This window comes from Melospiza georgiana, chromosome 8, assembly GCF_028018845.1.
Source record: "Melospiza georgiana isolate bMelGeo1 chromosome 8, bMelGeo1.pri, whole genome shotgun sequence".
Taxonomy (NCBI): Eukaryota; Metazoa; Chordata; class Aves; order Passeriformes; family Passerellidae; genus Melospiza; species Melospiza georgiana.
Window position 1 is genome coordinate 36,662,756 of NC_080437.1, and position 71,378 is coordinate 36,734,133.

At 53.1% G+C, this 71,378-nt stretch overlaps 1 protein-coding gene across 1 annotated transcript; it reads right to left on the reverse strand.

Annotated features, from left to right (window-relative positions):
• Positions 1-1,690: 1,690 nt before the first annotated feature.
• Positions 1,691-55,503, reverse strand: TCERG1L (transcription elongation regulator 1 like). Its single transcript, XM_058029505.1, has 13 exons — positions 55,213-55,503; positions 53,590-53,736; positions 52,181-52,361; positions 40,646-40,804; positions 23,210-23,335; positions 17,814-17,908; positions 17,531-17,619; positions 16,521-16,675; positions 13,154-13,223; positions 11,756-11,891; positions 8,115-8,204; positions 4,530-4,648; positions 1,691-2,608 (listed from the first exon to the last, which is right to left on the reverse strand). Exons 1-13 carry the CDS (start codon positions 55,501-55,503, stop codon positions 2,452-2,454), a joined length of 1,815 nt encoding a protein of 604 aa, XP_057885488.1. The 3' UTR covers positions 1,691-2,451.
• Between the last annotated feature and the right edge of the window lie 15,875 nt (positions 55,504-71,378).

The window sequence follows — 71,378 nt, forward strand, 5'->3', positions numbered from 1 at the left end:
TGCTCAGTGAATTGGCAAAGATTTCCTTGCCTTTTTTGAAATCAAACCCTTCATTTTATCAGCAGCTGACTCCAAAATGAGCTACACAAGGCACTGGGGGAAGGAGATGATCTTAAAGGTCCCTTCCAAGCCAGACCATTCAATGATTTACCTTGAAAATTATCCCCAGAGTTAAATATTGGCAAATTATTCACTTCTATTTAAGAAGGCAAAGGGATTGTGGTCTGCAGTGAAGGTGAGAACTCAGGATCATCTCACTGACTGTTCCTTATTTAAAAAAAGAACAAAAATAAATCCTTGCTTCTCTCCCACAGCCAAGCCCTGCTGAGCACCTGGATCAGGAAATACAACAATCAAAAAGCAGTTGGAGGCTCCTCCCTCCCTCCCAGGAGAGGAGGGAAAAAGGTTCAATTTAAATCAATTTTGACAAATGTGAAGCATCCAGTCAGGGCTGAAGCCAGTTCCCTGTCTGAGAGGAACTTCTCACAAACTCCTGAAAGCTCCCAGCCAGCTCCAGGTCTGTCTCTGGCAAGTGAAACTGGGACAAACTGGGAATGCAGAAATGATGTTTTTCCTTGGAACGGGGACGGAGTTTTCCCTTTCAAGGAAAAACATAATTTCTGCATTCCCAGCATTCCCAGTTTGTCCCATTTCCCTTCCCAGTGTGGAGCCTTCAACCACAGGAACCTCAGGTGGAAGGAGCCCCCGGGGAAGTGCCAGGATTGCTCTGGGCAATGAGAATCCTTGGGAAGGGCAGAGGCAGCAGTGCCAGGCGAACACAAGGCAGGGACACTGCACTGGCCCTTGAGCACCAACCAGCTGGAATTGCTCACAAACACACCCAGAGCACCTCTCTGAATCCAGAGGAGTAAATTCAGAGTCTCATGGGAACTCTGCCATCATTCGTTCTCATTTCTCTGACTTCATTTCTGCTCGGGATTAGCTCTCCCAGCAATGATCACAGCAACAGGGAAAGCTGCTCCCAGGGGGGTGCCATGAAAGCAATGTTTACCAAAGTAAAGCCGGGCACAGAAATCAAAATACAAAGAACTGAGTTAAAAAAAAAAATAAATCACAAAGTACTTCAAAAAGAGAACCAAAATGGCTTTAACTCTTGCTCAACCACTAAAATATCTCTAGCCTTGTTGGGAGGCTGAAAAGCAGAGAAAAATCCATCCCAAACTGACCAAAACCTCCCAAAGTCATCCTTTGCACACCTTCACATTGCCCACATTGTGCACAGTTTGTTCCCTCAGGATTTTACCTAAATGAAGAAAAGCCACATAATATTATCACCTTTGATTTTTCCTCCTATTTGTCTTGGGTTCAGACCAGTACAAGCCAGCCAAGGATGCCAGCACACAAACTGCTCCTCACATTACCCAAGCAAAGCCATCAGCAGCATTTTATTGGCACGTGAAACCAAAATGAACCTGTTCAAGTCCTTGGCAGCCCGCTCCACCATAATTCAGCTTTTAATGACAATTTCCTAAATTTCAGTGCCTTGTCCTGGGGGAGGCAAACCCCAAGCTCCTTCTGGAGATACCCTGGGTTCATTCTCCTCCCTGTGATCCAACCAGCTCCAAATGAAGCTGCTCCCCATGCCTGGCCTGGCTGTCTGGGGAGCTTCCAGGGATGTCTCTCAGTGCTCTTGGTTGAACTGAAAACCACTAAAAACCATTAAAAACCATTCTTAATTACAAAAGTTAAATATTTATTTATACAAATATGATGAGAAAAATCTCATGCAGACTCTTCACACACAGGAACAGAACCCAAATCCAACTGGGATGGCTTCACCACAGAACTGGGGTTGGAAGGCTGAGGGGAACCCTGCCCACGGCAAAGTCCTGGGCTGGAGAGCTCTCCCATGGAACACGTGCCAAGGTTTCCACACTCTTCACCAAGATTTACAATGAATAGCTGGTTACTACTACTCAAGGACTGGACAGAGACGGACGAGCAGCGGGAGCGGGTCCTGCAGACCACCAGGCCCCACACGCTTGGTGGGAACGCAGAGGTGCCCAAAGATTGCTTGAGATACTTCCCCTAAATGATGGAAATGCCTTGAGAATGCTCTGGATGGCATCTGCTTCTGCTTAATTATAAATCTGCATCGGAGTCATAACTTGTGTATATTACAAGTAATTTGCATAATTAAAACAATTAAGGGATCGACATATCATGGCAATTAGAAATGCATCGAACTCTGGATGTTGTACAAAAGAGAGCTTCAATATGAAACATTAATTCTTTGAGAACAGAATATCCTTCCCATTCCTGCAGAACAGCCTTCCCCACTGCAGTGGGGGCTCCCCAAACTCCCTTCAGAGGCAGCTCTGACCCCCCACTCCTGGTGCTGCTCTGGGACCCCGAGCGTTTCCTCCTTCCTGGAACCCCTTCCCGCAGCCCAGCCCGGGCACGCGTCTTTATGGCCAGCTCCACTTGCTCTTATCTCATTTTCCGCAGCCTTATCCTGTTTTCCTTGTCCCTCTTTTTGAGGATGAGGATGAACTGGTTGAAGAAATGCTCCTGGTCCTTCTTCTTCGGAACGAGGCGGAAGCGCTGGTCCCGGCCGTGCTTCTCGGCAAACTCCTTGAAGGTTGTCCTGTGGAAAAGGCAAAGTCCCTGAAGGATGTCCTGGGAAAAGGGGACTGGGCACTGGGGCAGTGCCTGGCACCCCCGGGCTCCTGCACAGCACCCACACCAAGAACCAGGGCATGGAAAAGGGGACTGGGCACTGGGGCCGTGCCTGGCACCTGTCACACACATCTATTTATGGAAAATCCTTTCCTTAGGAGTTTTCCTCCTGGGAAGCTGGGAGGCCTCAGGAACAAAATGCAAACAATGGTTATCTGCTGCTGTGGGATGCAACAGGTGCATCTGGGATTGGTCTGGTGTGGTTGTTTCTAATTAATGGCCAATCAGTCAGCTGGCTCAGACAGAGAGCTGAGCCACAAACCTTTGTTATTTATTTCTATTCTATTCTTAGCCAGCCTTCTGATGAAATCCTTTCTTCTATTCTTTTAGTATAGTTTTAATGTAATATATATCATAAAATAATCAATCAGCTTCTGAAACATGGAGTCAGATCCTCATCTCTCCCCTCATCCTGGGACCCCTGTGAGCACCGTCACAGCCACCCCCAGGCTCCTGCTCTGCAACCACACCAAGAACCAGGGAATGGGAATGGGTGACAGGAACAGCATGGAGAATCCTCCTCCTCCTCCTGGGACGGAGGAAGGTGAGCCCCACGAGGGCTCTGGGGCAGCCAGCAAGGATTAAAATGGCATTTCAGAAGGGCTGGTGGCTGGCAGGGGGTGCTGAGCCATTAAAGCCACGCTCACAGAGCAGTGACAGGGAGGTTTTATTTCAGCTCCTGCATGTTTTGTATTTCCAAGCGAGCTCTCTCCTAGCAGGGTTTTCTACCTTCATTGCCTTTCAGGCTGCATGCCCAGCTCCTTTCCCCAAGGTGACTCTTTGCTTTTTATTGGAAATATTTGGGATTTATTCCTCTCATTGTGTGCCTAAATCAAGGCAGGGAAAGGAGCTTCCTCAATGCTTTGTTGTCACAGGGGTGAAATGCCCCTGGCCTCTGGGCCAGCACAGCTTTTCCCCTGGGCACTGGGAATATCAGTGCTGGAAGCAGAGTTTGAGTGGGAAATCAGCCCAGAATATCCCTAATTTTGTTGTAAAATGTTTCTTGTAATTACAATTATTCCAGCCCCACGTGCTGTTTGGATCCGTGTGCCCACTCAGGTCGTGCTGAATAATTGTCTGCATGTTTTATCAGAGAAAACAGTCATTTCTTTGTTCCAGCAATTTAACAATATTTATAATATAAACCCCTTTATTTTCATGTAATTTACAAATGAGAAAGCACTGCCCTAAGCACTGCCACTGCCACTGTGTGAGTCTGGATCCACCACTAGAAAAACAAAGTAAAACATAAATTGTGCCTTGCACAATTGCTGTATTTTAATTCAATGACAGAATCGTGGAGCCACAGAAGGGTTTGGGTTGGGAGGAATCTCACAGATCACCTTGTTCCAGCCCCCTGCCATGGGCAGGGACACATTCCATGAATTTAATGGCATGGCATTAACAGGAACTTTGAGAAATTATATTTCTCTTCCACCAAAGCCCAAGACTAAATGCAATGTCTGAGTAATTACACCTGCATGTGTAATATGGATGAGACTGAACATTGTGGTACTGATTTTCCATAAGTAATGTGCGTTATACAATCACTGCATATACAGGAATATAAAATAAATGTGCTGTGCAAAGTGCTGCACGTTCTGAGGGAGAGAGGGAGAGGGAAAGGGACAGAGAGAGGGAGGGTGGGAGACACAGATGGAACATTTCCTCTCCCAGGAAAACAACAAAATACAGGAAAATACCAGGGAAGAGATGCCACCCCAGCACTGGAACTGGCATCTTCCTCTTGCTAGGAAGAATTCTGGGCCGAAAAGCTCAGCCTAAATGACCAAGCCAAGCTTCCCAACCCTTCCTATGGCAATACCCACCTTGGGGATAACTTGGATTCTTCCAGAAGCTTCTTGAATTCTTCCTTGGCCAACAGCAGCTTGTTCTTCTTCTCTTTGTACTCCTCCCTGACCCGGGTCTTGACAAACTGCTCGAAAATCTGCCCAGGGAAGGGAGCCAGGACAAGGAGTTATGGACAAAGCCTTGGGGGATTTGGCAAGCCCAGGGCTTGCAGTCCTCATCTGCCTCCCCACGTGCCCAGCAGTTTTTATCCCATCACCTCCAAGGACTGGCCCTCTGTCTTGGCAGTAATTGGGCATTTAATTAAAGGGCAGCAGTGCTGGTGTTGATCCCAGAGGCCCAGACTGGTTTGGGCAGGAAGGACTCAAAGCCCAGCCAGTGCCAGCCCTGCCATGGCTGATGAAATGAGGATTCCATGGCTGATAAAATGATGATTCCATGGCCAATAAAATGATTCCATGGCTGATAAAATGATTCCATGGCTCCCAGGAATGTCTCTGGATTGACTCATCGTGCCCAGGTGCTGTCCTTGCCCATTCCCTGAAATGAATCCCAAACTCCCTGCTCAGGCTCTTTAGCAGCCCTTTCCATCCTGGCAGCTCCTCATACATTTTCATTCCTGTGTTTCCTTATTATTTTGTTTCACTTTTTTTTCCTTAGGAAAGGAGATATTGGAGAGGGAGCAAATGAAGATGTATGCGCCCAGTCCTGTGGTAAATACCTACAGGAAGCTCTCTGGAGAACCACGGGACAATATGGAATAAGTTCATTTTTCATCCTGTTTATTTTAAAAATGGACGATTCAATATTAAAAATTATTCCTTCTGCAGGATGACAAAAGACTTTTAAGGGAGAGAAATAACCACAGAACAGCAGTGTTCACCTTCTCTGCAAATCCCTGCATCTCTCCTGAATTCTGTAGACTCATCTGCAGACTTTGGTGATAATTAATGCCCAAATTACCAAGGCAGCAAAGCCCCACATCCCTTTGGAGCTCCCCAGAAAAACCCAACCCTGGAAGAGAGCCCCCAGTGCTCTGTCCTGTGGGGTCAGCACCAATCCCTGCCAGACTCCTGGAAAAGGTCCTAAACAATGGAAATCCAGCAGTGTCTGCACTATCCCAATAATCCAGGGTAGAACTGTTCCCTTGGAGCCATTTCCCTCCTTCAGCCAGGTCCCCATTCCCAGATCCCCATTCCCAGATCCCCATTCCCAGATCCCCATTCCCAGGTCCCCATTCCCAGATCCCAATTCCCATTCCCAATTCCCCATTCCCAATTCCCCATTCCCAATTCCCCATTCCCAGATCCCCATTCCCAGGTCCCCATTCCCAATTCCCCAATCCCAGGTCCCCATTCCCAGGTTCCCCATTCCCAGGTCCCCATTCCCAATTCCCCATTCCCAGTTCCCCATTCCCAGTTCCCCATTCCCAGTTCCCCATTCCCAGGTCCCCATTCCCAGGTTCCCCATTCCCAGATCCCCATTCCCAGATCCCCATTCCCAGGTTCCCCATTCCCAGTTCCCCATTCCCAGGTTCCCCATTCCCAGTTCCCCATTCCCAGGTTCCCATTCCCAGGTCCCCATTCCCAGTTCCCCATTCCCAGATCCCCATTCCCAGTTCCCCATTCCCAATTCCCCATTCCCAGGTCCCCATTCCCAGGTTCCCATTCCCAATTCCCCATTCCCAGTTCCCCATTCCCAGTTCCCCATTCCCAGGTCCCCATTCCCAGTTCCCCATTCCCAGTTCCCCATTCCCAGATCCCCATTCCCAGTTCCCCATTCCCAATTCCCCATTCCCAGGTCCCCATTCCCAGGTTCCCATTCCCAATTCCCCATTCCCAGTTCCCCATTCCCAGTTCCCCATTCCCAGGTCCCCATTCCCAGTTCCCCATTCCCAGGTTCCCCATTCCCAGATCCCCATTCCCAGATCCCCATTCCCAGGTTCCCCATTCCCAGTTCCCCATTCCCAGGTTCCCCATTCCCAGTTCCCCATTCCCAGGTTCCCATTCCCAGGTCCCCATTCCCAGTTCCCCATTCCCAGATCCCCATTCCCAGTTCCCCATTCCCAATTCCCCATTCCCAGGTCCCCATTCCCAGTTCCCCATTCCCAGATCCCCATTCCCAGTTCCCCATTCCCAGTTCCCCATTCCCAGTTCCCCCATTCCCAGGTCCCCATTCCCAGATCCCCATTCCCAGTTCCCCATTCCCAGTTCCCCATTCCCAGGTCCCCATTCCCAGTTCCCCCATTCCCAGTTCCCCATTCCCAGATCCCCATTCCCAATTCCCCATTCCCAATTCCCCATTCCCAATTCCCCATTCCCAGTTCCCCATTTCCAGATCCCCATTCCCAGGTCCCCATTCCCAATTCCCCATTCCCAGATCCCCATTCCCAATTCCCCAGTCCCAATTCCCCATTCCCAGTTCCCCATTCCCAGGTTCCCCATTCCCAGATCCCCATTCCCAATTCCCCATTCCCAGTTCCCCATTCCCAGGTTCCCCATTCCCAGATCCCCATTCCCAGATCCCCATTCCCAGGTTCCCCATTCCCAGATCCCCATTCCCAGTTCCCCATTCCCAGGTTCCCCATTCCCAGTTCCCCATTCCCAGGTTCCCCATTCCCAGTTCCCCATTCCCAGTTCCCCATTCCCAGGTTCCCCATTCCCAATTCCCCATTCCCAGGTTCCCCATTCCCAGTTCCCCATTCCCAGGTCCCCATTCCCAGGTCCCCATTTCCAGTTCCCCATTCCCAGATCCCCATTCCCAGTTCCCCATTCCCAGATCCCCACTCCCAGGTTTTCCAGGCTCAGGAGCTGTTTCTGCACCCCAAATTCCCCGTGATCAAACCTTGGAGCCCCTGCTTGTCCAAGGAGAGAGCCCTGGGAACCACAGAATATCCTGATGGGAAGGGACTCACAACTCCCAGAGCCCCCCAAACCCCACAGAGTCCAGCTCCCAGAGCCCCCAAAACCCCATGGAGTCAAGCCCAGCTCCCAGAGCCCAAACCCCACCCTGTGCCTGGTGAGCATCCCCCCGATGGGCAGAGCCAAACCTGTGTGTGTCCCCAGGCAAATTTCTGATTATTGTTTTCCTCTCCCAGGGCAGCTGCTGCAGGCTCCTGGTCAGCTCCTGGGGGTGCTGGCTGCAGCAGGGCCGTGTGCATGGGGCATGGGGCACTCACCTGGGGCTGGGGCACTCACCTGGGGCACTCACCTGGGGCTGGGGCACTCACCTGGGGCATGGGGCACTCACCTGGGGCACTCACCTGGGGCTGGGGCACTCACCTGGGGCATGGGGCACTCACCTGGGGCATGGAGCATTCACCTGGGGCACTCATCTGGGGCTCGGGGCACTCACCTGGGGCATGGGGCACTCACCTGGGGCACTCACCTGGGGCTCGGGGCACTCACCTGGGCATGGGGCTCACGGCACTCACCTGGGCATGGGGCTCATGGCACTCACCTGGGGCAGAGGGCACCCGCCTGGGGCTCGGGGCACTCACCTGGGGCAGAGGGCACTCACCTGGGACTCATGGCACTCACCTGGGCATGGGGCTCATGGCACTCACCTGGGGCAGAGGGCACCCACCTGGGGCTCGGGGCACTCACCTGCTTCCTCTCCTCGGGGTTGAGCAGGAGGTAGCGTGGGTCAAACACGATCTTGTGCAGCTCCTTCTCCCATGTGGAGAACGCCGACACCTGGGCACACACAGAGCATTTTGTGAGGATGGGCAAGGGCTGAGTGAATGCTCCTGAGCTGAGCAGCCCTGGGCAGCATCCTGGGCGTGGCTGAAGGTGGATTTTAGTCTCTGGCAGAGCTCTGGTGGCTCCTTGTCACAGATACCTTTTATGGAAAATCCTTTCCTTAGGATTTTCCCTCCTGAGAAGCTGGGAGGCCTCAGGAACACAATGCAAACAATGGTTATCTGCTGCTGTGGGATGCAACAGGTTCATCTGGGATTGGTCTCATAGAATTGTTTCTAATTAATGGCCAATCACAGTCAGCTGGCTCATGTTTTGCGGAGATAGCCAAAAACTCCACAACTTTGTGAAAGTTGTAAAGCCAGTATGTTTATTACGCATGTGGAGAGTCTAATCTGCACACAGCTTCCACAAAGTTGTGGAGTTTTTGGCTATCTCTGCAAAACACTCAGACTTTCTGTCTGAGACACAAACCTTTGTTATCTTTGTTTTTCTATTCTTAGCCAGCCCGCTGATGAAATCCTTTCTTCTATTCTTTTAGTATAGTTTTAATGTAATATATATCATAAAATAATAAATCAGCCTTGTGAAACATGGAGTCAGATCCTTGTCTCTTCCCTCACCCTCAGACCAGGAGGGATTTGCTCCTCTGGAGATGCTCCCTGTGCTGGAGGAGCCCACGGCAGGCAGGAAATGCCATTTTGTGCTGCACTTTGGGCAGCAGAGGCACCAGTGCCCTCAAAAGGACAATTCCAGCTGCAGAGCTGGAGCTGGGACCCAGCTGGGGCGCACAGGGAGGGCTGGCAGTGAACACCCTAAAGCACCACAGGGATGGGAATGAGCCATCCATCCTGCAGGGCTGCTTCCAGCCCCATGGAGCCATGGAATCACACAGCACTTTGGGATGGAGGGACCTCAGACACCACCCAGATCCATCCCCATCCCCATCCCCTGCCTGGGCAGGGACAGTTCCCTCCCACCAGCTCAGAAGCCTCTACAGCATCCCTGCTAATTCACTGGCGACAGAAAAAAAATCTGAAGGAAATAAAATATTCTAATCACTCCAACTAATTACAAAAGAATGAATTCACTAAAAAAAAAAAAAAAAAACCCAAAAAAAAGGATGTGAAGTGTAATTAAACAGTAATTAACACTCCAGCAGGAAAGCTCTGATGAAGCAAAGTGGCTTTAAGTGGACTTGTTTTCCTCTCAGAGTGGCTGGAGAGTGGAAAATCCAAAGCTTGGGCTGCCTTTGAGACCTGAGACCTTTGGGGTCCCCAGAGGCCAGGCTGCCTTTGGTCCCCCCAGCATCCCTTCCCACAGCCCAGGCTCCCCTCCCTGTGCCCTGTCCTGAGCTCTGGAGTTTCCAGCACCAGGAATTCTCTTTTCCTGGGGCCTTTCACACTGTCCTGGACATCAGCCTTGTTCCCTGCACAGATCCCCCTCTGAGCTCAGGCTAATTAAGCTCAGACTAGTTCATCACATAATCATTCCAGCTGATGATTCTGTGCTTAGCAATTTTTACACTGCACATTTGGCAAACATCACCTAAAATAAGCTGGTAATTCTGATTTCATCCCAGGTACACTTCACACACAAATCACACAAATCCCCCTCTCTCCCCAGGACTAAGAAGGGAGAACCTTGAGAACAAACACCCCCTGGAATCCTCTCAGAAGCCTTGACAGCAGCCAGCAGGGAGAGGACCTTCCTGGAAATGCTGGCTTAGAATGTGGATATTTTGATGCTGGGTGGGAGAGGGAGCCAGGATGAACCTTAAATTTTGGAATTTTATGGAAATTTTGAAACTTCCAGAAGAATATCCAGATTCCATTTTAACAGAGGAAAACTCACCCCAGGCTTCAGAATAAAGAGTGGCTGTGCCTTGGAGCTCCCCCAAACCCCCTCTATATTTAAAATGTTACAATAAATATTCTTCTCTTGACATAATTTCTGTGGGAAGCTGCAGAACTGCACTGGCAAACTCCATCTGTTCGGAGCTCTTTGTGATTCCATCCAGCAGCTCCTTCAGGAGGAGAGGGCAGGGGATGGTCATTAAATAATCAGATTTAAATGGCATTAATGGTCTCCCTGTGCTTCAGCCACGCCAAGCAGTTGCTGCTGAACTGGGCAGTTGGAAAATGTTCAGGGTAAAAGCAAAGTAACCTGTTCTATCCCCATTTTTAAACATCACTGAATCCAAGCTGTGAATTTCCCAAATTTCTTTTAGGAGCAGATCTTACATAGAAACACCTGAGAATCCTGTTCTAGAACACCCCTAATCCTTCCAAATACTGACTGATTGCCCCCCGAGTTCCAACCTGCCAGCAAAGCCCTCACCCAGGGCTCCTTCATGGCCCTCCTGCATTTCTGCAGCATAAATAACCAGCTGTATTAATAAAGCAGCTCTGGTGTGGGGATAATTCATTGCTGAGCTGCTGAAGCTCTAATTATCCCCTTTTAAAGCCTGCTGATTGCTGGGATAAATTTTATAGGCTTTAATGCCTGACAGGAGCCACCTTGGGCTGTATTTCCTGCAGGAGTGACATCCCCTTTATGGGACACACGTGGCAGGGTGGGGGAGGCAGAGGATCTGCACCCACTGCTCATTTCACACCTCCCTGTCCCACTGAGCCCAAACCCAGAGCATTCCCTGTTCCCAGCACAGCTGGAACCACCTCCAGAACACCCTTCCCCAAGGGTCTGGATCAGCATTAATGGCTTTATGCTGCCAGAGGGCAGGGCTGGATGGGAGATTGGGAATTGGGAATTGTTCCCTGGCAGGGCTGGATGGGATATTGGGAATTGGGAATTGTTCCCTGGCAGGGCTGGGTGGGACATTGGGAATTGGGAATTGTTCCCTGGCAGGGCTGGGTGGGATATTGGGAATTGGGAATTGTTCCCTGGCAGGGTGGGCAGCCCTGGCACAGGTGCCCAGAGCAGCTGTGGCTGCCCCTGGATCCCCGGCAGTGCCCAAGGCCAGGCTGGACACTGGGGGACAGTGGGAGGTGTCCCTGCCATGGCATGGTGGCACTGGGTGGGATTTGGGGTCCTTTCCACCCCAAACCACGCCTGATGCCAGGATTTTGGAAGGGCAGTCAGTGCAATTGGCTCCCTGGAGTCCCTGGGGTCAGTGGGATGGACAGCCCAGAGTGGCCAGGACAGGGCAGTGCCCACAGCCCCACGTCCCTCTGAGGCCCTGCTGGAGAGCTGCTGCCTCTGGACATCCCAGGGCTTGTCTGGAAAGGGTCCCAGCTCCAGGGGTGACAGTGGGGACATGGACAGTGTCACAGGGCTCAGGGACAGCACCCCAGCGTGGTTCCTGCCATGGCACTGGGGACATGGACAGTGTCACAGCCCCAGGGACAGCACCCCAGTGTGGCTCCTGCTATGGCACTGGGGACATGGACAGTACCCCAGCGTGGTTCCTGCCATTGCACTGGGGACATGGATAGTGTCACAGCCCCAGGGACAGCACCCCAGTGTGGTTCCTGACTCAGGGCATGGCTCCAGGGCTGTGCTGTGTCCCAGGAGGGGCCATTCCTTACCCCTCTCTCCAGCAGCATGTCCCTGAAGTGGGTGATCCTCTCCTCCAGGGGCGGTGAGATCCGTGGGGCTGAGCCTTCCTCCCCTGCCTGCTCCTCCTCAGCGCCAGCTGGGCCTGCAGCCTGGCACTCCTCTGTTCTGCACAGGGAAACACAGACAAGGTCAGCCACTGCTCTGTTCTGCACAGGGAAACACAGACAGGGTCAGCCACTGCTCTGTTCTGCACAGGGACTTCATCCTTTGGATCCTTTAATCCTCCCTGGGGCATCCCAGAACCTCCCACGCCCACAGCTGGGCACCAAACCTGGGCTGGAGGGGGCTGCAGCAGCTCCTGCTGAGGCAGGAGGGTCACTCAGGGCCACCAGAGGGATCTGACACCCAAACTCAAGGTGCAGCAATGTGACACCTTCATACAGCCCTGCCAAGGAGGGGGGACCTTAAAGGGGGAGCATTCTTTCATTACAAAAATCACAGTAAAGGATTCACTTCAGTACAGCTGTAATAATCCACTGATGCCTCAGATTCTGTGGGCATTCACCAGTATTTCCCATTCTGTGCTGCTTTAGTGTGTGGGGCTGGGCTCACATCAGGGATGCTGAGCTCTGTGCACAGAGCAGGGACACAAAACAATTCCTGCTCCAGCTGGGCACCAAGGACAAATGACCCAAATCTCAGCCCAGGAGCACAAACCCCGTGGGCTGCAGAGAGAAAAACAAGCAGGGTGGGACTGCCTGGGCTAAAGCTGGAATGGGACAATGAACTGCAAGGTGCAAATGGAGCAGAACTGATCCCAGGGACAGAGCCCGTGCCCGGCCGTGCATTTTGGGGCCATTTTGGTTCATCTTGGGTGCAGCCCTGGCTGGGCTCTGGTGCTGCCCAAGGTGGGTCCATGGAGGAGATGCTTTGGATAAATCCCTGCTGTATTCTGTGACTCTGCCCAGCCTAACTAGGCCAGGTTTCCCAAGGGCTCCCAGCACAAAGGCTGTGCTGCCCTCTCAGAAGGACAGCTGGCAGGAGCTGGGCACTCTGCACACCCCAGAGCTGCATTTCCAGCTGTGCCTTCAGCAGAGTGTGAGGCACACCTGGGAATGAAGGTCAGAAACAGCAGCACCTGGGGCTGAGCAGGGAAAATCTGCTGCACCTGAGGGAGGGAAACATTTATCCCTTTGGAGTGACCCGCAGCCTTGTCTGCAGCCATTGGATAAAGGAAGAGTCCCCCATGCAAACCCAGGTGATGTGCATAGGAAACAGAGGCTGCAGGGGATCCTGGCCCAGGTGAGGAATGGACACCTGGAGAATGCTCCATCACTCACCCACACAGAGCCAAAACTGCTTTAACCTGCCCTCCTTTGCACCAGCCCTCCCACCATTAGACAGACACAAGGAAACTTTGAACTCACTTATTTCTCTTGGTTTTGATGCTCAGATCATCATTTTCATCCCCTGGACAAGAGCTAACACACTTGTCTGCTGAAAAGATAGAAGTCATTATTAGATCTGAACGAGATAAATGGGGATACAAATTCCTCAGATTGACTTCTCTTCCCTGTCTCTGCTGCTCAGGTATTTCCTGCCTTTCACCCCCACAGAGGGTTTTAGAAATAACAAGTATTTTATAAAATCCTCGCAATTGCCTTCATCCAAATGGAAGGCACAGCAATAAAGTGACTGTTTCCAGTCAGCAAAATTCCTCATTTTTCATTCATGACATGATTGCTTTAAATCTTATCATTGTTTCACCCATCCTCCCTCCTCCCTTCCCTTCAAAATGCAACTGAAGACATTCCTGCAAAGTCATTTCTGTGCTGACAGCCTGAGGGATCCCCTGGAGGTAATTCTGTCCCATTCCTCCTCCTGGGATCTCAGAATGCTTTCCCAGGAATTCCAGCAGCACCCGGCAGGGCTGGGGACATCCAACAGCCCCAACAGTGCTGAGGCTGCAGAGCAGCTCCAAGGCCAGGGCAGCCCCTCTCAGGCCTGCACATTAGTCCTTGAGGGGCTCAGGGCTTGGATTTTCACTCACAGACAAGGGAAACAAATCCTGATTCTGATTCTTTTCTGTCACCTCTGCCAGCTGCAGCTCTCCCCAAACCCCCAGGGTCAGTGCCAGCAGTCAGATCCCTGCAGGGGCTGCACGGGAGGGTCCCAGCACAGGGGCTGGCCAATGTTCATGTGCTGGCCCCAGGGATGGGCTGCAGCCTCTTGTCTGAGTGCCAAAGGGCCCAAACACCAAACATTGGTGACTCCACAATGTCCATTTTCTGTTAATTGGCAGGAAAATCCTGCTCAGCCCCAGCAGCCAGGCAGACCCTGAGCAGCTGAGGAAGAGAGCACAGCAGAGCAATTGCTCGGGACTCTGCAGGAGCTGCCCTGCTCCCCAAGCCCCTGGGATGGGACCCCACCAGGGAGGAGCCACATCAGCCTCCTGGAACCAACCCTTGGTGCAGGAGGAGTAATTGCTCATTTCTCAATTTCTCATTTCTGCCCAAATTTAAAAAGCACTTGATCCCTCAGCAGAGACAACCCCGAGCATCCCATGGATAACTTTGCTTGACATCTTTTTTTCTTTTTTTTTAAGATGTTTGATTTGAAAATCCTAATTAAATCTCAGCAGCAGCAGCCACTCAGCTAAATAAATGTGGGAAGCATTGTTGGGAACACTCAGCTCGTTTGTGTTATTTATTTACTGGAGATTACAAGCTAAGAGAAGAGGTAACAAATAATCCCCCTCACCTCAGAGCTAATCTATACTAATTATGAACTGCTCCAACCCTGAGCAACCACAGGGCCCAATTATAGCAGGGAGGATTAAGATATTTAACAACAATGGAAGTCATGGCCATAAAAAACCAGGAGCATGAATCAAATCTTTGTGGTAGACATAATAAATGGAAAGGATGGAGCACAGCAAAAAATAGATTTTTAAAGTGGCACCTCTCAGGCCCGAGTTAAGACTCTTGTGTTAATTAATTACAGAGCAGGAACAATGCTAGAGACCATGAACAATGACCCTCAGCTTTGTCTCTGGCCATCCCTCGGCAGGAATTCACTGAGCTCGCAGCACATCCTGCAATTAAAAGCTCTGTTTTTCTCCTGAAGAATGAATTTCCACAGACAGGCTTTGCAGGAATTTCATCCACAGCTAAAGCTCTTCAAGTCATACACAAAAATGATACAGAAATGTACCCACAAGCACCTGCTGTGGAAATTCAGAGAGGAAAATGGAATTACAGGCTGTGTCAACAGGAGGACACAGACAGAGAGCCCTCCTTGGAGCTGCTTTTCTGCTGACAGAGGAGCTGAAAATGGCTCAGTTTCATCTCCCTGCAGGCAGCTGGTGCTTCTGTGGGGTGTGCAGGGGTCATTTGGGGTTTGCAGCGTTTGTTTCGGGTTATAGCAGTTATTTGGTGTTTGGTTTTCAGGGGTTCACTGGCAGCTGTCCCCCCGGACCAAGGCCAGTGCCCATCCCTGGTGCCCAGAGGGACAGGGCAGCTCCTGCAGCAGCCTGGCAGTGCCACCACCCCGATTCAGTTCCAAAGCACAGTACTTGGAAACAAGCACCAAAGTCCTGCTTTTCCCCCTGCCCAGCAAGGAGCAAGCAGCACCTGCAGGATGTGGCTGTTCTTTCACACCAAACCCAGAATATTCAAGAAGCCTGAGCAGCCAGCCAAGGCCAGGAGCAGTCCCAAGGCTGCCATGGCTGATGTCCCCAGCAAGGGACACCCCTCCAGTGCAGCCAGTGCGGAGCCTCAGGAGCTCTGACAGGGACACAGCAGCTCCCAGAGCTGGGAGCCTTTCCCCAAAGCTCCCTGCTGGGATTTCCTTTCCTTTCCCCAAAGCTCCCTGCTGGGATTTCCTTTCCCCAAAGCTCCCTGCTGGGATTTCCTTTCCTTTCCCCAAAGCTCCCTGCTGGGATTTCCTTTCCTTTCCCCAAAGCTCCCTGCTGGGATTTCCTTTCCTTTCCCCAAAGCTCCCTGCTGGGATTTCCTTTCCTTTCCCCAAAGCTCCCTGCTGGGATTTCCTTTCCTTTCCCCAAAGCTCCCTGCTGGGATTTCCTTTCCTTTCCCCAAAGCTCCCTGCTGGGATTTCCTTTCCCCAAAGCTCCCTGCTGGGATTTCCTTTCCTTTCTCCAAACCTCCCTGGCGGGATTTCCTTTCCCCAAACTTCCCTGCTGGGATTTCCTTTCCTTTCCCCAAAGCTCCCTGCTGGGATTTCCTTTCCCCAAAGCTCCCTGCTGGGATTTCCTGCTGAACAGTCGGGCTGGGTGATCCCCAGCCATGGAGTGATGCATTGCTGGATGATCCCCAGCTCTGGGAGCAGGAAATGATGCACTGCTGGGTGATCCCAGCTCTGGGAGCAGGAAATGATGCTCTGCTGGGTGATCCCAGCTCTGGGAGCAGGCAGTGATGCACTGCTGGGTGATCCCAGCTCTGGGAGCAGGAAATGATGCACTGCTGGGTGATCCCAGCTCTGGGAGCAGGCAGTGATGCTCTGCTGCCAGTGATGCACTGCTGTGGGAGCAGGAAATGATGCACTGCTGGGTGATCCCAGCTCTGGGAGCAGGCAGTGGTGCTCTGCTGGCAGTGATGCACTGCTGTGGGAGCAGGGACTGATGCTCTGCTGCTGCACACCCTGAGCTCGGGCAGTGAAGCACACTGTGCCTCCTGAGAGGGACTGCAGCCAGCAGAGATCCAGCTCCTGCAGGAGCCCTCCTGGGGCTCCAGGGGCTCAGGGAGAGGGGGACAGGCCGGGCTGGGGGGTTGTTACTTGGTGCAGCCTCCAGCTTGCGCTTGTGCGGGGGGTCCTCGAGCAGCCGCTTGATGTCCCCGCGGTGCCGCAGGTCCAGCGGCCGCTCCCACACCGACAGCTGCATGCTGGGGTTGAAGAAGAACACCCGGTCATCTCCAGTCCACACCACACACCTGCTCAGGAGACACACCGGCCTCAGAGCCTGGCAGACACCAGCAACGTGCCCACAGTGGGGCACCGCAGCTCTGGGACACCCAGGGACACCCGGGGACACCCCAGGGACACCCCAGGGACACCCCGGGCACATCCCAGGGACACCCCAGGGACACCCCAGGGATACCCCGGGCACATCCCAGGGACACCCCAGGGACAGCCCAAGGATACCCCAGGGATACCCCCGGGCACACCCCGGGCACACTGCAGGGACACCACAGGGCACACCCCTGTGCCATCCCCATGGCATCCCAATGACATCCCCGTGCCACGCCCATGCCAATCCCTGTGCCATCCCAGCTCTTGCAGAAGGAAGGGGACATGCAGGAATTCAGGTCGAGACAGGCTGGGCTGGCAGGGTCACGTGGATCCCTGGATGTGCCCACGGCCAGGCTGGATGGGGCTGGGGCAAAGGTCCCATGGGTGTCAGCCCCTGGCCATAAACTAAATAAACTAAACCAGGTGTAAACTGATCATTCTAGGGGTAAAGAAGATAAAAATCCTTCTACCAACCACTCAGGCCACAAAGTGCAGACAGGTTTGTCTATTTAAAAACGCCACAAGAGCTCGACCCAGCTCCTGCTGTCAGTGCTTGGGGCATGAGGACCACGAGGCACAGCCTGTGTCACAGCCCAGTGCCAGCCCAGCTGGGCACAGCTACCCTGCAGAGCCCAGGCCTTGGCTGCCGCTCCCTCCCTCACCCTGCTCAGGCCATGGGCATGGAGCAGCTCTGCCAGGAGCCCCCAGCCATGCTGCTGCAGCCCTGGCAGCGCTGCGCCCCGTGCCAGCCCAGAAGGGCCCTGGCAGCTCCTCACCACGGCGATCCTGGCACGGGGGCCGATGCCACCGGCTTGTTCCCGCTGGGAGCGCTGTCAGCCTCGCTCAGCAGCTTGAAGGAGTGATCCTGGGGACACAGAGGGGTCAGCCAGCAAACTGAGCAGCTGCACGGAGCTGCTCTGGGGTACAGATCCCACCCTGCGGCCAGAACTGCAGGAGGGGCTTTACGGACAGCCCTCGCCATCCCAGGCCAGCCCTGACCTGTGTTTGTGCAGCTCAGGGCTCCCAGGGCTCTGCAAAGGGCTCTGGAAGGGGACACACCTTGTCACCGTCCCTGCCCGTGGGGACACTCTTCCTCTCCGTGTGCAGGATCAGCGTCGGGGGGCAGGCAGCTCTGCTCGGGTCCTTGCCACGCTCTGGGACGAGAGGAGCAAATGTGGAACAAATGAACAAACTCACAACCAGCCCAAACTGCTGAGCAAACCCCAGAGTGCTGCCCGTGGCTCTGAGCCTCCTCCTGCCACTCCTCCCCTTCATGCACAGCCCCTGTACCCAGAGTGCATCTCCTCTCCAGACACCCCATTGCAGTGGGACACAGGGGCAGGGGGAACGGGATCATGGCATGGCATGGCATGGCACGGCATGGCATGGCATGGCATTCCAGCCCAAACCACTCTGGGTTCCATGGGGCAGATTCCCCTCGAAATGCTACTCCATTTATTTCAAAATCCTTCCAGGTACAGAACAGGCCCCCATTTGAGTCTCTCAGAATAAGACAACATTAAACCCATGGCATTTTGCTCAGAAGATGGCTTTATGGGAGCAAAAACGATTCACGAACCAGAGCCATTCATTTCCACATTAAAGGAGGCAGGAGCAGGCAGCTGCTGATACACATCAAAAGGGGCTCGGAATTCATCTTCCCTCCCTGGGTATCTGGTAATTGGGAATCAAAGCCTGGCCAGGCACTCGGGTGCTCTGGACACAGGAGGTGACACCCGGTGCCAGTGCCTGGCTGCTGGGAGGGGAAGGGCAGCCCTGGGCAAGGCCTGGCACACAGGGTGGCACAGGGACACTGCCTGGGGAGCCCCTGGGGCACTGAGAGGGCACCAGCAACGGCCAGGGTGACATTGGTGCTCTTACACTCACCATTGATTTGGGAAGCAGCCATGGATTTCATCCCTATGAAATACAGGGTGAATTTCCTCCCTGTGAAATCCAGGGTGAATTTCCTCCCTGTGAAATCCAGGGTGAATTTCATCCCTGTGAAATACAGGGTGAATTACATCCCTGTGAAAAACAGGGTGAATTTCCTCCCTGTGAAATACAGGGTGAATTTCATCCATGTGAAATCCAGGGTGAATTTCATCCCTATGAAATACAGGGTGAATTTCATCCTTGTGAAATCCAGGGTGAATTTCATCCATGTGAAATCCAGGGTGAATTTCATCCCTGTGAAATACAGGGTGAATTACATCCCTGTGAAATACAGGGTGAATTTCCTCCCTGTGAAATCCAGGGTGAATTTCCTCCCTGTGAAATCCAGGGTGAATTTCATCCATGTGAAATACAGGGTGAATTACATCCCTGTGAAATCCAGGGTGAATTTCCTCCCTGTGAAATACATGGTGAATTTCATCCATGTGAAATACAGGGTGAATTACATCCCTGTGAAATCCAGGGTGAATTTCCTCCCTGTGAAATCCAGGGTGAATTTCCTCCCTGTGAAATACAGGGTGAATTTCATCCATGTGAAATCCAGGGTGAATTTCCTCCCTGTGAAATCCAGGGTGAATTTCATCCATGTGAAATACAGGGTGAATTTCATCCATGTGAAATACAGGGTGAATTTCATCCTTGTGAAATCCAGGGTGAATTTCATCCTTGTGAAATCCAGGGTGAATTTCCTTCCTGTGAAATACAGGGTGAATTACAACCCTGTGAAATACAGGGTGAATTTCATCCCTATGAAATCCAGGGTGAATTTCATCCCTGTGAAATCCAGGGTGAATTACATCCCTGTGAAATACAGGGTGAATTTCATCCCACATGGGCTTGAGAGACAGGAAACATTCCCTGCCTTTGGAAGCTCTGATACAAATCATGGAATGGTTTGGGCTGGAAGGGACACTAAAGCTCACGCCCTGTCCTTTCCCTCTCATGAATTCTCCCTCTCCTTTCCCACCTGGGAATTTTCCCTCTCCTTTCCCTCTCGGGAATTCTCCCTCTCCTTTCCCACCTGGGAATTCTCCCTCTCCTTTCCCTCCTGGGAATTCTCCCTCTCCTTTCCCTCCCGTGAATTCTCCCTGTCCTTTCCCTCCTGGAATTGTCCCTCCCAGCCCACCCAAGGCCCCAGGACAGCCCTGGTTGCTGCAGCCCTGGTGAGCTCTGCAGAGGCAGCTCCTTGGGCATTCCCATGTGGAACCTGCTGCCACAGCACTCTGGGCAGCCAGCACGGAGAAAAGAGGATGGGAACGAAAAAAAAAAAAATAAAAAAAGAAAAAGCCAACAACCAACCAAATAAAACAACAAAGGGAAGCCCTGAAGGCTGTGCACAGCAGGAGCCATTCAGTTTTACACCTGCAGTTGAACACCGAGTGTTTGCCCGCAGTGCAAGGAAAGAGGAAAATAAAACAAAGAGGTTGTTCCTCCCTCCCCAGGCTGGGGAGCCCTCCTGGAGTGGGGCTGGCTGTGCCAGGGGGAGCCCCAGGGCCCCCAGCTTCCCAAGGGAACCCAGCAGTGCCTCCCCATCCCTGAAACCTCCTGTGCCCACACTGGCAGGGACCTGCTCCAGGCTTCACTGTGTCACCAAATTGTCTAGTTATGTAAATCTTTTGAAAATATTGACATTTTTGGAAGATACTAGGAATAACTATCATTTTCAGAAGAACATGGAAGATACTGCAAGAGCTATTTTAGTTTGTGATACAATTAAATATAGTACCTGCAAATGAAGAAGGCAACCTTTTTAATGTAAAATCATAGGTGAAAAACTATCAACAACAGTACACTGAGGAGGTATTTCAAGAGAAGATTTAAAGAATGTGTTCACTGGGCACACCTTCACTCCTTGCTCATTAATTACCCTCTCCCCAACCCTAAGTGCTCAGACTGAGCTGCAGCCTGACAGGGAAGCCAGCATGAGACATTTCCAGCTCCTTTTCACCCCAGAGTCAGCAGCACAGCCAGCACTGTGAGTTCTGCTCGCTGTGGAGGATGAGGGGGGATGGAGATAAAGGCTCCTGATGAAAGAGGCTCCTTCTCCCAGGCTCCACCAGCACAGGGACATGAATAATTCACAGCATGCAAGCAAAGGTGAAGCAGCAAAACTGCCTTGGGTACAGCACAGAGGATGCTGGGTGTGATCACAAACAACTCCTTAAAAGCAGAATTAGAGAGGCAGGGGAAGAGTGAAGATGGATTCAATGCCATGAGGAGCTGTGGACAAGGCATAGTCAAAATTTGTTTTGTAAGAGGCCAAACCTCCATTAATCTCAAAACAGATTAACAGTTTGACTCTGAAGTGCTCCCAGTAACTGATTTATTAACTACACACATCCCACACTGGGGTTTGTCCTCCCCCAGCATCTGCACAGGCCAGCTCTGTCTGTGCCCACAGCCTCATGGCTCTGGAGTTTGAGATCAGCCCAAAACCTCCCCTGCCTGATCCCCGGCTCCTCCTCTGCTGCTTCTACTCAATCCAAGGTGGGATCCCAGCTCTGATCCTGCCCTGCTCCAGGCACTGGGATCTCAGTTCTGCTCCCACCCAATGCAGGTCCTTTCCCTGCTCCAGGGACACAGCTCCTGCCTGCCCACACTGGTTTCCTTTTAACTCAATTTCTTTGCTGCTCTGAGCACTCCTGCTGTGCCCTCCAAGTGCTCCTTTCCCCTCTCAGAACAAATCTCCTTGAGCTGAGCTTTTCTCCTTATGCAGCAAACACTGCCCACCCTCCCTGTCATTGTTCAGGGCATTTGGAGTGGGAGCAGGAGGAGAACTCAGACAAATTCAGTGTTGGTGTGGAGTTCAGGGACAAATGAGAACCCAAATTCAGTGTTGGTGTGGAGCTCAGGGACAAATGAGAACCCAAATTCAGTGTTGGTGTGGAGCTCAGGGACAAATGAGAACCCAAATTCAGTGTTGGTGTGGAGTTCAGGGACAAATGAGAACCCAAATTCAGTGTTGGTGTGGAGCTCAGGGACAAATGAGAACCCAAATTCAGTGTTGGTGTGGAGTTCAGGGACAAATGAGAATGCAAATTCAGTGTTGGTGTGGAGTTCAGGGACAAATGAGAACCCAAATTCAGTGTTGGTGTGGAGCTCAGGGACAAATGAGAACCCAAATTCAGTGTTGGTGTGGAGCTCAGGGACAAATGAGAATGCAAATTCAGTGTTGGTGTGGAGCTCAGGGGCAAATGAGAACCCAAATTCAGTGTTGGTGTGGAGCTCAGGGACAAATGAGAACCCAAATTCAGTGCTGGTGTGGAGCTCAGGGACAAATGAGAACCCAAATTCAGTGCTGGTGTGGAGCTCAGAGACACACTCATTCCATGGCTGCATTCCCAGGCACACAGCCACCCTGCCCATGAGTTGCTCTTTGCCACTGCCCTGGAAATCACAGAACCACAGCCTGGGTGGGGTGGGGAGGCACCATAAAGCCCATCCAGGCCCACCCTTCCACTGCCCCAGGCTGCTCCAAGTCCTGTCCCACCTGGCCATGGACCCTTGCAGGGCTGGGGCAGCCACAGGTTCCCTGGGGTGGAGGGTCAGGTGGGTTATGTCTGAACTGGTCCCTAGGAATTCCTGATAAACACCTTTTTATCCCCAGAACAGGCCTGGGAAGGGGCCCCCAGGGCCCTGTGATGCCCCCAAGGTGACAGTGTCACCCCTCCCTGGCTGAGTGGCCCCAGGTCAGGCAGGGAAGCAGCAGCCCAGTGTTGGGGAAGATGAAACAGGAAAGCCTTATAAATATGATTGCCTGGCAAAAGATTTTGAGAATATGGAAAATGTAAGTGAGATTGAAATGAAAGCAAGCTTTGAGATCCCTCAGTTACTGAACAACAGGAAAACAATGGTGTGGCCAGCTGAAGGTGATCCCCTTGTGATGGAACAACACCCTCTGCTTGCAGGCAGCTCCAAGGGTCAGAGCAGACCCTACAGATCCCCAAATCCCAGCAGGGCCCTGCACCCAGGCCCTGTGCAATAAACCCCAAATCCCAAAAGGTCCCTGCACCCAGGCCCTGTGCAATAAACCCCAAATCCCAGCAGGGCCCTGTGCAATAAACCCCAAATCCCAGCAGGGCCCTGCACCCAGGCCCTGTGCAATAAACCCCAAATCCCAGCAGGGCCCTGTGCAATAAACCCCAAATCCCAGCAGGGCGCTGCACCCAGGCCCTTTGCAATAAACCCCAAATCCCAGCAGGGCCCTGCACCCAGGCCCTGTGCAATAAACCCCAAATCCCAGCAGAGCCCTGTGCAATAAACCCCAAATCCCAGCAGGGCCCTGCACCAGGCCCTGTGCAATGAACCCCAAGTTCCTGCCCTGGCTGCAGAGATCTCTGCTCTCCATCCATCCCCACCATCCTACCCCCCGATGCCCCTACAGCCCAGCACAACCCCAGCAGATCTGGGGGTCCCAGCCCTGCATGAGGAGGTTCAGCCTGGCTGCAGGGACACAGAGCATGGACCCAGGCCCTCCCAGCCCTGGGGACAGCACCCACCTGCTCGTGCCTGCTCCAGCAGGTTGGTGGCCATCAGGGTGACAGTGGGCGCGGCCAGGGCGGTGACACGGGTGAGCTGTGCTGGCACCAGGGGCCCCATGGAACTGTCCAGCCTGGAGGCAGAAGCTGCAAGCAGAGCACAAGGACAGGGTGGAATTAGCCCTGGTAAACAATAATTCCCTTTAAAACCCTCAGGTTTCGTGCCCAGCCCTTGGCACTCGAGGCCATGGCAGCGCTGAGCTGCTCTGGGGGATCTCAGGGAGCTTTTCCAGCCTCAGTGATTCAGGGAATTCATCTGCTGAGCACATCTCCTGCCCCCACTGCAGGGTTAAAACAAGGTTTGTGTTCAGCTCGATTCCTGGCCACGATGCCCACGGATCTTCAGCCAATGAACAGTGCCAGAAATTTCAAATTAATGAAAATGTGGCCCTCAAAGTAAGAATTTGCCAGGACAGATCGATGCCCTCCCAGCAGGTCACAGCAAGATCAGTGTTGTCATTTTAAATAACATCCTCTGGTTTCCACTGTTACTCATCACAACTTCTTGGTGTCCCACTCTATCCACGGGAAATTATTTTGCCAATACTTTAAAAGTGCAGCTTTATCCAGGGCTTCACAGTCTGCTGGGACAAGGCCCAGAGCAGAAACTGTGATTTGCTCATGTGCATTCATTATTCATGAGGAACCAGAACCAGGCCAGTTAAACCAGGCTCTCAGTCCTGCAGAATAACTCCTGCCTGCTGCCACACCTGAGGTCCAACCTGCAGCGTTCATTCCCAATGAACTGGGAGGTTTTTCAGGAGCTGAGCCACACAAGAGCCACCCAACCCCATCCCCTGGCAGGGCAAAGCCAGGTGTCCCAGCAGCAGTGCCCATGTCCCATTTCCCAGCCACCAAAGACAAATGCCATTTGTTGTATATTCATGGCTGTACATCCCATCCCATCTCATCCCATCCCATCCCATCCCATCCCATCCCATCCCATCCCATCCCATCCCATCCCTGCTTTAAGGCAGACTGGGAGTATCACAATTCCCAGCACAGCCCAAGCTGCAGGATTTCCTGCAGGGATATCAGACAGCTCCCATCGCAACTTCTGCACACCCTGGAATAGGGTGGATCACTTCTGAAACCTTCAGTCTGTTACAAAAGCCCATTCACACACTCTGAATGCTCTCACGGATCTGTGTCCCTGCGCTTCCAGGTGCGACAGCACAATATTCCAACACAGAGCACGGAATCCCAACCTGGTGTGGGCTGGAAGGGATCCCAAATCCTGCCCAGTGCCACCCCTGCCATGGCAGGGACACCTTCCCCGGTCCCAGGCTGCTCCAAGCCCCGTCCTGTCACAGACATCTTTTATGGAAAATCCTTTCCTTAGCATTTTTCCTCCTGAGAAGCTGGGAGGCCTCAGGAACAAAATGCAAACAATGGTTATCTGCTGCTGTGGGATGCAACAGGTGCATCTGGGATTGGGCTCATGGGGTTGTTTCTGATTAATGGCCAATCACAGCCAGCTGGCTGGACTCTCTGTCCAGGACACAAGCCTTTGTTATTCAATCTTTCTTTTTCTATTCTTAGCCAGCCTTCTGATGAAACCCTTTCTTCTATTCCTTTAGTACAGTTTTGATATAATATATATAATGAAATAATAAATCAGCCTTGTGAAACATGGAGTCAGAACCTCATCTCTCCCCTCATCCTGGGACCCCTGTGAGCACCATCACACTGGCCTTGAGTTCCATGAGTTCTCTACACCCAAAACTGGAGTGATTTCCATAACTTGCATAATTATCCCTGCAATTGCACCCTGCACTGGAGACGAGCTCTGCTCATTCCCCACTCGGCTCTGCCGCCTCTCAAACGTGACGTGCCATTATATAATTTCAGCTGCTTCTTTATGCTGATTTATTACCCCATCCAGGAACAATATCGGTGCATCTTCTGATGTGATGGAAGCAATTATCCCACGGCTTCCATCCGCACCAGAGTCAAGTACATATAAATATATATTTATATACACATATATATGCATTTCATACATGCAGATGGGGTTCAACTGCTTATTTTAATTATAACTGCTGCTCACCAAATAAGCTGGAATGATTTAAGGCAATCTTAACCTTTAAGGAATAAATATTTATGCTTTGGAGCTCTTTGTGCTTCTGAAGAGCAGTCTTTGCAATGGATGGCTTTGGAATACAAACACAGCCTGGATGGAGTTGAATGTCACGATGCAATATCAGCCTCTGCTCTGAACTGAACATAACCTGGGCTGGAATTACACCTGAGTGTGAACCCTTTGTGATTAAATTCAGGCCAGTTCTACTGCAAAACAATCCTGAGGAGAGGGAGGGAGGAGGGAAGTTCTGTTGCTGTGAAGGTCTGGGTGCTGGCAGGGCCAGGGCAGGCTGATGAGCCAGTAGTGCCTCTGCAGAACATCTGCACACTCCTGGGATCCTTTCAGGCACTTCCCAGCATCTTCCAACACAGCCACACGAGGCAGAGGGGAAGGAGGTGACAGGGACAAGGTGAGCAGGGACAGGAGGAGGTGACAGGGACAGGAAAAGTGATAGGGAGAAGGTGAGCAGGGAGAAGAGGAGGTGACAGGGACAAGGTGGCCAGGGACAGGTGCCTGCCCCATTGCCCAGCCCCTCCTGGCGCTGAGCTGCAGCACTGAGGTGTCTGAGATCAGGCTGGGCACTGCCCCAGCCCGTGGGATGTGAGCAGTGCCTGCAGCTGCCAGCTCTGTGTGGGCAGCTCCAGGAGGCAGCTGCAGGTGCCAGCATGCCCTGCCTGGTGCTAAGCTCAGCTCCTCAGAGCCAGCAGTGCCAGCATTTCCCACTGCCCTCACAGCCCCCACAGGAGCTGGGCTTGAGAATAAACTACTCAAACTCTAATTAACTCTAACAGTTTATAAAAACATTGCTCTTGTAAGCCAAGGCTTGAAGACTAAACCCCTTCTTAGAGTTACCCCACCATCTTATCTATCTCAGGAGGAAAGGATTCAAACCCTCCTCTGCAACTCCCAAAGCTGGCGTTTTTAACTAAATGAGAGGAGGAAGCAGGGCAGAGCTCAGAGCTGCTGCTCAGAACCCTGAGCCCTGTGTGATGAGGGTGAGGCAGCCCCACAGAGGAGCCCAGCCCAGAGTGGGGAGGGATGTTCAGGCACAGGAGAGCAGAGGAGAGAGGGCTGCAGGGTGTGGTGGGCAGGGAAATCAGGATAAATCCACATCTCATCCAGTTCTGGCACTGCTGGGACATGACAAGGGAGGAATGTGTCCATTCCCAGCCCCAAGGAGGGGGACAGCAGCACCAGCTGGGATCAGGAAATCCCACAGTCACTATGGCTGGAAAGGACCTGCAAGACCATCCAGCCCAGCCAGCAGCACCACCGTGGTCACCATGAAACCATGTCCCCAGGTGCCACACCCACTGTGAAATCCCTCCAGAGATGGGGACTCCACCATTCCCTGTTCCAGGGCTTTACAGCCCTTCCACGAATAACCCCCCCTAATTTCTGCCCTGCTGTGGCTGCCCTGCCCCGTGAGAGGAGCCCCAGTGCTCACCCTGGTGTGTCCCCAGGCATGGGGAGGAGGAGTTTGGGACATCACCATCACCTCTCCTGCTGGAAGGAGCAGTGGAATCAGCAGCTGCAGCCCTGTGTGTGTGACAGGCAGGCCCAGCAATGCACCCAGTCACTTTGATTAGTGCTGCTGTCACCTCCTGGCCCCAGAAGTGCTGGAGATCAGGGCCCAGGGACTTGCTTCATTTAGAAGCACAGTCCGTCCTGATGAGATAATTTGGGGCAGTCCTGCCTATCAGCAAAGGACAAGAGAATACTCTCTGCTTAAAAAAAAGGAAGAATTGAGCGGTAATAAAAAAAAATCGACTTTTTCCCAAGCAGGCAGCATCCTTCAGCTCCATGCAGCCCCTCAGCCTGCTCCCCCTTCCCCTCAAGGACACTGCACACTCCTCCTCAAGGCAGCCCCGGCTGGGTAAACACGAGGCTGCCCAGGAGCCACCTCTGAGGAGTTTCCCTTCCTTCCTCTGCTCCTTTGCAAGGCCCAGACACGTTCATTAAAGCATTCAGCACTCTCTGAATGTGGTTATGCCCTTCCCTGTGCTCACAGGGGGAACGTGTGGTGCTTCCTGAGCAGCAGCTGCCCTTGGCTGCCTGCACAGGCACAGGGCTGTGCTGGGGAGAGCATCCCAGCACAGCTGGCACAGCTGGCACAGCTGCTGCAGGGCTCAGCAAGCTGCCCTGCCCCACTGGCACCCCCAGCTCAGCCCCAGGGCAGCTGGAGCTCCTCCCCAGTCAGAGCCAACCCTGGAAATCAGCATTGCTGGTTTGGGCAGAATGACCCAACTGCTCTGCTCTCCTTCATCCATCTGCCTTGGGCTTTGTGTTTGCTTGGGTTTTCCCAGTTTCAAATTGAGAAAAGGATACAGAAATGTCTGCTGAAGAGCTCCTTTCCTGCTGCACTGGGAAGTGACAAAAAGAATCCACTCCTGACCTGGGGGCAGCACAGGAGAATGACAAGAGCTGGAAGGTGAGGGGTGGCACAGCCACTGGCACAGCCTGGCACTGGCACAGGGGACTCGAGGCCATCACAGGCACTGGGAGAAGTAGGAATTTGGCACAATAATGCTTTGGGGTTTTTTTAGTTAAAATTGATGGTGTAGAAGCCAAGTCACCCCACTGGATTCCATCAGATGAATAAATTGCCCTGGAAGGAGGTCAGAAAATGAGTGAAGGGTCCTCTCTCTTTGGTGAAATGAAAAATAAAACCATGAGGCACAGAAGTGCAGCTGGAGGGAGATTTATGCCCGGATAAATCAGTGTACAGCAGAACACAAATGCGGAGAGACATCACTGCTCTGTTCCATGGGACACTTCCCACCCTGGCACTGCCCAGGGCCAGGCTGGCAGGGCTGGAGCAGCCTGGGACACAGGGAGGTGTCCCTGCCATGGCAGGGGTGGGATTTAGAGTCATCCCAACCCATTCCATGGCTGCATCTCCAGCAGATCCCAATCCCTGCCTGCTGGTTCCCTGCCATGCACTGGGTGGGATTTAGGGCCATTCCATTCCATTCCATTCCATTCCATTCCATTCCATTCCATTCCATTCCATTCCATAGTTCCCTGCCATGCACTGGGTGTGATTTAGGGCCATTCCATTCCATTCCATTCCATTCCATTCCATTCCATTCCATAGTTCCCTGCCATGCACTGGGTGGGATTTAGGGCCATTCCATTCCATTCCATTCCATTCCATTCCATTCCATTCCATTCCATTCCACTCCATTCCATGGTTCCCTGCCATGCACTGGGTGGGATTTAGGGCCATCCCGACCCATTCCATATCTGGATCCTGAGCAGATCCCAACCCCTGCTGGCCCCCAGCCCCTCCCCAGCAGAGCAGGAGCTGCACTTTTGTTCCTGCAGGGTCATTTGGAGCTTTCATTTCAATATGCATTGCCATAACCACTTCAGAACTGGTGAATGCTGGAGTAAATTGCTTATTGGAGCGGGAAGGGAAGAAAGTCAGCAAGAATTCCTGAAAATCTGCAGAGTCAGGCCTAAGTGGCAATGAGCACCTTCTGCAGTGAGCTGTGCTGGGGAACATTTCCCTCTCCAATTTCTCCTCCTTTAACAACCTGCTTTTTAGCAATTTCCACCAAATGAGCAGCGAAACGAGGGAAGGCACAGAGGCTTCAAAAGCAAAGTGACATCAAAACAAATCAACCCCCCCAGAGCTGGAGTGTCACATTCAGCCAGTTCTTACAGCCCTGTCCTGTACTACTGGGTTTGAAATACCACCTGTAAAACAGCCAGGGAAATGGGGGTGGGACAGGATGACCTCTGAAGGGCCCCTCAAAAACAAATTATTCCATAATGCCATGAGAGTGACAGCACCAGCAGAGACCACACCCCAGACCTGCTGGGTTCAGGGCCATGAAATATCCCCCACAACCCTGTGAAGTGTCCTGCCCCTCCCTGCCAGGGACAATCCAGGACACCTCAGCTCTGATCACCCTCCAAACCCTGCTGCAGCACTTGGGGGAACACCTGGGGAGTCCCAGCTTAGAAATTCCTCAGGAATCATTTCAGGCAGGGTCTATCATCCCCATTTCTGCTCTTTTGGTGGGAACGGATGCTCAAGGCCCTGTGCCCATCCCAACAAAGCCCTTGCCCAGCCCCGACCTCCTCTGGTGCTGCCCTTGTGATCCCAGGCAGGAACTCTCCCTTTGTGCCAAATCCCAACAGTGGCTTTAACTGGAAAAAAAGAAGTTCAGACTGAAACAAGCAGTCTGTGAGCAGCAGAAGCTAAGAGAAAGCATTTCCCAACTTTTAATGAGATTTCTCATCACAGGAGCTGTAAGAGCAGGGCTCACCATGACGGAATCGAACCCGACACATTTAATAACAAAAAGAGCAGGATTATTAAACCCCATTCAAGCCTTGCTTAGCAAAGCAAATGATGCAAATCCTGGCAGGCTCAGCTCGTGTCCCTGGGTGACTGCAGAGCTGAGCCCTGCTCCAGGCCCTGCTGGGCTCAGCTCCTCAGCTTTGGGCTGCACACCCAGCTGCTGCTGGAGGCTCTCTGTGCCTGCTGCTGCTCTGGAGAGGAACGGGCAGGGCGTGCTTGGGCAAGGCTCCAAGGCATGGGGCATTGCTGGGTGCCTGTGCCAGGCCAGGCCCTTCTGGGTCCCCTCCTGTCACACACATCCTTTATGGAAAATCCTTTCCTTAGGATTTTTCCTCCTGAGAAGCTGGGAGGCCTCAGGAACACAATGCAAACAATGGTTATCTGCTGCTGTGGGATGCAACAGGTGCATCTGGGATTGGTCTCATGGGGTTGTTTTTAATTAATGGCCCATCACAGTCAGCTGGCTCGGACAGAGAGTCTGGGACAGCTGCCTTTGTGATCATTCTTTGCTATTCAATTCTTAGCCAGCCTTCTGATGAAATCCTTTCTTCTATTCTTTTAGTATAGTTTTAATGTAATATATATCATAAAATAATGAATCAGCCTTGTGAAACATGGAGTCAGATCCTCGTCCCTTCCCTCATCCTGGGACCCCTGTGAGCACGGTCACACCTTCCAGCCCAGGATGTGCTGTGATCCCAGGGTGAAATTCCCTTTTCTCACTCATTTCTGACTGCCCTGATATGGAGCTGAAGTGTGGGACCCTCCTGCTCTGGGAGCCCAGGGAAAGCAGAGCCCCAGGGGTGGCTTCTCCTTGAGCTTGCTTTGTGCCAGGGGGGACTGGAGAGCAAAAGGCACCAGAATTTGTACTGAGAAGCACAAACCATGCCTTTAGGGACACTTCTGGCATTATGTGGAATTATGACAAGGTGCTCTGAGCTGCTCTGGTGAGGTGGGAATGGCACTCCTGCAAAGGGTTCCATCACTTCCCAGGACAAACCAGTTATCACCATTTATCTGTCTCAGATCTGCTGCTCCTCTCCCATCAACCCCTCTCTGGTGAACATCCCCTGAATTTCAAAATTCTGCACTGAGACTGAGCCATCGAGCTGGCTTTACTCATTAAAAAGAAATCTTGGCAGAAACGTGCCCAAAAACGAGACAAATCTCTTCTCTCTACCTGAGAGATCCCGTTCCCAAGTGACAATGGCAGTGACATTTTACACACTGTGGAACAAAAACCACTGAAACCTTCCCTGCCTGAACTGGGCTGCAGAGAAAAGGCAGAAAGGAAGAGGGAAAATGGTGAAAAGTCTCCAGCAGGGAGAATCCTCCTCAGCAGGACAGAGCCCACCAGGTGCCCGAGGTGCCACCAGGAGTGGGGAGAGCCTGGACAGCCCTGGCTCTGCAGGCTGGCACAGGGTCAGACCACGGTCCCTGCCTCCCTCCCTGGGTTACCTCCACACACGAGATTCTCCTGCTGCCCCAGAACTCTGATCCTCTCCTGGGCTTTGTTGTAAATCCTGTGGGATCATGCAATATCCTGAGCTGGGACCCTCAGGATCACCCAGTGCGGCCCCGGCCCTGCACAGACACCCCAAACCCCACCTGGGCACACCTGCAGTGCTGTCCAAGCTCTCCTGGAGCTCTGGCAGCCCCTGGGCTGTGCCCATTCTCTGGGGATGAACCTGGCCCCAAAATCCATCCAAACCCCCTGGCACAGCTCCAGCCGGTCCCTGGGTCCCATCGCCGTCCCAGGGAGCAGAGCAATGTAAATCATTATTAATCTTTAAGAAAGCCTCAACAATCTGAATTTTTCTGGCACCTCACTCAGGGGATCCCAGCCCCCATTGCCCCAGGAATGTGGCATTCCCTCTGCAGGACACACAGCCCACGGCCAGCAGGGACTGCAGAGTGGTTCCAGCCTGGTTCCAAGAGTGCAGAACCGCACTGAGATTTGCCCAGGCTCAGTATTACACTCCTTCTGCCCTCCTGCTGCATTACCCAGCTCCATGGAGCCTCCAAAGTGGGCAAAAAGGCTTGATTGGATCTTTGGGCAGTTTCTGAAGCAGCAGCTCCTGACCTGGGTGACCTCCCTGCCCTCCCAGCAGGGCAGGTGGCAGCCAGCCCGGATCAAAGGCTCCTCCTGAATTATTCATGGAGCCATCAGTGAATGAGAAATCGGAAAATTGGAAAATAAGGCTGGAGGGGCCACAGGCACAGCAGGGATCTGTGCTGAGCCTGGCTGGAGGGAATGGGGCTCTCCTGGGCTGGGACAGAGCTTTTCCAGAAAGGGGAGCTGGGACCCCCCTGCAGCCCAGGGAGCCTCTGGAGCAGGACAAAAGGGGGTGATGAGGATGGTGATGGTCACCCCACAGCCTTCATCTCCCACAGTCCTTCCCACTGCTCTGCCCAGTCCCATTTCCCAAACCCTTATGATTCTTTTCCAGCCTCACACAAACCCCAGCAGCAAATTTCCATCTCCTCTCTGGACAGGATGTAATTGTGAGAGAACACACTGAATTATGCAGCATCAGGCCCCCAGAACCTCCCCTTGCTCCTGTCACCGCACAGTAATTATTTCTGCCTGAAACAATCCTTTGTGTTTTGGAGTGAAATCTTTGAGCACTCATTTCTGGGAGGCTTTGAGTCAGAAATTAGATTTGGAAATTTGAACCCAGCCAGGCAGAAACCAGGAATGTGACCCTCGTGCTCCATTTTTTGGTGGTTTCTGAGTCAGGTTTAAAGTCCCAGGCTCTTGACACCAAACAGGGGCTGGCAGGAGGGATTTTCTGGGGGTGACAGGATCCCAGCCTGGTTTGTGCTGGGAGGACCTCAAAGCCCATCCCATGCCACGGGCAGGGACCCTCCCACTATCCCCACATCCTTCTCCTTTTCCCCTTCCACCATCCCCACATCCCGCATGTGCCAACAGAGCTGCGCGTGCAATAAAATCCATGAAACTCCATTTAGCACCCTGGGGAAGCTCCTGTGGCACACTTAAAATTGGGAAATGTAATTAAGCTCCCTTATTTATATTCTGGCCAAGAAGGAAGATTCATTTCACCTCGTTACATTTCTTTGCACTTTAGTGGGGCCTGACTGAGGAACGGGGGAGCCACCCAGGAAATATCCACATCTCCAAAGCAAAGCTGGGAGCAAACATCAGGAAAATCCCTGAGGATTTGGTTCCCACCATCCAGGGGGCTGAACAGGAATGGCTGTTTGATTGGAGGAATAGTAATAGCAATAAAAAAATAATAATAATAACAATAATAACAACAATAATAATAAGAATACCACCACCACCTCAAACCCTGAGCTCTCAGCCTTGCAGACCCCTCACATCATGCTATGGCACCCTGGAATTTCAATTCCCTCACAATAAACTCCCAGTCAGGAATTTCTATACTAATTCTAGTTTCCAAGATGAAGTGCAGCAGCAATGTGAATGATTCACAGGATGGTTTGTGGCACGGGGTGTGCTCAGCTCTCAATCCCACTGGACAGAATGGCAGGAGCATTCCAGGGTCCCCTCCTGTTCCAGGGAATGCTGAGATTGTCCCCATGCCAAGAATTGCACCAGGAAGCAAAAGACCCTGCAGATGCAAATCCTAAAAGTGCAGATTAATCCACTGGGATTGTGGAATTTCCTCCTCCATCAGGTTTAGCTTTGCACTGAGTTTACCCCACATCCAGCCCTGATTCAGGCCAGACATTGGGAATATATTCGTTGAAATCCACTCTGTGGCTTCATTTTACAGCATCAAAACCAGTCCCCAAACAGCTGAATAATAAAGTTGAACACATAAAAAATAATGCCTAAAAATGCTTTTTCCCCCCTCACTAATAAGCAAGACAAAGGCACACAAAACAGCATCACTCCCATCTTTTACAGGGGCCTCAGCCGGATTTGCTGCCTTGTTCCCCTCTCCCAGTCCCCCAATATTCCTGCTGGGCACCCCAAAAGCACAAAAGCTGGGCTTGAACATCCCCTGGGGATTATTCTGCATCCCAGCACCATTCCAGCAAGCCTCGGCCACACCTGCAGAGCTCCTAATGCTTTAATTGCATCAATAAATATCAGGATGCAGCAGCCACCACCACAAGGTGTTCCCTCAGCTCTGATTTAGAACTCACGGAATTATCACAGGAATTCTCATCCATTCATCTTCTTCTGGGGAGGGACAAGCAAGGGCTCCTCCTGGAACAATCCCATTGTCCTTCCAAGGCTTATTCCTTTCTTCACTCAGTTTGGGTTTTCCTTCTAAGACTTCTGCTCCATTTACAAGAAACACACCCAGTTTAGTGAGGGCTTTGTAAGCGACAGTAATTTGTAAATTTGTAATTGTAATTTGTAAATTTGTAAATCTCAGTTAATTTGAGTCTCTAACAGACAGAAGAGGAGCCCAGCTTGCCCTGTGTGCCCTGCCTCTGCTCCTGAGAGGGAAAAGGACAAACTCCTGTGTCAGTGTGTGAGCCCCAGCTGTGCTGCCAGCCCCAGCCTCACCTGTGAAGCAGAGTGGAAATGTTCCAGGGTAGAAATCCATTTTGATTTAGGTGAAATGTACATTTTTGAGTTGAGTCTGTGGTTAGCAAACATGGCTATGTAGCCTGACTGCAAGGCCTAGGCTCAGAGAAACTGCCCCAGTGAAGGACAGAGATAAGGGGGGAGACAGAGAGTGATAGAGAGAGACAGAGACTGCTGTGAGAGCCGCTCAGCCTGACCTAGGAATTCTTTCTGATAAGGAAGAACTAGCGGCAAATGTCACCCGAAATTGGTAAAAATGAATATGTATGAACCTATTGTGGAATTGTATGCATATGTATCTGAGAGGGGGATAAAAAGGGACCTGAAGTTCCCAGAAGTACACATGTCATTTTAAGGGATGATTCCCACATGTGTCCAGCGCTGTAATAAACATCCCAGCTTTACAACTTCCACAAAGCTGTGGAGTTTTGATTATCTCCGCAAAACACCTGGGTGGGGAAAACCTGTGACCGTGTTCACAGGGGTCCCAGGATGAGGGAAGAGACGAGGATCTGACTCCATGTTTCACGAGGCTTGATTTATTATTTTATGATATATATTACATTAAAACTATGCTAAAAGAATAGAAGAAAAGGTTTCACCAGAAGGCTGGCTAAGAGTAGAAAGGAATGATAACAAAGGTTTGTGGCTCAGCTCTCTGTCCCAGCCAGCTGACTGTGATTGGCCATTAATCAGAAACAACCCCATGAGCCCAATCCCAGATGCACCTGTTGCATCCCACAGCAGCAGATAACCATTGTTTGCATTTTGTTCCTGAGGCCTCCCAGCTTCCCAGGAGGAAACCTCCTAAGGAAAGGATTTTCCATGAAAAGGTGTGTGTGACACAAACCCACCTGGCAGGGCTCTGAGCAGAGGAGCTGCTGCTCCTGGGAGTGGAACCTGATGGAAGAACTGCCCCGCACTGCACTCCCACAGCAAAGCCAGCTCAGGGCTTTAACAAGCAGTTACAGACACACTAAATTAACTCTGACTTCCATGACATTTACCAGGAGCTGGGCACGACTGAGAGGATTTGGGTTGTTTGTCTTTTGTAACTGCCACTGCAGTATTGATATTTTTCCCTTTGTCAATACCTTGCTATTACGTCCCAGGCACTGAGAGCCTCTCCTGGAGCACACCAGGGGAGCAGCTGCTTAACCGTCAGCCTGGCCTAAGCTGGACTGAGGTGGGGCCTTTTCCTGATGCCCAGCCTGAGCCTCAGCTCCTGCCCCTGCTCCCAGACATGCCAAAGCCTTGGGAACCACTGTTGGTACAAAGTGCACTGTGATCCATAAACCCAGGCAGGCCCACCATGGATTTGCACCAATAAACTGCCCACGAGTGGCTTTGGATGGTGCAAAAATACGCAACACTACAGAGCTGTGCCTGACCTCACCCTGCCCATCCTCCTCCTGCACTTGGCCTTGGTAACTCAAACCAGCTGAATTTTCACTGAGAGCCATCCCCCCATTATCACAAAGTCCTGATAAAGTGGGCAGCTCCAGCTCCCAGCAGGGACTCTCTGTGCAGGGAGGAGGCAATTGGTACCATTTCAGTGGGCTCTGGGCATTATCTGAGCCCCTGAACCATCACCTTCCCTCTGGTGCACCAACACGGGGAACCAAAACGTGATTTTGTGCTGAATGTTAGCCCAGGCAGGAAGTTATCACTCTAATAACTATAAACATTCATTTGCTTGCTTCGTTAGCCAGCATTAGAGCTGGGCACAGCATTTACAGCCAGCTCATAAACCACCAGCCTGTGCCAGTGTCAGGCACGGGGCACACCCAGCAAGGCCAGAGGAGGCTTCCCCAGGACAGGAGCTGTAGCCATGATATTTTATGGAAAATCCTTTCCTCAGGATGTTTCCTCCTGGGAAGCTGGGAGGCCTCAGGAACAAAATGCAAACAATGGTTATCTGCTGCTGTGGGATGCAACAGGTGCATCTGGGATTGGGCTCATGGGGTTGTTTCTAATTAATGGCCAATCACAGTCAGCTGGCTCGGACTCTCTCAGTCAGTCACAAACCTTTGTTTTCATTCTTTCTTTTTGTATTCTTAGCCAGCCTTCTGATGAAATCCTTTCTTCTATTCTTTTAGTATAGTTTTAATGTAATATATATCATAAAATAATAAATCAGCCTTGTGAAACATGGAGCCAGATCCTCGTCTCTTCCTCATCCTCAGACCCCTGTGAACACCACCACAGGGAGCCCCACATTCCTGCCTGGAGCTTTCCTGTTCCCCCAAAATGTTCATTTGTGCTCAGCTGATGCTGTGCAATTCCCGTGCAGGGGAGGCTGAGCTAAGGTGAACTGAGAAGTGCACCAGGAGAATTCCCACACAGAGGAGCCCAAAGGGTGGCAGTGAGCCCAGCAGAGCCCCAGCCGCAGAGCCAGCAGGAGCCACCCCAGCCAGGGCTGCAGGGGCTTCCCAGGCTCTGACCCATGGATTGCAGCTGCTAATTAGCTCATTAACACAAGGAAGGAAGGAAGGAAGGAGTGTGCACGGAGCTTGGACACATGGCCCAGCCCAGCCCTCCCAGTAAGGAACGGGGAGGGACGAGGTTGGCCAGGAAACATGTGGGAAATACTGGAACATCCATGCCAGGTTGGACACTGGGGCTGGGAGCACCTGGGACAGGGGCAGGTGTCCCTGCCATGGCAGGGGTGGCACTGCTGGGATTTGGGGTCCCTCCAAACCAATCAATCCTGGGCTGCTGTGATGTCCTGGGGACCTCAGGCTGAGCTCAAGGGCTCAGTGGACGAACCCCAGGTCCCTTCCCCAGCACTGAACCCAGCCCATGAGCCAGCTCTGAGTGTGCTCTGAGCCTGGCTCAGTGAGCAGTCCCTGCTGAGGAGGGACTGACAGACACGGACAGACCAAGCCTGGCTCAGTCAGCAGTCCCTGCTGAGGAGGGACTGACAGACATGGACAGACCGACAGACACGGACAGACCAAGCCTGGCTCAGTCAGTCCCTGCTGAGGAGGGACTGACAGACATGGACAGACCAAGCCTGGCACAGTCAGTCCCTGCTGAGGAGGGACTGACAGACACGGACAGACCGACAGACAGAGAGAGCTCGGGCACAGAGCTGGCACCGAGCAGCCCTTGGCACTCAGCATTGAGGTGCTGAGAGGAAAAGGCTCCGTCACTTCCCAGCTGCTCCGTGGCAGCCTAAACCACCACATTTAAACCCTTAAATAATGCTGAGAGCCAGGGAACAGGTGGCAAATGGATTCTATGGCAGATGGTGCCTTTTTTAATATTTGTGCTCACTGCTAATTTACAGAGTCCATAAGCACGGGCTCATCTCTTACCTTCTTCACTGCTGCCATTAGAAACCTGCATGTGAGGAAAATAAACACCCACTCCTTTATGCAGGAGCTGCAGAGGGGTGTTAGAGATTACCAGACACCCCATTCCTTAATTACTGCAGGTAAGTGCTGGTGCTTGCAGATTTAATGCATTTAGGGTTTCTTTGAGGCACATTTCAGAGCCCTGCGTAGCAGTGCTGGGAAATGCAGTTTCCTCCCCCAGCAGGGCCCAGGAAGATGCAGCACAGCAAGGAGCTGCATCTCCACAAGCTCCTGTTTAGTCTTTATGTTAAACCTGGCACAAAATCCACACTCGCAGCCAGGCTGCCATGAAATATTTAAGGGAACATTTGCCTGGGAGATGCACGAGCAGCACCACCAGTAGATGTGAAATGAAGAAAGGAAATAAAAGCAATTCTGACCCAAAAAGGGGCTGCAATTGCATTGCTGGAACCTTCCCTGCTCACCTCCCTGGGGTGGGAGCAGAGGGCACAGCAATGTGGGGCCAGGGCCCCTCTCAGTGCACAGAGCCTGAGCCTCTCCAGCCACAGATCACTCCATGGACAGCTTCCTCAAGCTTCAGTATTTTATTCCATATAAAACAGCATTTTATGTTGCTATTAAACCCAGGGCTTTTATGCTGCTTCTCTCCCACACGTTTATTTCATCATTCCAAGTTTTTCTAGGCTCGGCACAGTGACAAAACAATCCCCAAGAGCACCACTGGCTGCAGAGCCAAGGCACAGCAGCCTGCAGCAGCCAGCCCCATTCCCAGGGCTCCAGCTGGGATCCTTCACAGCCTCCTGCAGGAAAAGGCTGCCTTTAAATCCCTTAAATATCCTCTGCTCTCTCATAGCTTTGCTTCTGATTTTCCTTCCCAAAATGTAAAGTAAATTGTATTAAAAGTGAATTTTTTAAAATGACCACACTGCATTGTGCACACTCACAGTTCCCCTGAATTCGTGGTGTTTTGCTTTGAGGGAATTCCAAGGAATTTCCTCTGTGAGGATGGAAAAGCAGCAGAGCCTGGATCCCCACCTGCCCTATGCCCGTCCCACACCTCCCACCTCGTGTTAACACCCCGCTATTAATTCCCAAAGCTATTAATTAGGCTGCCAGGAGTTAACTGCAAGGCTGCAAAACTAACCACAATCAAAGGCCTAAAAAATAAATATTCACTCCCAAGACTATTGATCAAATTGAGCAAATCCCTGTGATTGGAGACATGGGACCACACAAGGCAGGAACAGGACACTGCTCTCTAATAGAATCAGTTAACAGGGGATAATCAATTAATTGGGCTAACCACACACACAATGTTCAGCCTTCCAGGTACCAATAAACATGGAGATTGAAGCTGGAATTGATGTCATTTTGGGGTTTTTGAGTTCATTGCTGCTGCGTGCCCATGGCCTTTCACAAGCTTTAGAGAAGGGCAATGTGGGGAGGTTGTTAACTGCAGGGTCACAGATCATTAACCCCAAATTCATAGGTCATTACCACCAAACTCACAGGTCCTTAACTCCAGGGTCACTTTTTAGGTGACATATGGATCGGGACAGGCGCAGCCTGTGCCCATCCCCACCCTGTCCCCAGCCCTGAGTGCCAGCTCCAGGTGCCACCTGCAGGGATGGGCACTGAACCCTCCCTGGGCAGTGCCTGAGCCCCCTTTCCATGGGGAAATTCCTGCTGTGCCCACCCTGAGCTGCCCTGGCCCAGCCTGGGGCCGTTCCCTCTGCTCCTGTCCCTGTTCCCCCCGGCTGTGCCCTCCTGGCAGGAGCTGACAGAGCCACAAGGGCCCCTGAGCCTCCTTTTCCTGCCCTTTCCCTCCTCTGGGCCCGTTTGCTGCTCCCAGCCCCGCAGCCCTGGTCCCACAGCCCTGCTCTGGCAGGAAAGAGAATCCCTGGGATCCACCTCTCATTAAAGCTCTCCCACCAACCCCAAACCAGAGCTGCACCTTCTGCAGAATTCAATCTCCCTGTGCCACTCCTCAATTACCAAAGAGATGGAAGATGCACCCTCATTTCCATTTTTCACTCATTTCCATTTTTCACTTAATTGGAAGATAACTGTTCTAAAATAGCCCCAAGCACCCCAGGTGCAGTCACAAACATTGCCCTAAAGGCTCCCGACCACCAGGCCTGCCCAGCTGCTACCTTCACAAAGGTTCCACTCAGCACCCAGAAAGAGCCATTTCTGCAGGCACCAAACACACCTCAGCTCTGGGAGAAGGCCCAGGCTGAGCTCTCCCAGCACATCTGTAACTAAAAACACCCAGAGAATCTGCTGGGGACTTAGTGAAGTGTTGCACCACGGTGCGCAGACACCTCGTGAGGGCCCTTGCAGCTGAGAACATGAACGTTCCAGCTGAGGACATGGACGTTCCAGCTGAGGACATGGACGTTCCAGCTGAGGACATGAACGTTCCAGCTGAGGACATGAACACAAATGTTCCAGCTGAGAACATGAACACAAATGTTCCAGCTGAGAGCATGAACACAAATGTTCCAGCTGAGAACACAAATGTTCCAGCTGAGAACATGAACACAAGTGTTCCAGCTGAGAGCATGAACGTTCCAGCTGAGAACATGAACATTCCAGCTGAGAACATGAACACAAATGTTCCAGCTGAGAACATGAACGTTCCAGCTGAAAACATGAACGTTCCAGCTGAGGACATGAACATTCCAGCTGAGAACGTGGACACAAATGTTCCAGCTGAGGACATGAACGTTCCAGCTGAGGACATGAACGTTCCAGCTGAGAACATGAACGTTCCAGCTGAGGACATGAACGTTCCAGCTGAGGACATGAACGTTCCAGCTGAGGACATGAACGTTCCAGCTGAGAAGGGGAACACTCCAGTTCAGTTGTGACCACACCACCATAACCTGAAGGTGGGCGGGGGGGCTCACAGATTTGCACACAGAACCCCCTCAGAGGAGGCAGGAACCAGCTCAGCTGGCCCCAAATGTCCCAAGGACACATCCATGACAAACATCCCAGAGCTCTGACCCCACTCCTGACACCCAGCCCCGAGCACACCTCCACACTGCCCCAGAACCCCCAGTTCAGCCCCAGCAGTGCCACCCGTTGCCAGCACCACCCCAGAGCCCTGCGCTGCCCAGACCCTCCCATCCCCACAGGGCCTTACCTGGGAAGGGCGAGGCCAGCAGTGGCACTTTGATGGGGGACAGGGTGAGGAGCTGGCAGGGCTGCGGGCCCGGTGCGGCCTGCGGGGCCTCGGGCTCCAGGGCCACCAGCGCCAGGCTCTGCGTGCCACCCACGGCTTTAAGGCTGCTCTGGCACCCACCTGTGGGACAGAGAGAGACGGGTGAGATATCGGGGTCTCTGCTGCTCAGACATACAGAGTTACCCCGAGATACATTAAAAAGTCTCTTTTCCCAGCCCAGTGCGTGAAGGAGGAGTCAGAGCTCTTCGTTTCTCAGTCTCAAGATTGTTTATTGTATCTTCTATATAAAATTCTTTCTCCTGCCCTGCCAAGATCTGCTCAGCAGGACAGACAGAGGCACTCTGCCTGCCCTGAGGCAGTGTTATCTTTTTATACTAAAAACTACGTGTACAATATTTACCATTCCTTTCCAATACCCATCACCTATGTTAGACAGTGAGCTTCTACTCTAAACCAATCCAAAGTGCCAACATCACAGCAGAAGATGGAGGCCAAGATGAAGAAGAAGAAAGGCAGGACATGCCCAGATTCCTCCACCTTGCCCCCTGAACCCCCATGCTTAAAACCTCAAAAATCTATTTTTAGTGATAAATTCACTATCATTCTACTTAAACTTTTGTAGCTTGTAATTCTTTATATAAAGTTAGTAATTGTTTTTTCCAAAAGCTAAATCAAAAGCACAAGAGTTTTGAGCTCTGTGCCAAAGTCTCTGATCCCCTGTGCAGGGACTTGAGCCCTCTAAAGCAGCCAGAAAAATTTCCTGGCATTTTCTGCCATGGAACCCCACAGATGTGAGCACATCATCCCCAGGGACAAGGCAGCAGTGACTCACACACAAACTGTGCAGAGTCATTACATTTAAATGAAAAAACTTAATAAAAAAGTCAAATATTTGAACACTGGGAGCACAATCATTCTCAGCTTTCCAGAGTGTAACTGTCTGATGCCAAAGCTGAATTTATTCCTTGCTATATTAGGCACCCACTGCTCCCTGGCTTGCCTGGCTGCTCTGCTGTGTCCTGCACACAAATCCCTGAGTTTGACAAGCTCTGTACCTCATCTCCTTCATCCCAAAAACTCAGCAGGACGCTTCATGGAACCCCTGAGGCTGGAAAAGCCCTCTCAGCCCATGGAGTCCCAGCTGTGCCCCACTGTCCCCAGCCCAGAGCTCTGAGTGCCATCTCCAGATGCCACCTGCAGGGATGGGCACTGAACCCTCCCTGGGCAGCCCCTGCCAAGGGAAGCGAGGAATGTCCCAAACAGTCCCTTGAGCACCCTTCAGCCCCTGCACCATTCTCTCCCCAGCCTGACAGTGGCAGGGAAGACCTTCAGAGCTCAATCCTGGCTAATTATGTTAAATAAACAAGAACAGTGTACACAGGAGTGTAAAACTCTTGAGGAGCAGAGCAAATCTGACAAACAGCAGCTGTTCCTCCCTCCGCCCGAGCTCGGGATTCAGAAATGAAGCAATCACCAGCTCCTTGTGGCATCCAGCAAAGCCCAGCCCGCCTGCAAACCCTGCAGACAACTGAGACTCCACAGACCCCCAGCTGATCCCACTGCAGGCCCTCCCTCACCCCGAGGCTCCCTTTCCATGGGCATGGCAGGAAAACAGGGAATGGGTGCTGGGGAGGGAGGCTGTGGGGTGGGGATGCAGCCCCTGAACAGCTCCAGGCAGGAGAATGCCAGCAGGGACAGGGGTGAGATCACAGCATCCTAGAATGGGTTGGGAGGGACCCCAAACCCCCCCAGTGCCACCCTGCCATGGCAGGGACACCTCCCACTGTCCCAGGTGCTCCCAGCCCCAGTGTCCAGCCTGGCCTTGGGCACTGCCAGGGATCCAGGGGCAGCCACAGCTGCTCTGGGCACCTGTGCCAGGGCTGCCCACCCTGCCAGGGAGCAATTCCCAATTCCCAATATCCCATCCATCCCTGCCAGGGAACAATTCCCAATTCCCAATATCCCATCCAGCCCTGCCAGGGAACAATTCCCAATCTCCCACCCAGCCCTGCCAGGGAACAATTCCCAATTCCCAATGTCCCATCCAGCCCTGCCAGGGAACAATTCCCAATTCCCAATATCCCACCCATCCCTGCCAGGGAACAATTCCCAATTCCCAATCTCCCACCCATCCCTGCCCTCTGGCACTGGGAGCCATTCCCTGTGTCCTGTCCCTCCGTCCCTGTCCCCAGTCCCTCTCCAGCTCTCCTGGAGCCCCTTCAGGCCCTGCCAGGGGCTCTGAGCTCTCCCTGGAGCTGCTCCTGTCCAGGTGAGCCCCCCAGGTGTCCCAGCCCTTTACAAACAATTATTTCCCAATAAAATAAGCCCTGCATTAACAGAGCAGAAGTTTAGTGTTTTCAGTGTCACCAAAAAAAGCCCATTATTTCCACAGTCATTATTCCTCCATGCCAAGGAAGACCTGCAGATGCACTCAGTAACGGGCACACAGGCCAAACAAACCCCACAAATATTTAAGTTTTGATCCCTTAGCAATGGATAAATGAAAACAGATTTTTCTGCCAGACCAACTGGCAGAAATTAAAAAACAAACAAAAAACTAAAAACCCATCAGTGTCCAAGCAATCCAAGTGTTAAACACAAGCTCATTGTTCATTCACCCGGGAAGTGGAACAATCCTTTGGTGGGGTCAAACACCTGCCCTCCAAGAGCCTGTGCTCATTCCCAATTCCAGCTGCCTGCTGCTGGGAGAAACCCACAAAACGCCTCCTGTGAAAGCTAATGCTGTCTGCAAACACGACTCTGCTGCGCCTTCCTGCAGGGCACACGAGCAGGAAGGTTGTTTACTTCTCATTTGATTCTTTTCTTCTGGAGAGGAGGATGTGATTTCCCCAAAGAGGGCAGGAGAACAGGAGAGTGATGTGAGCAGGGCAGGCACAGCCTGCGCCGAGCTGGGCTGCTCATTAAACTTGCATCAATGCCCTCATCAAAGTTTCATTGCTCAGCTGAAGGAGAAGTTTGGGTGGTTTCCCCTGCTTTGATGGAGCTCTCACTCTGTCTCTCCTGGTGAATAACTCCAGGGAGGAAGGGCCAGCCCTGGGGAGAGGAGCGCGGGCAGGCTCAGCTGGTCCTGCAGTGCCTCAGCTCAGCAGCATCCCCAGCCCAGCCACCCAAACACTGCCCGGCCCTGCCCAGGGCACTGCCAGCTGGGCCAGGGCTCCCCAGGACTGGGGGCACCTGCCTGAGAAATTCTCCTCAAAACAAACCAGATCTTGCTGTGCGTTCTGTTCAAAAAGGCCTTGAAAGGGTTTTAGAGCTACCATAAATCACTCTGCACCCACACGGGGAATTTCGAAAGTCACACGCCATGAAAACAGGAATCAAACACCATCACAGATATCACCATCACAGATATCACCATCACAGATATCACCATCACAGATATCACCATCACAGATATCACCATCACAAATATCACCATCACAAATATCACCATCACAGATATCACCATCACAGATATCACCATCACGGATATCACCATCACTGATATCACCATCACGGATATCACCATCACGGATATCACCATCACTGATATCGCAGTGAGGGGAAAATGAGGGATTTTTTTCCAGCAATGGTGCTTTCCCCAGGTCTGGTTTTGCCAGGTCTTGGTACACCCTGGCAGTGAGGTGCCAACTTCTCCTCTGAACCTCAGAATCACTGGGGCTGCAAAAGCCCTCCAGGATCAGAGTGCCAGCTGTGCCCCATTGTCACTGGGGACAAACCCACCTTGTCCCCAGCCCAGAGCTCTGCGTGCCACCTCAGGAATCCCCTGGACAGCTCCAGGGATGGGCACTCCAACCCTCCCTGGGCACATGCAGTGTTCCTGTTCCCAAAGCCACCCTCAGCAGCAGCCCTGCTGTAACAGGAGCCCCCAGTGCTGTGCCTGCATCCTAGCCCAGCCCCTCAGAGCCCAGCTGATGGCTTTAAGCAGAATTTTCTCTATTTTTAAGTCGGATTCTCTGCAACTTTAAGCTCCGAGTCCTCAGGCAGTATTTTCACTATTTTTAAGTCAGATTCTCTGCATTTTTAAGCTCCAGGGCTGCAGGCAGAATCCGCTGTCCCTTCCTTTGACCTCAGCTGCAGATGGAGCCCAACGGTGCCACTGTCACCCTCCAGCCCCCTCTGAGAGCAGACAGATGTTCCCAGGTGTGCCAATCAGGTGCTGCTCTGTGTGCTGAAATTTTCTGTGCTTTACAGCCTGATGGGCAACATCCTGGCACCTCCTCCTGGCACTAAGCTGGCTTCTGGAGCCTGAACTGAACCTCAGCTGAGAGGGGGTCACCTCCCCAAATGGCACCAGACACCCCAAAAGGGCCAAGCAGGCACAGGGACACGTGTGAGGTGGAAGGATTCTGCAGCACAGAGGTGATGGGAAAATGTGAGTGAGACAGGAGGGGTGCAGACACTTCAGTGGATAAATTCAGATTTGTGCAAAACGTTCACCTAGTGTGGAAAAAAAAGTCTCCTTCTAAACCTGACCCTGTGTTTAGACATCCTAAAAAACTCTGATAGCCCTGCAAAGGGAACAGAGACAGGGGTGTCCCACTGCAAAGGGAACAGACACAGGGATATCCCACTGCACAGGGAACAGACACAGGGATATCCCTGCACAGGGAACAGACACAGGGATATCCCTGCACAGGGAACAGACACAGGGATATCCCTGCACAGGGAACAGACACAGGGATATCCCTGCACAGGGAACAGACACAGGGATATCCCTGCACAGGGAACAGACACAGGGATATCCCACTGCACAGGGAACAGACACAGGGATATCCCTACAATGGGAACAGTCACAGGGATATCCCTGCACAGGGAACAGACACAGGGATATCCCACTGCACAGGGAACAGACACAGGGATATCCCTGCACAGGGAACAGACACAGGGATATCCCTGCACAGGGAACAGACACAGGGATATCCCTGCACAGGGAACAGACACAGGGATATCCCACTGCAAAGGGAACAGACACAGGGATATCCCTGCACAGGGAACAGACACAGGGATATCCCACTGCAAAGGGAACAGACACAGGGATATCCCTGCACAGGGAACAGACACAGGGATATCCCACTGCACAGGGAACAGACACAGGGATATCCCTGCACAGGGAACAGACACAGGGATATCCCTGCACAGGGAACAGACACAGGGATATCCCTGCACAGGGAACAGACACAGGGATATCCCTGTACAGGGAACAGACACAGGGATATCCCTGCACAGGGAACAGACACAGGGATATCCCTGCAAAGGGAACAGACAAAGGGATGTCCCACTGCACAGGGAACAGACACAGGGATATCCCTGCACAGGGAACAGACACAGGGATATCCTTGCACAGGGCACAGACACAGGGATATCCCTGCACAGGGAACAGACACAGGGATATCCCACTGCACAGGGAACAGACACAGGGATATCCCTGCACAGGGAACAGACACAGGGATATCCCTGCACAGGGAACAGACACAGGGATATCCCTGCACAGGGAACAGACACAGGGATATCCCTGCACAGGGAACAGACACAGGGATATCCCTGCACAGGGAACAGACACAGGGATATCCCTGCACAGGGAACAGACACAGGGATATCCCTGCACAGGGAACAGACACAGGGATATCCCTGCACAGGGAACAGACACAGGGATATCCCTGCACAGGGAACAGACACAGGGATATCCCTGCACAGGGCACAGACACAGGGATATCCCTGCAAAGGGAACAGACACAGGGATATCCCACTGCACAGGGAACAGACACAGGGATATCCCTGCACAGGGAACAGACACAGGGATATCCCTGCACAGGGAACAGACACGGGGATATCCCTGCACAGGGAACAGACACAGGGATATCCCTGCACAGGGAACAGACACAGGGATATCCCACTGCAAAGGGAACAGACACAGGGATATCCCTGCACAGGGAACAGACACGGGGATATCCCTGCACAGGGAACAGACACAGGGATATCCCTGCACAGGGAACAGACACAGGGATATCCCACTGCAAAGGGAACAGACACAGGGATATCCCTGCACAGGGAACAGACACAGGGATATCCCACTGCACAGGGAACAGACACAGGGATATCCCACTGCACAGGGAACAGACACAGGGATATCCCACTGCAAAGGGAACAGACACAGGGATATCCCTGCACAGGGAACAGACACAGGGATATCCCTGCACAGGGAACAGACACAGGGATATCCCTGCACAGGGAACAGACACAGGGATATCCCTGCACAGGGAACAGTCACAGGGATATCCCTGCACAGGGAACAGACACAGGGATATCCCTGCACAGGGAACAGACACAGGGATATCCCACTGCACAGGGAACAGACACAGGGATATCCCTGCACAGGGAACAGACACAGGGATATCCCTATAAAGGGAAACAAACACACCATTAGCCCTGCAAACACTAACACAACAATATCCCTGCAAAGAAAACAAACAAACGCAGGTATGTCCCTGCAAAGAAAACAGGGATATTCCTATAAAGGGAAACAAACACACCAACAGCCCTGTAAGGGGTAACACACAAACAGCCCTGCAAAGGGAAACAAACACAGGGATGTCCCTGCATAGGGAACAGATATATTCCTGAAGAGGGATAGAAGCACACCAACAGCCTTGCAAACAGAAACAAACACACCAATAGCCCTGCAAACACACACAAACGTAGATATGTCCCTGCTTTCCAAGGGGAAATCGCAGCTGGCACTGGCACTGTAAGCCCAGTGACGGCCATTCACAGCCCTGCTCCCTTTGCTGCTCGTGTGCAGTAAACAGAAATCCCTGGCTGCTCTCAGACACCCCTGCAAGCACCGAGGGCTGGATTTATTCACGCGGAGCTCCCGGGCTCAGGAGGGATGATGTTATGGAAAGGTCAGAACCGCAGCCCTGCCCACAAACACACTGCTCCTGCGGTTATTGCTGCCATTGAAGTGGGAAAACAAACTTCACTCTAAGTTTCTCTTGATTTGAGGAAATAACGGGAAAAGCACCAAAAAACCATAAGCTTAATGAGCAAAACAAAAACTTTGTGAAAGCTGTGGTTAAAGCCAAGCATTCCCAGAGCTAATAAAGCACTTGGCTGGCAGTGCTTGAATGCTCCACAAACAAAGGGAGGCTTGATGGATTTTCAGGGACATGAATGGGGTCCTGCTGTGCTATTCTCTGTCCCCAAACAGGGAGCCCCAGCACACGCACTTAAATACAAGATAATCCAATTTGGGAAGCCAAAACCCGAATGTTTGTAAATGGAGATGTGCTTCAAACACAGAGCTGTGCTTAGGAAATACAGGAGGTCAGAGGTCCTGGGTGGTGTACTTCATGAGAAAGCAGAACCCAAATTCAACAGAGAGCAGCCCTATTTCATTCAGAATCTGTAAACGGAATTACCTAGCAAGCTGGGGCTGTGTTTGGATGTGTATCTGCATGCTGACACTGCCTTGGTTCTGTAAAGGGCACTGCCATCAGGAGAAAAAGACATGAATGAGAAGGATCAAAGTGTCATTTCCTTGGGGGGCCCCACCCGACATCTGCATCTGCACGCAGGAGACATGTGGAACCAGATGAGCTTTAGGGTCCATTCCAACCTTTCCACAATTCCATAAAACCTCCCCAGATACAGCATCAGAACACCCCCTCGGGCAGGGAGCACTGATAGCATGGTCCTGACACCAGAATGCCAAACCAGGCACACCTCCAACTGGCACTGACAGCATGGTCCTGACACCAGAATGCCAAACCAGGCACACCTCCAAATGGCACTGACAGCATGGTCCTGGCACCAGAATGCCAAACCAGGCACACCTCCAAATGGCACTGACAGCATGGTCCTGGCACCAGAATGCCAAACCAGGCACACCTCCAAATGGCACTGACAGCATGGTCCTGGCACCAGGAGTGCCAAACCAGGCACACCTCCAAATGCCACTGACAGCATGGTCCTGACACCAGGAGTGAACCAGGCACACCTCCAAATGGCACTGACAGCATGGTCCTGGCACCAGGAGTGCCAAACCAGGCACACCTCCAACTGGCACTGACAGCACGGTCCTGACACCAGGAGTGAACCAGGCACACCTCCAAATGGCACTGACAGCATGGTCCTGACACCAGAGTGCCAAACCAGGCACACCTCCAAATGGCACTGACAGCATGGTCCTGGCACCAGAATGCCAAACCAGGCACACCTCCAAATGCCACTGACAGCATGGTCCTGGCACCAGAATGCCAAGCCAGGCACACTCCAAATGGCACTGACAGCACGATCCTGGCACCAGGAGTGCCAAACCAGGCACACCTCCAAATGGCACTGACAGCATGGTCCTGACACCAGGAGTGCCAAACCAGGCACACCTCCAAATGGCACTGACAGCATGGTCCTGACACCAGAGTGCCAAACCAGGCACACCTCCAAATGGCACTGACAGCATGGTCCTGACACCAGGAGTGCCAAACCAGGCACACCTCCAAATGCCACTGACAGCATGGTCCTGGCACCAGGAGTGCCAAACCAGGCACACCTCCAAATGGCACTGACAGCATGGTCCTGACACCAGGAGTGCCAAACCAGGCACACCTCCAAATGGCACTGACAGCACGATCCTGGCACCAGGAGTGCCAAACCACCCCAGCACAGCTCCCAGTGACACTGGTGAACGTCCTGTGCCTCAGGGCTCTGGGTTCCACCTTGGAGTGTTGGAACCCCACCACGGGGTCCTGCCAGTGCTCCCTCACCCCATCCAGCAGCCTCTGAGCCCACAGGGATGTGCAGGACACCCACTGGCACCGTGGCACAGGGCACCTGGTCAGCCCTGACCTCACCCACACAGCGCAGGAGACAGAAACGTGAATCGTTCCCTCCCAGAAACACCAGGGCTGTCTTTGCAGGAACATGAAATGCTGCCTCCCTCCCCAGAGCAGCGTGAGTCATTGCCAGGGGCACAGGGCACCCTGCTCCTCAGAAACAACACAGAGCTCATAATTCATGGTGTGCACTGTGGGAGAGAACAATAACTGCTGGAACACAAACACAGAGCACGTAACTCATGGCGTGCACTCCAGGAGAGAACAGTAACTGCTGCTCCTCACAGCCAACAGCACCTTGGAGTGGCTGGGCTGCAGCTGCTCAATGATGCACACTAGCCTTGCCAGGCTCCGTGCTCACTCCTGGAGCTGAGGAGGGCTGCAGCTCCATTGAGAAAACAATTCTGTCATTGTTGATGGCTGGGGACGGCAGAGCTGCTGCCGCCACGGCAGCTCTGGAGTGAATGCTGCACAGAACCTGATGAACTGCTGCACAGAACCTGATGAACTGCTGCACAGAACCTGATGAACTGCTGCACAGAACCCGATGAACTGCTGCACAGAACCCGATAAACTGCCCTGATCCCACCCAACTGGGAACCAGCCCCAGGATCTTCATCACTGCTCACACTGAGGGCAGATACTGCACAGGGAACACTTGGGGAGGCAGCTCCTGGCTCTGCCTGCAAGACAGGGATGGGGCCACAGGTCCCTCATGAGCTCTGGAGCCCCAAACAGCCTGGGATGGGATGGGATGGACTGGCACCAACCACAGCAACAGCTCAACAAGGATGGGAAGGAATTCCTGACTGGCCCTGGCAGCTGCGGCTGCCCATGGATCCCTGGCAGTGCCCAAGGCCAGGCTGGACACTGGGGCTGGAGCACCTGGGACAGTGGGAGGTGTCCCTGCCATGGCAGGGGTGGCACTGGGTGGGGTTTGGGGTCCCTGCACCACAAACCACTCCAGGATTCTGTGATCCCATTATTTACAGAGATGGTGGGGGATCTGAGCTCCCCTCTGCCCCTCTCCCGCCCCGAGGGAGCTCGGCTGGCAGCCAGCACTGAGCCAGCTGCTGCAGGAGGAGCAGGTCCAGCTGCTGCAGGAGGAGCAGGTCCAGCTGCTGCAGGAGGAGCAGGTCCAGCTGCAGGCCCCTGAGCAGACAGCCATGGGCACATGCACTGCCCAGGGGGACAAAGCCCTTCCCCTGCTGGGGCTCCCTGCAGCCCACAGAGGTGGCACCAGGCTGGCAGTGCTCCTGTTCTGCCTGCACTGCCCCTCAGCTGCTCCCAGGAACGCTCCTGCCTTATGTCTGCCATTCTGCATGTGACCAAACACGCTTGTGCACGTTTAAAATACTGAAATATTTCAAACATTGGAGTCTTTAAAAGGTGCAGGAACAGGAGGGGCTGTGGCTCCCCTGCCCAGACCCCTCCCTCAGCAGCACACCCATCCTGTGATTCCCCAGCAGCCCGGGCACGCAGCTGCTCTGTGTGCAATAAATACCAATAAGTGCTCTAATAAACAGAAATGAACTCACACCAGGCTTTCCCCGCAGCACTGACTCCTCCAGCTGAGCCCTGGGCAGCGCTGGCAGAGGAGAGGAGGCTGAGCCACAGCTCCGCTCAAGCGCCAAAACACAGACCCAGGTGCAGGGGCCAGCACGTGCCAGGGCACCCCCTGCTAATTAACGAGTCTGCTAACGAGCCCGGGAGCCAGGATCTCCTCCAGCACACTCTGAACCCCAGCACTGATGGCAAACACCACGTCCTGGGTGCTGCACGGCTCTGAAATGCAAACTGCTTTGGGGAGAGCCTGCAGAGAGGGCAGCCCTGCTCTCAGCACCGGGGACAGCACCTCTGCTCTGAGGAAGGCAGGAGCGGCCAGCAAGGCAGTAATTCCAATTTCCAGTTTAGGAGAGTATTTAGGGGCTGAAACATCAGTGGCACTTTTCTCCTCAGCCTCCTGGATAGAACTGCTATTTTAATTTACTCCTGCAGCCACAAAACAGAGGTGCAGCCCTGCTGCAATGCCTGGTCTGCTCTTGTCCAAGGATAAAAGCTCTTTACCAGGTGTAAATCTCAGTTACCTAAAGCATCACAGAATATTTACACATAGAACATTTAAATACTGCATAGTAAATATTTATAAATTTTAGTTCTTCTGTTCAGTTATGTAGATTAATGGAACTGATTTCACAAATGACTGAGCCTTAATGAGATGACGGATCCTCTGCTCCTCTCTCCTGCTGGCTGTCTGCACAGACCCCACCAAACTCTGCACATGAGCAGCCAGCAGAACCCTACACGGAACCATAGACTCACTGAGGCTGTCAGTGATCTCTGTTTGAAAAATAAACTCAGTAGGTGGGGAGTGGTTGGTCCCTTCCTGGCAGGGGCCACCAAGCAGCTCCAGAGCAGCCTGGCACAATCTGCTGTAATTACACAGGGCCCTCTCTTCCTCTCGGAGTCACTCAGAGGCTGAGCTGCACTTGGCCATCAAGGCTCTGCTCAAGCAAGGTTTGCAGCTGAGTGGAAGTGAATCTCTGCTTTACAGAGCAGCCTTGCCTCTCTGGGGGACGCATTAAGGGAAAACCACCGAGAAACAGGCAGCAGTTAATTATTGATGCGCTCATTTCCTGACCTGGGATCAGCTGAGGGGCCAGGACGAGCGTGGGCAGTGGCCTGGAGGCAGCAGCTGGCCTGGCTACAGCCACGGCCACTTGGTTGCTCAGCAGCAGGGGCTTCTCAGCCCCCTGGAACAGCCTGGGCTCCTCAGGCTGCACCCAGGCCGAATCCAGGGCAAAGGCATTGTTCAGGTAGATCTGTGCAACAGAAAGAAAGGAAAACGTGACGGTCTGAGATACCAAACTCGGAAATACAAGTGAGAACAAAGCATCTTTAACTTGGTATTTCAACAGGCAGAGCCTCAGCTGGGGACAAACTGCCCAAAGCAGGGTCCCTCAGTGCTGAGGCTGAAGTGAAGTGACCACTTAAAACTAACAGGCTTTGACATGGCAGATCAGCTGCTGCAGCTGCACGGGAGGCCAGCAATCCCTGGAGGCAGAGCTGTCCTGACACGGCCACCCTGAGTGACCCCGTCAGCACCAGGGACTGCGGCCACCTCCCCAGCCTGGGGACACGGGGGTGAGGGACAGGGGGACAGGGCACAGAACCAGCTGAGGGACAGAGGGGATAGAGCACAAACCAGCTGAGGGACAGGGGGACAGGGCACAGAACCAGCTGAGGGACAGGACACAGAACCAGCTGAGGGACAGGGGGACAGGGCACAGAACCTGCTGAGGGACAGGACACAGAACCAGCTGAGGGACAGGGGGACAGGGCACAGAACCTGCTGAGGGACAGGGCACAGAACCTGCTGAGGGACAGGACACAGAACCAGCTGAGGGACAGGGGTACAGGGCACAGAACCAGCTGAGGGACAGCAGGGACAGAGCACAAACCAGCTGAGGGACAGGGGGGATAGAGCACAAACCAGCTGAGGGACAGGGGTACAGGGCACAGAACCAGGTGAGGGACAGCAGGGACAGAGCACAAAACCAGCTGAAGGCCAGCAGCACAAAGCTGAGGGACAGCAGCGCAAAGCTGGTGCTCAGCACTCAGCTGGCAGAAGGCCAGATATGGGGACCAGAGGTGGGATGGGGACACGGGACCCCGAGGGCCACCCTGGCACCGGGGATGTGGCAGTGCCCACGGTGACACCGCTCTGCCAGCACCACACTGTGGCACCCCTTTGGGACAAACAGTGGGAAAACCAGGGAGAAAGGGAAGGTGGAAAGCTCCCATAATCACATCTGGTAGGAAAATGAGGATATTCTACTCAAAGGAATAAATACTAGTGACATTTTAGTCCTATTAAAACTAGGGAACAGCGAAGCTGCAACTGCTGCTCCATCACCTGCCCCTTCCACAGGCTTCTCCTGACAAATACCGACCTCTCACAGCCCCGAACGCACAGCACTCTGCAGCTCCCGTACTCGATGTACTCCAGAAAAAGCCCCGAAGCCCCACGGCAGGCCAGGCTCGCGTTACCTTGCAGCTGGGCAGCCTTTTCTCCAGCCAGCCCTTGGCGGCGTGCGGCGGCACCGCGGCGCTGTACACGGGCGGCAGCACCGGCACCAGTTCCACGCTGGAGGAAGGGGAGAATCCCACGAGCGGCGAGTGAGCTCCAAATATCCACTTCGGAGGGCACAAAGAAACCGAACAAACGCAAGAGGAAGGGTTAACAAAAGGATTTTACCCTGGGTAAACGATGCTTTCCACGATCTCCTAATTACGCGACGGAAAACGTCGGGAATGTCCCTTCAGGCCGGGGGTTTGCGTTTGCTGGGCAGGTTCGGAGGGTTCGGGAAGCCCAAAGCACAGCCTGGAGCAGGGCACAGCGGCAGTCTGGGCTCCTCTGCTCACACCGAACCGTACAGCGCCAGCAAGAGCCTGAAAATGCGTCGGGAGAGCCAAAGGAAACGGCACAAATGTATTTTTTCCTCAACTTTAATTCGCCCGGCAAACGGGTTCCCACAGCAGAAGCACCTCTGCAGGTTCGTGGAGCAGTCTCCCGCTGGGGAATAATTGATGTTCCCGTTTCGTTAGAGCAGCACCGTCTGTTTTCTCCCGAACCACAGGAGACGCTCGAGCTCGAAAAGGCTGGAAATCATCACACGGAATCGAGCGGACGCCACAGCGCTCGCGGCTCGCGTTTATTTTTACTTCTGTCTGCCCAAAACCATAAAGCCGAGGCAAAACTGCGGGCACGGCCCCGAGCCCTCCGCGGAGAGGGGCGAACCCCCGGCTGAGCGCTCCGCTGCCGAGAGCGGCCTCACGGCAGCAATTAATAATTGAAATATTCATCAGGGAAAGCACTGGCGCGACACGCTGGTTCCAGTGACACGGCTCAAAACTTTCGTCTTTATAAATATTCGCAGAACGCTCGGCGGCGGTGCTGCCCCGGCTGCCGGGGCATCGCTCCCGTTCCGGCCGCATCTGCGGAGAGCGCAGCCTGCAGCCGGCGTGGGAGGGACCCGCAGCCCCCTGGCAGCCCCTCTGCCCCGGAGAGATGCCCGCAGCACGTTCCCAGCGCCGCGGTCCCACACACGCGGGGCGCGGAGCGTCGGGAAGGGGCTGCAGGGCTGGAAAAGGGGGTGCAGAACCCAGGGAAAGGGGAACACAGAGCTGGGGAAAGGGGAATGTACAACCCGGGGAAGGAGGGATGCAGAGCATCGGGAACGGGGGAATGTAGAACCGGGGAAAGGGGGATGCAGAGCTTGGGAAGGAGGGGATGCAGCGCCCCAATGGAGAGGGATAAAAAACCCAGGAAGGGGGGATGCAGAGCCCAGGGAAGGCGGGTGTGTAAAGCCCCGGGAAGGGAACTGTAGAACCGGGGAAAAGAGGGATGCAGCGCCCGGGGAAAGGGGATGCAGAGCTCGGGAAGCGGAGGATACAGAGCTCGGGGAAGAGGGATGCAGAGCTCGGAAAAGGAGGATCCAGAGCCCGGGAAGCGGAGGATCCAGAGCCCGGGGAAGGGGGATGCAGAGCTCGGAAAAGGAGGATGCAGAGCCCGGGCAGCCCCCGCCGTCTCCCCGCACGCCGCGGGCGGGGTCTCGGTGCCGGGGCTGGCTCCGGGAAAGTTGTGTCCCCGCACGGCGGCTCCGCCCTTACCTGGCCGTGCAGGAGCGGCTCGGCCGCCGCGGGCAGCAGCGGCAGCAGCGGGGGCTCGGCGGGGCCGCGCCAGCCCGGCCCGGGCCGCAGCAGCGCGGGGGGCGGCAGCAGCAGCGGCGGCCCGGGAGGAGGAGGAGGAGGAGGAGGAGGATGGGGAGCCCCGGCGGCGGCAGCGCCCACCCGGAGCAGCCCCGCGGCCGCGGGCAGCACCCAGGCCCAGGGCGGCGCGGGGGGCTCGGCGGGCGGCGGCCACAGCAGCGGCGGCGGGCGCGGGGCGGCGGCCGGGAGCATCCTGCATGGCCCGGGTGGGATGGACCGGGCCGGACCGGGCCGGGAGCGCCGCGCTCCGCTCGCCTCCGCCGCCCGGCGCAACTCCGAGCCCGCGGCGGCAGCGCGGACAGGCTCCGCCCGGCGCGGGGAGAGCGGGGCGGGCAGAGCGGGGCCGCCCCGGGGAGGGGAGGGACGCGGCGGGGACGGACCGACGGACGGACAGAGGGAGGGAAGGGAGGAGGGGGCGCCGCCCCCGCTGGGAGCGCGGCTGTGCCGCGTTCGGTGCAGAGCAGGTGGGATCTTAGCCAGGTGGGATTTTAGCCAGGTGGGATTCTCGGGCAGGTGGGATCTTAGCCAGTGGGATTCTCGGGCAGGTGGGATTTTAGCCAGGTGCGATTCTCGGGCAGGTGGGATCTTAGCCAGGTGGGATTTTAGCCAGGTGCGGTTCTCGGGCAGGTGGGATTTTAGCCAGGTGGGATTTTAGCCAGGTGCGATTCTCGAGTGATCCCCGGCGGCCGCAGGTGCGGAGGCAGTCCCTGCCTGCGGGGCATGGTAGAAGAGCCTGGGCACCCCCAAGTTCCCGGAGCCCCCTTCACCATTCAAACCCCTCAGACGCCCCAACAGCTCCGACTCCCGGAGGTCCTCAAGCTGCTGGCCATGCCCAGAAAGCCTCCAACCTTCCTGAGACCCCCGATCTCCCCTTCCCCAGGCCGTGCAGCATCAGCGCGTTCAGGTATCCCACGGCTGCCCCTCAGGCGAGACCCTTCCGGCGGCAGGAAAATAGCGTGGATTGAAACTGCCAGAGGACAGGGTTAGGTGGGATAGCAGGAGAAATTCTTCCCTGGCAGAGAGGGGACAGGGTGCCCAGAGCAGCTGTGGCTGCCTTGGATCCTGGCAGTGCCCAAGGCCAGGCTGGACATTGGGGCTGGGAGCACCTGGGACAGTGGGAGGTGTCCCTGCCATGGCAGGGTGGCACTGGGTGGGATTTGGGGTCCCTTCCAACCCACACCAGTCTGGGATCCTATGAATTTCCTGGCAGACAAGCAGAGAGGAGCCTGGTGCCCCTGCTGCTGCCCGAGGGCAGCTCCCTTGTCCAGCCCAGCAGAGCCCAGGTGATTCCAGGCTGAGCCTCCCAGGACCGTCTGTGTTCCCTTACAACCTGTGGGTTTGTCCCTTATAAACCTCTGTGTTTTTCCCTCACAACCCTGTGGGTTTGTTCTTTGTAAACCAGTGTGTTTGTCCCTCACAACCCTGTGGGTTTGTCCCTCACAACCCTGTGTGTTTGTCCCTCACAACCCATGGGTTTGTCCCTCACAAACCTGTGGGTTTGTTTCTCCTGCCGTTTCCTCCCTGCTGTGGAATGAAGGAGCTGAGCAAGCCTCTGCTGACGGCATCACAGCTTCCAGCAGCTCCAGCAAAAAATTAAAGGAGTGAATAACAGCAAAATGGGCCAAGCCTGAATTCACACAGCACACAAATGTTTCAGCTCCACGGTTTAGAATCATTGCAGGGGAGTTTGATTCCCATGGCAGCAAATAACCTTAATAAAGGTAATACTCTAGAAGTTTTGGAGTCAGATGATGATGATCTGTGGCTAAACAGGAGATCAGGGAAATGCATTGCTTCTAATTACCCTGAGAGACACTGGGAGATGGAGGTTGGAGTAATGCACAAAACGACAGAAATCAGATGAACAGAGGATCACTGCTAAATGTTTCTCTGTGTGGCTGTTTGTAAAACTCAAAACCACATCCTGGTAATTGGGGCTGAGCAGAGGAACAGAAACACAATGACAAAATCAACAGCAAAAAACCAACAAACAGAAACAGGGCTGTTTCCTGTGAAATGCAGTGGTGCTCAGGAGCTGGGCTGGGATGCAGTGGGGAAAAGGCACCTGAGACAGCTGATCACTGTCACCTCAGTCAGTGCTCACCTTGGCCCTTGAATGCTGCAAAGAGCACTTCAGGCAGCCAAAAACCAATTTAGCGCTGAAATAAAAGGTTTAGACCCATCATCTTCATTTTAAAGTCTGAAAAATGAGTCTGAGCACTCCAAAGAGACATGCCTTTTGTTAATATCTACATTATGGATTTCTCTCCCTGAGGGCATTCTTCACCACTTCCCCTCCTGCCGGGGCTGTCTGGTGAGAGAGGATCGGCGATGAGCAAACCCTCTGGCGCTGATGCACCAATGACTCAAGGAAGGGGCGCTGTGGATCAGCAGCATCGCCGGGAATCCCTTTAAATTGGAGTGCTGGCCACGGACAGCCCGGGTCCCGCAGCACACCTGAGGATCCCGGGGAACCCCGAGTGCAGCTGCACCTGCGGCGCCTGTTTGAGCCTCTGCAGGTGCCAACAGCGCCCGCAGTCCTGGCACGATCCGGCTCGGCCAAGTCCCAGGGAGCAGATCCTTGTCAATTAGCGGTGCTAAAACCCCTGCCCGTTCCCAGTGAACAGAGATCCCTGCCCATTCTCAGTGAACAGATCCCTGTCCATTCCCAGTGAACAGATCCCTGCCCATCCCAGTGAATAAATCCCTGCCCGTCCCAGTGAATAAATCCCTGCCCATTCCCAGTGAACAGATCCCTGCCCGTTCCCAGTGAACAGATCCCTGCCCATCCCAGTGAACAGATCCCTGCCCATTCCCAGTGAATAAATCCCTGCCCATCCCAGTGAACAGATCCCTGCCCATCCCAGTGAATAAATCCCTGCCCATCCCAGTGAATAAATCCCTGCCCATTCCAGTGAACAGATCCCTGTCCATTCCCAGTGAACAGATCCCTGCCCATTCCCAGTGAACAGATCCCTGCCCGTCCCAGTGAACAGATCCCTGTCCATTCCCAGTGAACAGATCCCTGCCCATCCCAGTGAATGAATAAATCCCTGCCCATTCCCAGTGAATAAATCCCTGCCCATCCCAGTGAATAAATCCCTGCCCATCCCAGTGAATGAATAAATCCCTGCCCATTCCCAGTGAATAAATCCCTGCCCATTCCCAGTGAATAAACCCCTGCCCATTCCCAGTGAATAAATCCCTGTCCATTCCCAGTGAATACATCCCTGTCCATTCCCGGTGAATGAATAAACCCCTGCCCATCCCAGTGAACAAATTCCTGTCTGTTTGAGAGCTCAGAGTCCTGGGGCAGCAGCAGGGGCTGGGAATGCCCTCGGCTGATGCTGCGGAACAGAGAAAGGCTGAGCACAGCCCAATTCCCCCCGATCCCATCCCACCCCATCCCATCCCATCCCACCCCATCCCATCCCATCCCATCCCATCCCGTCCCACCCATCCCATCCCATCCCATCCCATCCCATCCCATCCCATCCCATCCCATCCCATCCCATCCCATCCCATCCCATCCCATCCCATCCCATCCCATCCCATCCCCTTATCCCATCCCATCCCATCCCATCCCACCCCATCCCATCCCATCCCATCCCATCCCATCCCATCCCATCCCATCCGTGTGCGGGGCACTGATCCAGCCCCGGCTGCACCAGTGACCCCGCGGGCACCGAGGGCACCATCGCGGGCATCTCCCAGCCCTGTCCCTGCTCAATCCCCATCCCTGCCCGCTCCTTGGCTCCCGGCAGCGCTAAAATGGAGATCCTGGAACGAGGAAAGCAGGCCATGTTGGCCCAGCTGTGCGGGACATCCAGGGATTGGGAATTCCCTGTGCCCCCGCTTCCACCCCAGCACGGTGACTGCTCCTGCTCTGCTGCACAGCTCCTCGGAGTCTTGCATCAATTCCCCCTGTGGGGTTTGGGGATTGACGCCCATATCCCAAACCACAGCAGGTTCCCGTGGGATCTCAGGGCTCCCATGGGATTTCAGGGTTCTCATGGAATTTTGGGGTTCCCGGGGGATTTTGGGGCTCCCATGGGATTTTGGGGCTCCCATGGGATTTCAGGGTTCCCAGGGCATTTCGGGGCTCCCCTGGCGCTCCGTGGCTGCAGAAGGTGTCAATGGTGGGTGCTGCAGCAGCTCCTGCTGCTCTGAGCACAGGTCCAGCCCCCGCTGAGCAGAGCCCCAGGCAAACACATCAAATCACAGACTGACAGAAAATGACCCCTTGTTTCGGCTCCTGGCGTGTGAAATCCCCACTCTTTGATGTGATTTTTGCTGAATTCCATTGATTTCCATCAGCCTTCTTACAGCCCCATTAAGAGATATCAAAAAGAGAGGAGGCAAATGAGGCCTTGCTCCAGTGCAATGAAAATCCCGGCAGGAACACCTGTGTGTGCAGGACTGCAGCCTCCCCGGGAGCCCCTTCTCACTCTCTTCTTCACTCTCTGGGATGGTGAGAATTTTCCTGGGCTCCTCGGGAGCCTCTCCCAGCTCTCCAGCATGCTCACACAGGTGACCTCTGCAGACCAGGTGGAAAAGGATCCAGCAGCATTCCTCCTGGAAAATTCCCTCTGTAGAGTATCAGTTTCCCTCCAACTGGACTCAATCAATTTGTTTTCTGCTATTTATGCAATATTCACAAGCTGGTTTTATCCAAAGTCGGAGTTATTGACATCAAAACTTCAAACTCTGGTAATTGAGGAAGGAAAAACAAACGAGTTCCTGGGCAGCTGAAAGCAGGGCAGGAGGGCACAGGGAAATACAGAATCCCAGACTGGTTTGGGGTGGAGGGACCCCAAATCCCCCCAGGGACCCTGAATCCCCCCAGGGACCCTGAATCCCCCCAGGGACACCTTTCCCAGCCCCAGGTGCTCCAGCCCCAATGTCCAGCCTGGCACTGGACACTCCAGGGATCCAGGGGCAGCCCCAGCTGCTCTGGGTAACATCTGAGTGCATTCCCTCAGATCTCAGTTTCCTCTCATCCCGCTGGATGCAGAAGTTGAGGACACTTTTCATCTCTAACACCAGCCCAGGTGCAGGGTAAGGCTTGGCAGGGTTTGCACACAGAAGGATCGCTTTGGGTAGCTGTGAGAAGCAACAGAAAACATTCAAACCAAGAAACACAAAAAAAAAGAGAAAAAGGCATCTTTTGTGTGTGCGTGAGAGGAGAGGCTGGAAACATTCTCTTTGTGAATTGGAGAATAAAGAGCACAGTCAATGGGGAGGGTTTGCTTTGTACCAGCTCCTTGGAATCCACCTCCAGAGCAGGGATTTCACCCTTCTGGGGAGGCAGCGCCCGTGCCGCTCCACAGCAGCACAGAGATCAAAGAAAAGCAGGATAAAGATATCTGCCTGTGCCCCCTTTGTGCCAGAGCTCTCCTGAGAGCACACGCAGCTCTCTTGGATCCAGGCATCCTTTAAAAGCCTCCAAAGAAGTTTCCATGCTCAACTGGGGGCTGAGCAGTCGGCACCTGCAGCAACTCAGCTCCACTCTGCACCCAGGAGAAGGGGGAGGGTGGTTCAACCCAGCCTCAATGGAACTCCAAATTCACAAAATGCACAGGGGCGAGATGCCAGGGAGGAGGTGGGGGCCTCCCTCAAACACTGGCACTGCTGGCACAGGTGCCCAGAGCAGCTGTGGCTGCCCCTGGATCCCTGGCAGTGCCCAAGGCCAGGCTGGACATTGGGGCTGGAGCACCTGGGACAGTGGGAGGTGTCCCTGCCATGGCAGGGGTGGCACTGGGGGGGATTTGGGGTCCCTAAACCCAAACCAGGCTGGGGCTCCCTCCTTCCGTGGATCTGCTGCCCTGGGGCTGCTCCAGAAGGGTTCCAGGAGGGCCCCAGGGCCAGCACTTCTCCTGCCCATGGAGTCTCTCCTGGCTGGCACTGCTGCCCACAGCAGGACAGACAGAATCCCTCCTTCCCTGCCCTTCCCAGAGGCTGCCTGGAGGGCTCTGGATCTCCAAGGAGACACTGCAGACACACAGCATTCTCAGACTCACACCTCTGAGCCCTCCGAGGCTCAGGAGTGGCACCGAGGGCTGCAGGAGATGCTCTGCAGCTGTTCCAGGGGTGCTGCTTCCCTCATTCCCATTCCCCAGCCGTCCCTGCCAGCCCGGAGAGCTGGTCCTTGCACCACCACTCGTCTCATAAGCATTCCAGGAACCTCGGGGAGCTCAGGGAGAAATTCTGAGCGTTGCAGCTTCTCGGTGGAGCCAGATCAATGAGTCCACTCCAAATAACTCGGCTGGAGATTAACCCTTTCATGAGTTCCAGCAGAACATTTGTGTGAGGAGCTCCAGGCATCCTGCTGTTCCCAGCACGGACAGGGACTGCAGGTCCTTCAGGGATGGCCAAGTTATCACAGTTCTGGAATTCCTGAGGCTGGAAAAGCCCTCCAGGATCACCAAGTCACCAGTCCCCACCCTGTCCCCAGCTCTGGGTGCCACCTGCAGGGATGGGCACTGAACCCTCCCTGGGCAGTGCCTGAGCCCCCTTTCCATGGGGAAATTCCTGCTGTGCCCACCCTGAGCCTCCTTTGCTCCAGGCTGAGCCCCTTCCCAGCTCCTCAGGAATTCTCCATTCCCTTCCCAGCTCCTCAGGGATTCTCCAGCCCCTTCCCAGCTCCCTCAGGGATTCTGCAGCCCCTTCCCAGCTCCCTCAGGGATTCTCCAGCCCCTGCCCAGCTCCTCAGAGATTCTCCAAAGATGCCCCAGGATCCAGACCCATCCTCAGGAGTTCAATCCAGGAGTGCAGGAAGAGGATTCTGGGCGCTGGTGTCTCACATGTGGGCAATTGTCCCCAGCCCAGCATTTCATTCGTTATCCCAAGGTAGAACACATGGCATTGGCTCCTTAATTAGGCGGTTTTACCTCCCCACATTAATGCAATTATATCAAAGCTGATTGCAAGTTTTAAACTTCACTTTATCAGCCGAGCAATTACGGTTTTATGGGCTTTATCCTCTTTGCAGTAACTTTAATACACTTTTGTTTCCTAATTATTTCCCTTCCCAGATTATTGCTCTTAAGTAACATCAGCATTACTGCGGGTTCAGGGCTGGAGACAGAGCCCCAAATCACCCAGACACTTCCTGCAGGAGCCCAGGGTGGCAGTGCCAGTGCCAGGATGCAGAATGAGCTACCAAGAAGCAATTATTCCATCTGGAGCCCTTCCCATTGCATCTCCCCAGCACTAAAGGCCCAGAATGGCTGCACAGCCAGAGCTGAGATGGGCTGGGACACCTGGGGGGGCTCACCTGGGCAGGAGCAGCTCCAGGGAGAGCTCAGAGGCCTGGCAGGGCCTGAAGGGGCTCCAGGAGAGCTGGAGAGGGACTGGGGACAGGGATGGAGGGACAGGACACAGGGAATGGCTCCCAGTGCCAGAGGGCAGGGCTGGATGGGAGATTGGGAATTGGGAATTGTTCCCTGGCAGGGCTGGGTGGGATATTGGGAATTGGGAATTGTTCCCTGGCAGGGATGGGTGGGATATTGGGAATTGGGAATTGTTCCCTGGCAGGGATGGGTGGGAGATTGGGAATTGGGAATTGTTCCCTGGCAGGGATGGGTGGGAGATTGGGAATTGGGAATTGTTCCCTGGCAGGGCTGGATGGGATATTGGGAATTGGGAATTGTTCCCTGGCAGGGTGGGCAGCCCTGGCACAGGTGCCCAGAGCAGCTGTGGCTGCCCCTGGATCCCTGGCAGTGCCCAAGGCCAGGCTGGACACTGGGGCTGGAGCACCTGGGACAGTGGGAGGTGTCCCTGCCATGGCTGGGGTGGCACTGGGGGGGATTTGAGAGGCTGGAATGGGATGATGTTTAAGGTCCATTCCAACCCAAACCATTCTCTGATTCTGTGATTTTTCAAAAAAAAAAAAATTACTGCTCTTTTTTCCCTTTTTTTCCCCTTTTTTTCCCTTTTTTCTTTTTATTTTTTTTAATTTTTTTTATTTTGAGGAAATGCCCTCAAAGAAGCCACTGAAAGAGTCACAATCACTGCTCAGCAAGGACTCCTGCTTGAGCTCGAGCATTCCATTCCCCACACCTGAACGCTGCCAATTGAGACAGAAGCTTTACAACAAAAAACCAAAGCCCAATGCAGCCCCAGAACTGCTCCTTCCCCCTGCAGATGGAACAGCTGGGGATGGGATCTGCCTGCCCTGGGCTTGGGCTGGAAGGAGCACTAATAATGATGGAAATCCTCCCTGCCCATTAGGAAATTCCTCTGCTCTGTTTCATTTAAAAATACCCTGAGCAACTGCTGGCAGTGCCGTTCTACTGGAGAGAAAAATCCAGCTCAGGTTCTTTTTAGGATATTTTTGAGCAGATGAAAATGGGGAGAAAAAAGAAGTGTTTGAATGCAGGCAAAGCTCAGTCGACAAGCAAAGTCCTAAAGGGAGCAGGGAATCAATCCAGAGGGTTCTGCTGGCAATGACAATTCCATCTGCCACGGGGATTCTCCTTGGGGTTCTGGGTCTCTTCTTGTGTCCCTGCAGAAAGGGGGTGAAGCTGCCTGAGGTACCTCAGCCCTTGTGGGCTCTGTTGGGCTTGGGCTGTTTCTTGGTTTCTTTAAGGTTTTTCATGGGTTTTTTTTCAGAGAAAACTCAAAGTAAAAAAATACCCAAACATTTAACCACAGTGGGGTTTGGTTCCCCAAATCCCTGAGGTGTCCCCAGGAGGGGCAGTTCCTGTAATTGCCCCCATGTCCCTCAGGTGTCACCCCAGGGTCAGTCCCTGTAGCTGCCCCCGGGTCCCTCAGGTGTCCCCAGGAGGGGCAGTTCCTGTCCCCCAGGTCCCCCAGGTGTCACCAGGAGGGGCAGTTCCTGTCCCCCAGGTCCCCCAGGTGTCACCCTAGGGTCAGTCCCTGTAATTGCCTCCAGGTCTCTCAGGTGTCACCCCAGGGTCAATCCCTGTAGCTGCCCCCGGGTCCCTCAGGTGTCCCAGGAGGGGCAGTTCCTGTAATTGCCCCCAGGTCCCCCAGGTGTCACCCCAGGGTCAGTCCCTGTACCTGTCCCCGGGTCCCTCAGGTGTCCCAGGAGGGTCAGTTCCTGTACCTGCCCCCGGGTCCCTCAGGTGTCCCCAGGAGGGGCAGTTCCTGTCACCCAGGTGCCCCAGGTGTCACCCCAGGGTCGGTCCCTGTAGCTGCCCCCAGGTCTCCCAGGTGTCCCAGGAGGGGCAGTTCCTGTCACCCAGGTCTCTCAGGTGTCACCCTGGGGTCAGTCCCTGTAGCTGCCCCCGGGTCCCTCAGGTGTCCCCAGGAGGGGCAGTTCCTGTCACCCAGGTCCCCCAGGTGTCCCGAGGAGGGTCAGTCCCTGTACCTGCCCCAGATCTCTCAGGTGTCACCAGGAGGGGCAGTTCCTGTAATTGCCCCCGGGTGTCTCGGGTGTCACCCTGAGGGGCAGTTCCTGTCACTCAGGTCCCCCAGGTGTCACCCCAGGGTCAGGCCCTGTAGCTGCCCCCAGGTCCCTCAGGTGTCACCCCAGGGTCAGTCCCTGTAGCTGCCCCCGGGTCCCTCAGGTGTCCCCAGGAGGGGCAGTTCCTGTCCCCCAGGTCCCCCAGGTGTCACCCTGGGGTCAGGCCCTGTAGCTGCCCCCAGGTCTCTCGGGTGTCAGTCCCTGTCACTCCCCAGGTGTGCTGGGGCTCATCTGCCCCAGGCAGGAGCAGGAGGAGCTGCTGCCCTGCAGGGCTTTGTGCCAGGGCTGGCAGTGCTGGTCACTCACGGCAGAGACAACCCCAGCACCTCACAGGACAGGAGAGCACCCCAGTGCCCCTGGGGCAGGGCCATGGGGCATCTCGGGCAGCTCCTCCCCAAACCAGTGCCATTAATGCATTCCCAGTTTGCTCAGGCCCTGCAGCACAAACTGCCAGCAGCACACAACATTTCACTGCTTTCATCTCCCAGAAATAATTTGACAGTGCTTGAGGATTTGATGGCTCTGATTACATTATTATTGTTTGTTGAATACCAATAAAAGCTTTCAAAAACAACTTCCCACAGCTGCTGCAGCAGCAGATGCGCCGCGCTGGGCCAGCACAGGGGACATGGGGGACTTTTCCTGTCCCATGGGATGGGGATGGATTTCCCAGCAGGTCCCTGAGCCCCCAGGGCTGCTCCTGAGTGTCCCTGGGGCAGCTGGACCTGATGGAGCTGGGATGGAGCGCCCCAGAGCAGCCCTGGGCTTCACAGAGCTCACTCCGATCCTCCAGGCTTACAGAACCATGGAAATGGAATAATCAGAGTTATGGAATTCCAGGCTGATTTGGGTGGGAAGAGACCTTCCTTCCTGCAGCATTAATTTCTCTCTCTAATCCAGGCAGGGCTGCGTGCAGTTATTAAAGCAGCTTTAATCCAATCACACACAAACAGCACGGATCGCAGGAGGCCCCGGAGGCACGGGGCACTTGGGTAAAGTTCAGCACAGCAAATGCCAGGGCTGCTCCTGCTCACACGGCCAAGGGGGGCTGTGTGCCCCCAGCCCTGTGTGCCACTGTCAGTGCCACTGGAGTGCCTGCTAATCACCAGGGAGCCTTGCAATCATCATTAATTCATTAGCAGGCAAAAACTGCCATCAGCCATGAGAGCTGGAACCTGTGCTCACATTAAACCCTGTGCTGGTGTTCACAGGGGTCCCAGGAAGAGGGAAGAGATGTGAATGTGACTCCATGTTTCAGAAGGATATTATATTATATTATATTATATTATATTATATTATATTATATTATATTATATTATATTATATTATATTATATTATATTATATTATATTATATTATATTATATTATATTATATTATATTATATTATATTATATTACATTATATTACATTACATTATATTACATTACATTACATTATATTATATTACATTATATTATATTACATTATATTACATTATATTATGCCATATCATATCATATCATATCATATCATATCATATCATATCATATCATATCTGTACTAAAAGAATAGAAGGAAGGATTTCATCAGAAGGCTGGCTAAGCTGAGAATAGAAAAGGAATGATAACCAAGGTTTGTGACTGACTGAGACAGTCCAGCCAGCTGACTGTGATTGGCCATTAATTAGAAACAACCCCATGAGACCAATCCCAGATGCACCTGTTGCATCCCACAGCAGCAGATAACCATTGTTTGCATTGTGTTCCTGAGGCCTCCCAGCTCCTCAGGAGGAAAAACCCTAAGGAAAGGATTTTCCATAAAAGATGTGTGTGACAAAACCCCAAATGGCCGCAGAGCCCAGGCAGCCCTGGACGGAGCCAGAGGCAGAGCTGCCCTCCCAGCAGCCCAGGCTGGAAATCAGGATTCAGCAGGTGCAGCCATGGACTCTGTGAAATCCAGAGGTGTTGATCAATCCAGGCTTCCCACCCAAACCAGTCCATATCTCCAAACCCCCAGCTATGGAGGGGCAGGGGAGCAGGAAAGTGTTCATTCCCCACCCTGAATAACCCCATTTCCTAGTTTTGAACGGTTGAGTTTAAAGAGAAATTCAACCTTTTTTCCCTTTGAATTTTCCTTCTGATCTCTGTGTAGGAATATTTCAGGGGTTGCACTGAACCAAGTGGAAAGCAATCACATAAAGCTGCTGTCAGAATGTCTTAGTGCTCCAGCTAATGAAAGGACAAATAAAATACCAGCATTATTGCCAACCTTTGAAAGTTGCCTTTCTGAGGAGTCCTTTTTAAGTGCTAATTAATCAAATCAGTGATATTTTTCCAGGGTCAGTGACTCATTACTGCTGCACTTGCTGGAAGTGAAGAAGGCTGAAATATTAAACTAAATAGATCATAATTCTTCCATAGATGGCCAGGCTGTGTTTGAGGCAAGAGCAGCATTCTCTTGAGTCAAACCCGTTCTGAATCACTTTCTGCTCCCTCTCTCCCTCCTTTTGATGGCACTACAGCAGCAGGAGGTGACATTAGGGGAGTTATTCCATGAACATCTGACAGGGCAGAGGAGCAGCGCTGGGGCCACCCTTCCCTGCTCCAGGGATGTCACCCCACGGCCACCAGGGCTCAGCTCTGGGCTCAGACCCTGCCTGGCACTGACAGAGGGCACATCTGGGTCCCAGGCTGAGGCACAAATCGGATTTTTGCTGGGATGGAGAACAGGGAAGGGAGGAATCCTCATTCCCAGGGCTTCCCTGTGCCCTGGCACTCCCAGCTGCCCAAACTGTGCATCCAGAAAGGAGAGGTGGGAAAGGTGTCACAAGGAGGTGCAAAGAGAGCAATGATAGGAAAAGGCAGAGAGAGGGGGCTGGTGGAAGATTCCAGGATGGTTTGGGTTGGGAGGGACCCCAAATCCCCCCCAGTGCCACCCCAGCCATGGCAGGGACACCTCCCACTGTCCCAGGTGCTCCAGCCCCAGTGTCCAGCCTGGCCTTGGGCACTGCCAGGGATCCAGGGGCAGCCACAGCTGCTCTGGGCACCTGTGCCAGGGCTGCCCACCCTGCCAGGGAAGGATTTCCTCCTAAAATCCAATCCTGTCCCACCCTGTTTCATTAAAGCAAATCACCTGTGTCCTGTCCTGTCAGCAAGAGGGGGAAGAAACCAAGAAGGGTTAATAAAGCAGGGGAGAAACAGAGTGATTGATAAAGCATGTGAGGTGATGGAAGCAAAATGATGAAACAAAGATGTCACTATAGGATATGAAAGAACAGAAGCACACACTGCTGCTCTCAAGGTGAAGAAAAGGGAAGTTTATTTTCTGACTCCGTCAGTGACATTGACAGTGCCACCTCTCCAATGACACTGGACAAACCAACAGCCCATCAAATTTCTCCTCCTACATAAAACAATGCAAAACAATGAGTTATTTACAGAAAGCGTGTGAGGAAGTTCACTACAAGAATGTCAACATCAGAAGGCTTAGAAAATGTTAAAAAACCAGGGCGACACAAAGAGAATGAGGAAACTCAATTAAAAATGTTTTAAACCATGTCACAGATGAACATTCCTTACATGAGAAGCCCAGGCTGGACAGAAGCAGAGAGTTCCAGAGGAATTTGCTATGTCAGATGAGCTGTGCCAGGAGAAGAGAGTCCCAGGCTTACAGGAGAGATGAGTTTGAAGGACCCAGAGGATGGAGCCCAGCCTGGGCAAAGGCAGAGCTGAGTTGGAAGGCAGGGATGGATGGATGGATGGATGGATGGATGGATGGATGGATGGATGGATGGATGGATGGATGGATGGATGGATGGATGGATGGATGGATGGATGGTGGATGGATGGATGGATGGATGATGGATGGATGATGGATGGATGATGGATGGATGGATGGATGGATGGATGGATGGATGGATGGATGAATGATGGATGGATGGATGGATGGATGGATGGATGGATGGATGATGGATGGATGATGGATGGATGGATGGATGGATGGATGGATGGATGGATGGATGGATGGATGGATGATGGATGGATGATGGATGGATGGATGAATGATGGATGGATGGATGGATGGATGGATGATGGATGGATGGATGATGGATGGATGGATGATGGATGGATGGATGGATGGATGGATGGATGGATGGATGGATGGATGGATGATGGATGGATGGATGGATGATGGATGGATGATGGATGATGGATGGATGGATGGATGGATGGATGGATGGATGGATGGATGATGGATGGACGGATGGATGGATGATGGATGGATGGATGATGGATGGATGGATGATGGATGGACGGATGGATGGATGGATGGATGGATGATGGATGATGGATGGATGGATGGATGGATGGATGGATGGATGGATGATGGATGGATGGATGGATGGATGGATGGATGGATGGATGGATGATGGATGGATGATGGATGGATGGATGGATGATGGATGGATGGATGGATGATGGATGGATGGATGGATGGATGGATGGATGGATGATGGATGGATGATGGATGGATGGATGGATGATGGATGGATGATGGATGGATGGATGGATGGATGGTGGATGGATGGATGGATGGATGGATGGATGGATGATGGATGGATGGATGATGGATGGATGGATGGATGGATGGATGGATGGATGGATGGATGGATGATGGATGATGGATGGATGGATGATGGATGGACAGACAGATGGATGGATGGGTGGATGGATGGAGCCCAGCCTGGGCAAAGGCAGCTCTGGAGCAGCTCCAGGACCGGCTGCACTCAGAGAGGAGCAGCAGCAGCAGCAGAGGGGATGGCTGCAGCCCTTTAACAGAACACATTTCCAGCTGGATGGGGTCTGTGTGAGCCCAGAACCTGGCTCTGATCAGCTGCACACGTGTGGGCAGCAGCAGCCCTTTAATTTATCATCATATTGCAGAGGAAACACGCTCAGACATTAACCCACCCCAGCTGAGCACGGCGAGGATTTGTCTTCATCAGCAAATGGAATATTCAAGGTCTCCCAGAGCCTCTGGTGGAGGAAAACCTTTGTGTAATCTCAATGCCAATCTCAATGCCACAGAAACATAATTTAGGGCTTGACATTATGAGTTATTACAGGCTATTAGATGGGTTTTTTCATTTCTTTTGTTAACTAATGCCTGTCCTCAGAATGAAAATTATATGCAGCAATATCTCTCCAGAATTGCAGGGGGATGATCTAGAGATTGCCACGGAACAAAAAGGCTTGCTGGGGTTTTCAGGGCAGCAAATGCTGCTCAAATTCTCCAGCTTCAACAGCCCTTGAGGCATTCCAGAGCTGCCAGGGGCTGCACAGCACCACAGGGAGCACACAGGGGATGACCGTGGAACCCCATCCTGGCTTGGGTGGGAAAGGACCCCAAATCCCACCCAGTGCCATGGCAGGGACACCTCTCACTGTCCCCAGTGTCCAGCCTGGCCTGGGACACTCCAGGGGAATCCACAGTCCCTCAGAAATGTTGTTGTTGTTGTTGTTCAAAGCTACAGCCCAAACACTCGGTGCTTTGGTGTTTCTCCACCTCAGGGCAGAACTATGTGCTGGAATTTTCACCTTACAAGGAAAGGTCCAAAATCCCAAATGCATGCAGTTTGTGCACTGGGGTTCCCATTATCCCCCGTTTTCAGCCCATGGGAAGGGGCTGAGCAGCTCGGGCTGGCAGTGCCCATCTCCCCTCTGCTCCCCTGTGCTGTGCACAAGCAGCTTTGGGCAGCCTGAAATGCCAGCGTGGGGCTCCCGGGCAGCAGGGACATCTCACTGCTCAGATAGTCAGGTTATTTCAGAAAGAGAAGCCCCAAGCCTTTACATGTGGGATTTTTTAAGGAAATTTGGTGTCCCAAGGTCCAGGGGATGCTGTGTTTGCCCATCCAATGGATCTGTGCCCCAGCAAGCGACCTATGAAGTGTGCTTTGGTTTGGGGGGGCTTATTTTATATAGAAATATATAAATATAGAGATAATCAAGTATATAAATATACAAAGGTATGTATTAAATAGTTAAATACTACATATAAATGTGTATATATTATATGTACAAAGATATATATTAATAAATAAATAATATATAACCCTATAAATATAAATATATAACATTGTATAAATTATATAAAAACATATAAAACATATAAATAAATAAATAAATAAATAAATAAATAAATAAATAAATAAATAAATAAATAAATATAAATTTAGGTTACGGACCAGACCCTTCATTTCTCACCCTGTCCCAGACCTCGCTCCCAAGTGCTGAGGAGTGTCCCAGTCTGCCCTGGGTGGTGGCTGCAGCATCCTCCCATGGAAACAGGGATTAAAGGGTTTTCCTTTGCCAGGGACAGTTGAGGAATGACACCCACCTTGTGTGTGGCTGAGTGGTGTCTGTTTTTAAGCAATACACCTTTAAAATCTGTATAATAAATCAGATGAGCCAAGTGAAAACAGGAAGGGTTTGGGGTTTTTTTTTCCAGGAGGGAACACATAAAAGTTTGCTTTGAGTGGAGAGGAAATATTGGCAATGCTGAAGGCCCCCTGAACCCCCTGTGTGGAAGGCAGATTGGATAGGATTGTTAAACTGAAGCAGAATGTACATATCCCCCGTGCCTCCACCAGGATGATT

Excerpts from the sequence above, each read along its gene's own strand:
- TCERG1L (XM_058029505.1), bottom strand. The coding sequence starts at position 55,503 with ATGCTCCCGGCCGCCGCCCCGCGCCCGCCGCCGCTGCTGTGGCCGCCG. Across the intron at positions 13,224-16,520 it reads CAAGCTGGAGGCTGCACCAA|CAGACAAGTGTGTTAGCTCT; the intron begins GTAACAACCCCC and ends CTATCTTTTCAG. Across the intron at positions 11,892-13,153 it reads ATCAAAACCAAGAGAAATAA|AACAGAGGAGTGCCAGGCTG; the intron begins GTGAGTTCAAAG and ends TTCCCTGTGCAG.